Genomic DNA, 71,426 nt, shown 5'->3' with positions numbered 1-71,426 from the left:
ATTACACAGGTTAAAATGGGTAATGGTCAATTGAATCACTTCTGATTTTTCTTTATTTCTCAGTGGCTCTGGGGAGAGCACATGGAGTCATGGATGAATGGATTGATGAATGGAAACCACCTTTGCACCAGAGAGAGATCTACCCAGTCCTGAGAGACCTGGAGAAACCCGCTGGCTGGAACACTGAGGCGATTGTAAAACAAACCCAGCTTAGTTCTGTGGTGGAGGAGAAACCTAATGAACTGAGCCTTCTAGTGCAGGAGAAACCAGAAGAGCTGAGCCCCCTGGTGCAGGAGAATCTAGTGGAACCCAGCCTGGATTTACAGGTGATTCCAGTAAGACATGAAAAACCAGCTGAATGGATGCCAGTGGTTCAGAAGAAACCAGAAACAGAAGACACTGTGGAGCTGGAGAAGAAAGTAGAGCAAGTCCAGGAGAAACCAGTAGAGAAAGCCCAGGAGAAACCAGTAGAGAAAGCCCAGGAGAAACCAGTAGAGAAAGCCCAGGAGAAACCAGTAGAGCAAGCCCAGGAGAAACCAGTAGAGAAAGCCCAGGAGAAACCAGTAGAGAAAGCCCAGGAGAAACCAGTAGAGAAAGCCCAGGAGAAACCAGTAGAGAAAGCCCAGGAGAAACCAGGAAGAACCCAGGAGCCCTCCAGGAGAAACCAGTCAAGCCCAGGAGAAACCAGTGAGAAAGCCCAGGAGAAACCAGTAGAAAAGCCCAGGAGAAACCAGTAGAGAAAGCCCAGGAGAAACCAGAACCCAGGAGAAACCAGTAGAGTCCTCCAGGAGAAACCAGCCCAGGAAAAGTAGAGCAGAGAGAAAAAAGCCCAGGAGAAACCAGTGAGCAAACCCAGGAGAAACCAGTAGAGAAAGCCCAGGAGAAACCAGTAGAGAAAGCAGGAGAAACCAGTAGAAAAGCCCAGGAGAAACCGGTGAAAAAGCCCAGGAGAAACCAGTAGAGAAAGCCCAGGAGAAACCAGTAGAGAAAGCACAGGGGAAACCAGTACAAAAAGCCCAGGAGAAACCAGTAGAAAAAGCCCAGGAGAAACCAGTAGAAAAAGCCCAAGAGAAACCAGTAGAGAAAGCCCAGGAGAAACCAGAAGAACCGAGCCCTCCAGGTCATGTGAAACGAGAAGAACTGAGTCCTCCAGCGCAGGAAAAAGCAGAAGAAATGAGCCCTGACGCGCAGGAGAAACCAGAAGCACTGCCCCCTGTTGATCAGGAGAAACCAGAAGAACTGAGCCCTGTCGAGCAAGAGAAACCACGGGTAGATGTGGCCCCTGTGGTTGAAGAGGAGTTGGTGGAGGTGGGCCCAGCAGCAGAGAAGGAGGCTCAGCCTGAGCAGGAGATGGAGACTGAGATGGAGGAGGATCTACTGAGGATGGAAGATCCCGAGATGGGCAAACCAGAGATGGAAGAAGCAGAGATGGGATTAAATATGGAACAACCAGAGATGGAAGAACTGGAGATGGAAGGAAAAGAAATGGAAGAACCAGAAATGGATGAATCAGAAGTACCAAGGGTAAAAATGGAACCTGAAGTAGAAATGGAGACAGAGGTGGAGATGGCGCTTGCAATGGACGAGGGGCCTCTTATGGAGGGTGAATATGTCATGGCTGAAGAGCCAATCATGGATTTGGAACCACTGCCAGAGGACAGGTTGATTGAACAGTATTGGAGAGGAAGCAGTCCTATGGATGACAACAAGATGGATCCAGAAATTATGTATAATTTTGATCTGGAAGAGGAGCCGATGACAGAACTGGAGCCGTTGCTAAGGGAGGGGCCTAGCCTGGAGGAAGATGATGAGTATGTCATGGCAGAACAACCAATCGTGGAGCTGGAGCCTGAAATGAGGGATGTGCCTTTTGGAGAGAATCCAATCACGACAGATTACGCCATCAAGGGGGAGGAGCCAGTGAGGGAACTGATGGAAGACATGGGGCCTATGATGGAGAGGGAGTACTTCCTGGCTGAGGAACCAATCATGGAGCTGGAACCTGAAATGAGGGAGGGGCTATACACTGGGCATTATCCAATGACAGACTCAGCTGTGATGGTAGAGGAGCCAATGATGGAGTTGGAGCCTCTAGAAGAGAAGAGACATTTTAGGGAAGAGCGTTTGCTATTGGAGGAGGGGGTTCGAGTAAGAGAGAGGCCTCTCATGGAGCAGCCAACGATGGGCAAGGACCCCATGATGGATGGAGAGGCACGAATGTGGGTGGAACCAGAGAGGGCAAAGCGGTCTTTAAATAGGGAGGATAGCGAGGTGGGGCTAAAGGAGAACATGGCCCAACTTCAACCTACAGGTGAGAGAGATTTTTATTTGTATTTATTTATTTAACCTTAATTTAACCAGGCAAGTCAGTTAAGAACAAATTATTTTTTTCAATGACGGCCTACCAAAAGACAAAAGGCCTCCTGTGGGGACAGGGGCTGGGATTAAAAATAAAAATACAATTAATAAATATAGGACAAAACACACATCACGACAAGAGAGACAACACAACACTACATAAAGAGAGACCTAAGACAACAACATAGCAAGGCAGCAACACATGACAACACAGCATGGTAGCAAAACAACATGACAACAACATGGTAGCAGCGCAAAACATGGTACAAACATTATTGGGCACAGACAATAGCACAAAGGGCAAGAAGGTAGTGACAACAATACATCACGCAAAGCAGCCACAGCTATCAGTAAGAGAGTCCATTATTGGGTCTTTGAATGAAGAGATCGAGATAAAACTGTCCAGTTTGAGTGTTTGTTGCAGCTCGTTCCAGTCATTAGCTGCAGCGAACTGAAAAGAGCAGCGACCCAGGTATGTGTGTGCTTTGGGGACCTTTAACAGAATGTGACTGGCAGAACGGGTGTTTAATGTGGAGGATGAGGGCTGCAGTAGATATCTCAGATAGGGGGGAGTGAGGCCTAAGAGGGTTTTATAAATAAGCATCAACCAGTGAGATGGAGGGAGGGAGGTCCACATATTCCAACAATCACACACACATCTCACGGGAGGTTTGTGGCACGTTAATTGGGGAGGACGGGCTTGTGATAAAGACTGGAGCGGAATCAGTGGAATGGTATGAAATACATCAAAGACGTGCTTCCCATTCCATTTGCTCCATTCCAGCCATTATTATGAGCCGTCCTGCCCTCAGCGGCCTCCTGTGACTCACGCACACACACACTTACACAAACGTGTTATATATGGAATGACATTGCAATGCTAATTTCTACCACAGGGAGGAGCTCCTGCAGTGGTGTGGTCCTGGAGGGGAAATGTTACCAGTTCTTCAGAGGCCCAAAGACAGCCTCAGATGCTGAGGTGAGTGGGAACTAATATCTTATTTTTTTCATGTTTTAATGTTTTCTCTGTTCCTTCTATGTTTTGTCTCTCAGTGAATTGTTCCACATCTCTAATTCAACAAACATGTAAAAATTTAACCCGTATTTTCTCTGCTCCTCTGCAGTTCTACTGCCAGGCTAACGTCCCTCGTGGCCACCTGGCATCCATCACCAGTCAGACCATCCACAGACAGGTCATGGGCCTCATTCTGCAACAGATCGGAGAATACACACGCACCTGGGTTGGAGGACTACGCTACCTGGATGTGAGTTTGTGAATGTGTGTACGTGTGTGTGTGTCACTATCCTGTTTATTTGTTTACACATTTTCTTCTCTTTACACTGTCAGACTGGTCGCTTCATCTGGTTGGACGGTGCCCACTGGTACTATGATGATTGGCTGCCTGGTGAGCCCAATTACACGGCGGGGGTGGAGAACTGTCTGGAGCTGCTGGCACTTGGTACGTACGACTGAAAGCTAACTAATCCTGTAATGTATTCTTGAGCATACAGCCATACTGCCATTGAGAGTATGGAAGGACAGCTATGGATAACATAATGACTGATGAATTACACACTAGAATAAAACTTTGTTGTTCTGTTATATGGGCTGTTATTGATGTTAGTTTTCTGCTTTTCAGGAAATGGGAAGTTTAATGATATGCCGTGCTGGGATCTGCGAGCGTTTGTCTGCTCTCACCCTGTCTAGGAAACAGTAGGATAAAGATGACCCTAGACCAGCGGAGGCTGCTGAGGGGAGAACGGCTCATAATAATGGATGGAATGGATTATAATGGATGGAATGTAATAGTGCCAAACCCATTAAAACCATGTTTTTGATACCATTCCATTAACTCCGTTCCAGTCATTATATTGAGCTGTCCTCCACCGCCCTAGACACTGATCTAAAGTCAGATTACATTCTTCACCCCAGTGTGGAACATTTTGGGGGAAACTGATCCTAGATCTGTACATATTAGTGCATCCTCTATCCCGAGCTCTAGGAACACAGCGGTGTCAGATTATATGACCCTTGCACTTTGAACCTCTCAGGAGGTTTCCAGTTTGAGTCACGGGGGATTCAAGTACCTGGCTTCAGTGGTGAAAGAGATTCTTAAACATTTAACTGCATTCACACTGTAAGATATTATTTCTCAATGATAAACAATCTATTTTAGAGCCATAGAAAAGCACATTTTTTTTGAAGATATAACTATGTTCATATGTTTGTGTAAAAGTTATATAAATGACTGTAATCAATTCTATAAAGGGACATTTTTGCTAGAAACATTCTTGGTCCTGTGTTTCAGTATTACTAACTTGTCTTTGTGTGTGTATGTTTGCTCACTGGTCTCATATTTGAGATGACTCTATTTTGATGACACCCAGGTATAGCTAAGCTTTAGGGTCATAGCAAAGAGCTATCTGGGGGGCTTTGGCTCAGCACTGTTAACCCAGCAAGAAAACTGCTGTGGGTCTATGGCTCATATACAGCCCACATTAGACCCATATATGACTCACATACAGCCCACATTAGACCCATGCATTAGACCCATGCATTAGACCCATGCATTAGACCCATGCATTAGACCCATGCATTAGACCCATGCATTAGACCCATGCATTAGAACCATGCATTAGAACCATGCATTAGACCCATACATTAGACCCATGCATTAGACCCATGCATTAGACCCATGCATTAGAACCATACATTAGACCCATACATTAGACCCATACATTAGACCCATACATTAGACCCATACATTAGAACCATACATTAGACCCATACATTAGAACCATACATTAGACCCATACATTAGAGCCATACATCAGGTCGTTCCACCAATTAGGTGGCTTTTGAGCAGTGGTGGAAAAAGTACCCAAAAGTCATAACAGAAAATGACTCAAGTAAAAGTGAAAGTCACCCATTAAAATACTACTTGAGTAAAAGTCTAAAAGTACTTGGTTTTAAATATACTTAGGTATCAAAAGTAAATGTAATTGCTAAAATGTACATAAGTATCAAAAGTAAATGTATAAATTATTTCAAATTCCTTATATTGAGCAAACCAGACCGACCGCACAATTTTCTTGATTTTTTAAATTTACATATAACCAGTGGCACTCTCCCAACACTCAGACATCATTTACAAACTAAGCATGTGTGTTTAGTGAGTCTGCCAGATCAGAGGCAGTAGGAATGATCAGGGATGTTCTCTTGATGAGTCCGGGAATTGGACCATTTTCCTGTCTTGCTAAGCATTCAAAATGTAATGAGTACTTTTGTGTGTCAGGGAAAATGTATGGAGTAAAAAGTACATAATTATCTTTAGGAATGTAGTGAATTAAAAGTAAAAGTTATGAAAAATATAAATAGGAAAGTACAGAAAGTACAAAAAAAACTACTCAAGTAGTACTTTAATACTTTATACTGCTTTTGAGGAGTGTAACTTGGTGAAAAATACACTTTTTATTTCACCTAATTTTAACATTCTGTCATAAGAGCACATGTTAAACTTAATAAAAAGCATGTTCTCCCATCACAAGAGGTTAAATAAATAACAAATACTATAGTAGATGCCTATTATGTGGCAAATAAATGTACAGTGTTGACTGTACCAGGGTTGACCGTAACACAGTTGACAGGGTTGACGACTTCATTTTAAATCATCCATAAATCCCCTTGTGATAGGGGGGAATGGAAGGAAGACCATTGTAATTGTTAAAACATTTGTAGCCTTTCTATCTATGGGTAACAAGGTTGATGTGCTATGTACGACCCGCTCAGTTTTCCGCTACAAAACACCAGAAAATTTCCAAAAAGAGTAGAGCCATCTAAGCACGACCGTAAAGGTTGCTACACACTTTACACAAATTGCATAAACGCAGCGAAGGAGCATTGCTTTTACTAGTTCTACCTACTTTTGTACTTCTCAAATATTTGAATGGACGGTACTGTATATGATGCTCTGTAACTCGGTTTACTAGCGTATGTAGGGCCCCGTTTATACCTTGTGCTAACATGGGTCCTTTCTCCTAACCTTATCTACATTCTGATTGTGTACACATTTCCAGAAATGTGTCTACAAATGGTATAAAAATGTGTCTTTTATCCGTCTACTGCATCTGCATTGTGACCAGACTTCCTGGTTCCTTAAAATTATATTTATTTATTTATTGTAAGACACATATTGATGTAATCAGTTAATGGTGCAACCTGTAAATGATTTTAGAGGGTGGAATAATGATGATTTAAGTTGTTTCTTTCTCCAGCTCTGTCTACACTTTGACACTGTGCTAACTAACCTCCAAATGAGTTCAATGCCATACAACAAACCTTCTGTGGCCTCCTACTGCTCTTAAATGCTAGTAAAACCAAATGCATGCTCTTCAACCGTTCGCTGCCAGCACCCGCCCGCCCGACTAGCATCACTACCCTGGATGGTGTGACCTAGAATATGTGGAACACTATAAATACCTAGGTGTCTGGCTAGACTGTAAACTCTCCAAAATCAAATCTAGAATCAGCTTTCTATTTCGCAACAAAGCCTCCTTCACTCACGCCGCCAAACTTACCCTAGTAAAACTGACTATCCTACCGATCCTCGACTTCGGCGATGTCGTCTACAAAATAGCTTCCAATACTCTTCTCAGCAAACTGGGTGCAGTCTATCACAGTGCCATCCGTTTTGTTACCAAAGCCCCTTATACCACCCACCACTGCGACCTGTATGCTCTAGTTGGCTGGCCCTCGCTACATATTCGTCGCCAGACCCACTGGCTCCAGGTCATCTATAAGTCTATGCAAGGTAAAGCTCCGCCTTATCTCAGCTCACTGGTCACGATAACAACACCCACATGTAGCACGCGCTCCAGCAGGTACATCTCACTGGTCACCCCCAAAGCCAACACCACTTTGGCCGCCTTTCCTTCCAGTTCTCTGCTGCCAATGACTGGAACGAAATGCAAATATTGCTGATGCTGGAGACTTATATTTCACTCACTAACTTTAAACATCAGCTATCTGAGCAGCTAACCGGTCGCTGCAGCTGTACATAGTCCATCTGTAAATAGCCCACCCAATCTACCTACCTATGGCCTATTTATTGCCTTACCTCCCTTATCTTACCTCATTTGCACACACTGTACATAAACATTTTTTTCTATTGTGTTATTGACTATATATTTGTTTATTTATTAACAACTCTGTTGTTGTTTGTGTCGCACTGCTTTGCTTTATCTTGGCCAGGTAGCAATTGTAAATGAGAACATGTTCTCAACTAGCCTACCTGTGTTAAATAAAGGTGAACTAAAAAATAAAAAAATAGAAAATAGAAACAAATTGTAGGATAAAAATATAAATAAAAAAGATAATCAAATTATTACACTATCTCTAACAAAAAACACACAAATAAAACAAAATTGCACAAATCCTATATGACAGAAATAGAATAATACACTAAATAAAGAATATTTGATAGATTCCCCTGCTCCCCATACCTCAGGCTTCCAGTGGGGAGACCACCTCTCGTACTTCTGAGCGGGAGACATTCCCAGGCAGTAGCCTGCATAGCTCACAAACTAGAATCAGGGCGCCCACTCTAACAAAGTTAATTGACCCACAGTCGCACACAGTGTAATGATATCATTGAAGTGACGTACAAATGAGCGATAGAAAACCAATAGCGCAAATGTCACCATTTGTGACATTGCAAGCCAAAGAACACGATCCCAACCGTGAATCATGAGGGTGGCAGCATCATGTTGTGGAGGTGCTTTGCTGCAGGAGGGACTGGTGCACTTCACAAAATAGATGGCATCAAGGAATGGCAATTGTGTGGATATATTGAAGCAATATCTCAAGACATCAGTCGGTAAGTTAAAGCCTGGTTGCAAATGGGTCTTCCAAATGGACAATGACCCCAAGCATGCTTCCAAAGTTGTGGCAAAATGGCTGAAAGGACAACAAAGCCAATGTATCAGAGTGGCCATCACAAAGCCCTGACCTCAATCCTATAGAAAATGTGTGGGCAGAACTGAAAAAGCGTGTGCGAGCAAGGAGGGCTACAAGCCAGACTCAGTTACACCAGCTCTGTCAGGAGGAATGGGCTAAAATTCACCCAACTTATTGTGGGAAGCTTGTGGAAGGCTACCTGAAACATTTGACCCAAGTTAAACAATTCAAAGACAATGCTACCAAACACTAATTGAGTGTATGCACACTTCTGACCCACTGGGAATGTGATGAAAGAAATAAAAGCTGAAATAAATAATTCTCTCTACTATTATTCTGATGTTTCACATTCTTAAAATAAAGTGGTGATCCTAACTGACCTAAGACAGGAAATGTTTACTAGGATTAAATGTCAGGAATTGTAAAAAATAAATAAAAAAAAGGTTTAAAAAAACTGAGTTTTTGCACCGGTCTCAACAGGTCTCACCACTGGAAGCCCGAGGTAGGGGGAGTGGGGGATTCTATCAAATAGCGTACCTCTAACTTTGTACAGTACTAATGCAATTAATAATGCAATTAGTTGTGCAATTTAGTTTGTGTGTTTTTTGTTTAATTTGTGCTGGTGCCCCATGCCGCCCTGGGCAGCTGCACATGTTGCCTACGCCTAAATCTGCCACTGTAGCTGCGCATGTTATCCAAAATATAATTCCAGAATCCAAACTGTGCAGATTGTGTTGCTGAAAACTCAAGCCAAGAAGTTGAAGCGTCCGAAGTCGGTATGCTTTGCTTATTGGCTGTGGTGCATTGGCACAGAAACCTGCTGGTGGAAAATGGCCAGACCCAGACGACACTGGGGCAATTGTGCACCGCCCAATGGGACTCCCAATCACAGCCGGTTGTGATACAGCCTGGATAATATCAATTATAAATATAGCATAAAAATGTTGAAAATGTCATTTCCACCTAGCTGATCATTGTCTGCAATTGTTTTCCAGAACCAGGAGAGGGTGATATGGGTGATATGAAAAACGTTGGGGAGGGGGATCCCTAAGAGCGTCTGCTAAATGACAAAAATGTAAATGTACCCAACTCACCTGATTTCACACTATCATTTGACTAATAGATGTAAAAAAAATAGTAAAAAGAGTAAGAAGAATTTCACCATATTAAAATGAAAGTTCAGTTCACGTAACAGGTTGACCTTAAAATGATGAATCACTAATAAATAATCATCTTCAGACATTGACTCTGTCAAATCAACAAAATGCAATGACGGTGAAATCTTGGAGAAATGTTGTGATTAAGTCAGTTAAAGTCTTCCTAGAAGTCAGAGGGACACTTTAGAAAGTTTTCATTGGTATTAACACTCTGATTTATAAAATGTTCCATGCAGTCTATATTAAAGGGCACTTCATATAACAGGCCCTTAATATAACAGGCTTTTAAAATGCTATATTAAAGGGCACTTCATATAACAGGCTTTTAAAATGCTATATTAAAGGGCGCTTCATATAACAGGTCCTTAATATAACAGGCTTTTAAAATGCTATATTAAAGGGCACTTCATATAACAGGCTTTTAAAATTCTATATTAAAGGGCGCTTCATATAACAGGTCCTTAATATAACAGGCTTTTAAAATGCTATATTAAAGGGTGCTTCATATAACAGGCTTTTAAAATTCTATGTTAAAGGGCGCTTCATATAACAGGCTTTTAAAATTCTATATTAAAGGGCACTTCATATAAAAGGCTTTTAAAATTCTATATTAAAGGGCACTTCATATAACAGGCTTTTAAAATTCTATATTAAAGGGCACTTCATATAACAGGCCCTTAATATAACAGGCTTTTAAAATGCTATATTAAAGGGCACTTCATATAACAGGCTTTTAAAATTCTATATTAAAGGGCACTTCATATAACAGGCCCTTAATATAACAGGCTTTTAAAATTCTATATTAAAGGGCGCTTCATATAACAGGCTTTTAAAATTCTATATTAAAGGGCACTTCATATAACAGGCCCTTAATATAACAGGCTTTTAAAATGCTATATTAAAGGGCACTATATAACAGGCTAAAATTCTATATTAAAGGGCACTTCATATAACAGGCCCTTCATATAACAGGCTTTTAAAATTCTATATTAAAGGGCACTTCATATAACAGGCCCTTAATATAACAGGCTTTTAAAATTCTATATTTGTGCACAATTTCTATTTTCAATATCAAAACAGGGACATAAAATTCTATATTAAAGGCACTCATTTTGTATAACAGGCTTTTAAAATTCTATATTTGTGCACAATTTCTATTTTCAATATCAAAGGGACATAAAAGGCACTCATTTTGTGGAATGGCCCATATACAACCCACACATGACTTTTCTCTCTTTATCTGCCTCACAATTCCAAACGTTCCAGTGTTTTCTGCATGTCATCTGTAGGATCAGGGAAGAGCCACTCTGTCCAAGCAAGCGTTAGTTCCCGAGCCAACAGTCTCCCATGACGACCAGGGCTGCTCACATCCAGCTCTTATATTACAACTCTCAGTCTCCCGTTGCCCACAGAGATGACAGTGTGTATGCATCTGTTTGCGAATATGTGCCAGTTTGTATGAGCAGTTGAGAGAATAGACAGAACAGTACGCCCATCCACACCCATCCCCCAGGAGCTTAGCAGCCTTTCACACACACAGTATGAAGCATGTTGGGACTCACATAGCTGTGTATGAGTGTGATTACAGAGGCTATTTATGGGCTACTGAGACAGAGGCAGGATTATCAGCTCTCAGGTGACAATCAACCCTGTCTAATCTTTCTATTTTCATCAATATTTACCACACACACAGACATAACACACACATCATTACACAAATTCTCCCTATCTCCCTCCCAGTGGTTGAAAAGGGATGAAAGGGATGATGCCTGTTTGGATGATTCGAAACAGGTTAATTGTTCATTTCTAGAGAACCGGGCCACTTTGAACAGCCCCCACAATGCAATTCCCATCAACACAACTCTCGTGGTGTCGAACTCTAGATCAGCTTCACAACGCATTATGTGAATATGACGACCTTATCCAATCATATCTGGAGATTCAACACATTCAAGCTGTGTTAGTCACAGTCACTAAACAGAGAGTGTTGTCATCTGAAGATGATTATAACACCATAGTACCCTCCAAACTCGTCATCAAGCTTGAGACCCTGGGTCTCGACCGCACCCTGTGCAACTGTGTACTGGACTTCCTGACGGGGCGCCCCCAAGTGTTGAGGGTAGGTAACAACATCCCCACCCCGCTGATCCTCAACACTGGGGCCCCACCAGGGTGCATTCTGAGCCCTCTCCTGTACTCTCTATTCACCCACGTGGCCATGCACGCCTCCAACTCAATCATCAAGTTTGCTGACGACACTACAGTGGTAGGCTTGATTACCAACAACAACGAGACGGCCTACAGGGAGGAGGTGTTGTGTCAGGAAAATAACCTCACACTCAACGTCAACAAAACAAAGGAGATGATTGTGGACTTCAGGAAACAGCAGAGGGAGCACCCTCCTATCCACATTGACGGGACAGCAGTGGAGAGGGTAGTAAGTTAAGTTCCTCGGTGTACACATCACAGACAAACTGAATTGGTCCACCCACACAGACAGCGTTGTGAAGAAGGCGCAGCCATAAAGATCATCAAGGACAACAAACACCCGAGCCACTGCCTGTTCACCCCGCTATCATCCAGAAGGCGAGGTCAGTACAGGTGCATCAAAGCAGGGACCAACAGCTTCTATCTCAAGGCCATCAGACTGTTAAACAGCCACCACTAACATTGAGTGGCTGCTGCCAACATACTGACTCAACTCCAGCCACTTTAATAATGGAAATTGATGGGAATTGATGTAAAAATGTATCACTAGCCAGTTTAAACAATGCCACTTAATATAATGTTTACATACCCTACATTACTCATCTCATATGTATATGTATATACTGTATTCTATATCATCTACTGCATCTTGCCATCTTTATGTAATACATGTATCACTAGCCACTTTAAACTATGCCACTTTATGTTTATATACCCTACATTTCTCATATCATATGTATATACTGTACTCAATACCATCTACTGCATCTTGCCTATGCCGTTCTGTACCATCACTCATTCATATATCTTTATGTATATAATCTTTATCCATTTACACTTGTGTGTATAAGGTAGTAGTTGTGGAATTGTTAGGTTAGATTACTCGTTGGTTATTACTGCATAGTCTGAACTAGAAGCACAAGTATGTGACAAATAAAATTTGATTTGATTCGATTATACTGTTGAAGCCTTTCACCACTTGATGACAGTTATTTTGTAGTTTGCAGACATGGATTAAAGGAACACCTATGTGAGAATGCTGAGAATACAGCTCAGAGTTCAACACCATAGTGTCCACGAAGCTCATCACTAAGCTAAGGACCCTGGGACTAAACACCTCCCTCTGCAACTGGATCCTGGACTTCCTGACGGGCCGCCGCCAGGTGTAAGGCAACACGTCTGCCACCCTGATCCTCACCACTGGGGCCCCTCAGGGGTGCGTGCTTAGTCCCTTCCTGTACTACCTGTTCACCCACAACTGCTTGGTCAAACACGACTCCAACCCCATCATTCAGTTTGCTGACGACACAACAATTGGTAGGCCAATAGGGAAGAGGTCAGATACCTGGCAGTGTGGTGTCACGACAACATCCTCTCCCTCAATGTGAGCAAGACAAAGGAGCTGATCATGGACTACAGGAAAAGGCGTGCCGAACAGGCCCCCATTGACGGGGCTGTAGTGGAGCGGGTCAAGATCTTCAAGTTCCTTGGTGTCCACATCACCAACGAACTATCATGGTCCAAACCATGACAGTTGTGAAGAGGCACAACAACACCTTTTCCCCCTCAGGAGACTGAAAAGATTTGGCATGGTTCCCCAGATCTTCAAAAAGTTCTGCAGCTGCACCATTGAGAGCATCCTGACCGGTTGCATCACCGCCTGGTACGGCAAATGCTCGGCATCTGACCGTAAGGCGCTACAAAGAGTAATGCGTACGGCCCAGAACATCACTGGGGCTTCCTGTCATCCAGGAACTATATATACACTCCGGTACCACTACCGCATGGCAAGCGGTACCGGAGTGTCAAGTCTAGGACCAAAAGGCTCCTTAACAGCTTCTACCTCCAAGCCATAAGACTGCTGAACAACTAAACTAATCAAATGGCGACCCGGACTATTTACATTGACCCCCCCCCCTTTGTTTTTACACTGCTGCTACTCGCTGTTTATTATCTATGCATTGTCACTTTACCCCTAACTACATGTACAAACGACCTCGACTAACCTGTACCGCCGCACATCGACTCACTACCAGTACCCCGTGTACAGTTGAGGTCGGGAGTTTACATACACTTACAGTAGGTTGGAGTCATTAAAACTCGTTTTTCAACCACTCCACAAATTTATTGTTAACAAACTATAGTTTTGGCAACTCGGTTTGGACATCTACTTTGTACATGACACAAGTCATTTTTCCAACAATTGTTTACAAACAGATTATTTCACTTATAATTCACTGTATCACAATTCCAGTGGGTCAGAAGTTAACATACACTAAGTTGACTGTGCCTTTAAAAACAGCGTGGAAAATTCCAGAAAATTATTTCATGGGTTTAGAAGCTTCTGATTGGCTAATTGACATCATCTGAGTCAATTGGAGGTGTACCTGTGGATGTATTTCAAGGCCTACCTTCAAACTCAGTGTCTCTTTGCTTGACATCATGGGAAAATCAAAAGAAATCAGCCAAGACCTCAGAAAACAAATTGGAGACCTCCACAAGTCTGGTTCATCCTTGGGAGCAATTTCCAAATGCCTGAAGGTACCACGTTCATCTGAGCAAACAATAGTACGCAAGTATAAACACCATGGGGCTACGCAACCATCATACCGCTCAGGAAGGAGACGCGTTCTGTCTCCTAGAGATGAACGTACTTTGACGCGAAAAGTGCAAATCAATCCCAGAACAACAGCAAAGAATCTTGTGAAGATGCTGGAGGAAACAGGTACAAAAGTATCTATATCCACAGTAAAACAAGTCCTATATCGACATAACCTAAAAGGCCGCTCAGCAAGGAAGAAGTCACTGCTCCAAAACCGCCATTAAAAAAGCCAGACTACGGTTTGCAACTGCACATGTGGACAAAGATCGTACTTTTTGGAGTAATGTCCTCTGGTCTGATGAAACAAAAATATAACTCTTTGGCCATAATGACCATCGTTATGTTTGGAGGAAAAAGGAGGAGGCTTGCAAGCTGAAGAACACCAATCCAACCGTGAAGCACGGGGTGGCAGCATCATGTTGTGGGGGTGCTTTGCTGCAGGAGGGACTGGTGCACTTCACAAAATAGATGGCATCATGAGGAAAGACAATTATGTGGATATATTGAAGCAACATCTCAAGACATCAGTCAGGAAGTTAAAGCTTGGTCACAAATAGGTCTTCCAAATGGACAATGACCCCAAGCATACTTCCAAAGTTGTGGCAAAATGGCTACAGGACAAAAAAGTAAAGGATTTGGAGTGGCCATCACAAAGCCCTGACCTCAATCCTATAGAACATTTGTGGGCAGAACTGAAAAAGCATGTGCGATTAAGGAGGCCTAGAAACCAGACTCAGTTACACCAGCTCTGTCAGGAGGAATGGGCCAACATTCAACTCAACTTATTGTGGGAAGCTTGTGGAAGGCTACCTGAAACATTTGACCCAAGTTAAACAATTCAAAGGCAATGCTACCAAACACTAATTGAGTGTATGTACACTTCTGACCCACTGGGAATGTGATGAAAGAAATAAAAGCTGAAAGAAATCATTCTCTCTACTATTATTCTGACATTTCACATTCTTAAAATAAAAAGTGGTGATCCTAACTGACCTAAGATAGGGAATTTTTTACTCGGATTGAATGTCAGGAATTGTGAAAAACTGAGTTTAAATGTACTTGGCTAAGTTGTATGTAAACTTCCGACTTCAACTGTATATAGCCCCGTTATTGTTATTTGAGTACTTTAATTTATTTAGTAAATATTTTCTAAGCTATATTTTCTTAAGACCGCATTGTTGGTTAAGGGCTTGTAAGTAAAAGCCTTTCACATATTGTATGTGATGATCACACTTCTCCAGCATGCCGGTGGCCATCAAAGAGCATTTTCCCACCAAACTGCAGTCAGGTCAAGACCCTGGTGAGAACGACAAGCACGCAGATATGCTTCCCTGAGACTATTTTTGATAGTTTGTGTCGGAATTCCCTCTACATGTTGTGCAAACCCACAGTCTCACCAACTGTCCAGGTGGCTGGTCCCAGTTGATCCCACGGGTGAAGAAGCCGGATGTAGAGGGCACATCAACAGATTCTTTTTGACCTTTTATCAGGGAATCGAACCAGCGACCTTTCGTTTCCTGGAACCAGGCTCTGAGGCTTGGCCAGGCCTCTTCTGGCTGTGCCAGTGGAGACTATAAGACTACATGGTAGGGGTGTGCTATACATTTTAAATAGTGCCTGACATGGCCATACACGTGGCCATACACGTACGTGTAAATTTACAGTTGATAGTCGGATTCGATGATACTCTTGATAGGGAAAAAAACAGAACTGTTTTAATATACCTGTACCTAAATAGATGTTGTCAAATAACTTCCTGCACATTGTCACTGCAAAAAAAACAGCAGATTAGGAGCAGCGCGAGGATGGATGTTTGTGTGTCTGTCCTCAACTGCAGGGGCAGCCAAGTGTGCTGTCACTCAGTCAAATCAAAAATCAAATTAAATCAAATTGTATTTGTCACATGCACCGAATGCAATAGGTGTATTTCATTGTAGGTTTTGGAGGAAAGAGGGCTGCCGAGGTATGGGAAGTGTTCCACATTTTCAAGGGTGTTATTGTCATCCAGGACAAAACTGGAGGTCAGCTTCGGAGTGTGCTGCAAAGGCATCCAGGACACACTGGAGGTCTGGTGCAGAGGCATCCAGGACACACTGGAGGTCTGCTGCAGAGGCATCCAGGACACACTGGAGGTCTGCTTCGGAGTGTGCTGCAGAGGCATCCAGGACACACTGGAGGTCAGCTTCGGAGTGTGCTGCAAAGGCATCCAGGACACACTGGAGGTCTGGTGCAGAGGCATCCAGGACACACTGGAGGTCTGGTGCAAAGGCATCCAGGGCACACTGGAGGTCTGCTTCGGAGTGTGCTGCAAAGGCATCCAGGACACACTGGAGGTCTGCATCGGAGTGTGCTGCAAAGGCATCCAGGACACACTGGAGGTCTGGTGCAGAGGCATCCAGGGCACACTGGAGGTCTGCTTCGGAGTGTGCTGCAAAGGCATCCAGGACACACTGGAGGTCTGCTTCGGAGTGTGCTGCAGAGGCATCCAGGACACACTGGAGGTCTGGTGCAGAGGCATCCAGGGCACACTGGAGGTCTGCATCGGAGTGTGCTGCAAAGGCATCCAGGACACACTGGAGGTCTGGTGCAGAGGCATCCAGGACACACTGGAGGGCAGCTTCGGAGTGTGCTGCAAAGGCATCCAGGACACACTGGAGGGCAGCTTCGGAGTGTGCTGCAGAGGCATCCAGGACACACTGGAGGTCTGGTGCAGAGGCATCCAGGACACACTGGAGGTCAGCTTCGGAGTGTGCTGCAGAGGCATTGTTGTCAGGACACCGAAGCACCATGATGGTGAAGACGTTGTTTTTTGACCTTGAACCTGTTGAGGTTGTACAGCCTGCCATTTGTTCGGTACATTACTTTATTTCCCTGTGACAGGTCTTGGCCAATGTGGTGGAAGATGGCAGCAATGAAGACAGCAAACAAAAAAATTATCTGAAAATGTGGACTTTACTTGGCTCCATGTGAGTGGGATCAAAGAGGGAGTTTCACTTTAGGCAGTATTTCATTTGCTCTCACTCTGTCTGTCGGTCTGTCACTATCATACTAGCTTAGTCTGTCTGATTTTCTGCCTCTCTCTCTCTCTCTATTATAGCTCAGTGATTTTGGGGGCGTGTTTGAAGGGATGCTGCCCAGGTATAAACAGGATGCCGTAGGACAGTCACAAAGACAGAGAGAGACAGAGACAGAGACAACCACCTCATACAGGTCTGTATCACATCCAACACCCTCCTGTTTATTCTGGTCAATTCCATGGAACTATTCATCTCTCTGGAGCATGAGTTTGCAAGCCCCCGTGAACATCAATATGCGTCTATTCATGTGTTTGCATCAGTGTCTTCTGCTGTTTTTTTACTGTAGCACCAGTGTTACACTAGCGTATACACACTCTTATGTTGTGTTTCCATAGCAAGGGCTGACAGTGAGGACATGTGAAGAGCAGAATCAACAACTTCTGCATAATCAGAACAGTTGCTTTGTGAGAAGGTCTTGAAGTTTACGGTTAACAAGTGTTATGTAAATGCCAGCTGAAAGGTACCAGTGGCCTGGCTTTATCCCCAAGTGAGCTGGTCTGCCGGAACCATGGCCCAGTGAGACACTGGTGCCGGCCCGTAGATGGAAACAGAAAAGTCCTAGTCTTTGGGGTAAAACACTGGGGTAAATCCTGTATGGAAATGCAGAATTTGAGTCTGTAAAAACCTTGGTACTAATGCTGCTCCATTTCTAATACTAACACCATCTTAGCTAACAATGTTTGATGTGATGTCTGGTGATTGTGTGTGGAGAAGAGAAACTAAGTGCGTGGAACTGAGGACGTTCGGTGGTGTGGGTCCTAAGCTATGGCAGGTATTTCCTCCAGAGTCCGAGTGGTCTGCTGATGGTTGGTTATAAATAAGTATTTCTCTGGGCCCGAACCCAGACAACCAGACCCAGGGGAGATAAGGGAAAAGAGCCCAGTTCATCATAGCCCAGTCCAAGCTTCCTTGGCTGGATTTACACACATGTAACATGTAACATGTAGCCTAACCAATACAGTATTTACACACACATGTAACATGTAGCCTAACCAATACAGTTTTACACACACATGTAACATGTAGCCTAACCAATACAGTATTTACACACACATGTAACATGTAGCCTAACCAATACAGTATTTACACACACATGTAACATGTAGCCTAACCAATACAGTATTTACACACACATGTAACATGTAGCCTAACCAATACAGTATTTACACACACATGTACGGATGGATGCACACACAAGGTCAACTAAAGTTTTGTCTAATGTCGACAGTGTTCTGTGGCGATGGAGGTCCCCTCTACAGTCAAACAGCCAGACCAAGAGGATCCCAAGAAGGAGAGGACAGACGGAGAGCCGGGTGAGAACAAGGAAGAAGAAGAGAGACCACAGGTGATGGAAAATGGAACACAAGATGAACGCAAGCAGTGGTTTCCTAACCCTAACAGTAAGGAATGGTGAATGTGTTCTATTGGTCACGGTCAATTATATCAGCAGTCCAGTGTGGTTGTGTTGTGGTTCTGATGCTGTTGTGTGTAACAGTCAGTCTTAGTTATGTTGTGACCGTGTGTAGTACTGGTTATTAACAGTTGGCCGTCCAGTGTGGTGTGTAGTGTACCTGGTTATGTTGTGGTCCTGTCCTCTACAGTGGTGTCTGACTGTAAGCAGATGGCCAGGGAGTCCAGTGTTTCCTACAGCCTGGGGAAGGAGTTTTTCCTTATCGCTGGTCATGAAATCTGCATTAGAGAGTCTCTGGACTCCTATGGCGCCCTTGTCTGGCCAGGGGTGAGTTCAAAAGACACTCAGTAACATGATGATTGAACTTAAAGGCAATGCAGCAGGGGGTGCTAAGAAGTATTTCTGTCTGTAATAAAAGCCTTTTGTGGGGGAAAACTAAATTCTGATTGGCTGGGCCTGGCTCCCCGTGGGTCAGCCTAGCTGCCAAGTGGGTGGGGTGGGCCTATGCCCTCCCAGACCCACCCATGGCTGTGCCCCTGCCCAGTCATGTCAAATCCATAGCTTAGGGCCTAAACTTTTTATAGTCCCATTACCCTTCAAACATTCAACCTCCAGCTGAGTACCACCTCTAGCACCAGGGTCAACGCACTCTCAAATGTTGAAACTGAGCACAGCTCTATCCAGAAATCTGACAGTGGCTTCTGATTAAATTCAATTTTCACAGAACCGCTTGTTGCAATTTCGATGAGGCTCTCTTGTTCAGATATCGGTAAGTGGACTGGAGGCAGGGCATGAACGGGGTAACGAATCCAGTTGTTTGTGTCGTCCGTTTCTGGAAAGTACCTGCGTAATTGCGCACCCAGCTCACTGAGGTGCTTCACTATATCACATTTGACATTGTCCGTAAGCTTGAGTTCACTTGCACACAAACAATCATACAATGATGGAAAGACCTGTGAATTGTCCTTGTTAATACAGAAAGAGAAGAGCTCCAACTTCTTAATCATAGCCTCAATTTTGTCCCGCACATTGAATATAGTTGCGGAGAGTCCCTGTAATCCTAGATTCAGATCATTCAGGTGAGAAGAAACATCACCCAGACAGGCCAGTGTGAGAAACTTGTCATCATTCAAGCGGTCAGACAAGTGAAAATGATGGTCAGTAAAGAAAACTTTAAGCTCCTCAGTTAAAAAAAAAAAGTGTCAATACTTTGCCCCTTGATGACCAGCTCACTTCTGTATGTTGTAAAAGCGTTACATGGTCGCTGCCCATATCATTGCATAATGCAGAAAATACATAAGAGTTCAGGGACCTTGCTTTAACAACATCAACCATTTTCACTGTAGTGTCCAAAACACATTTCAAGCTGTCAGGCATTCCCTTGGCAGCAAGAGCCTCTCGGTGGATGCTGCAGTGGAGCCAAGAGCCTCTCGGTGGATGCTGCAGTGGACCCAAGTGGCGTTGGGAGCAACTGCTTGCACACGTGTTACCACTCCACTATGTCTCCCTGTCATGGCTTTTGCGCCATCAGTACAGATACCAACACATTATGACCACCAAAGTCCATTTGATGTCACAAAGATGTCCAGTAGTTTCAAATATTCTCTCATGTTGTCCTGGTTTCCAATGGTTTGTAGAGGGGATGATGTCTTCCTTAATTGACCACCATAAACGTAACAGACATACCAGGAGCTGTGCCAGGCCCACCACGTCTGTTGACTCATCCAGCTGTAACAGACATGTACCAGGAGCTGTGCCAGGCCCACCACGTCTGTTGACTCATCCAGCTGTAACAGACATGTACCAGGAGCTGTGCCAGGCCCCCACGTCTGTTGACTCATCCAGCTGTAACAGACATGTACCAGGAGCTGTGCCAGGCCCACCACGTCTGTTGACTCATCCAGCTGTAACAGACATGTACCAGGAGCTGTGCCAGGCCCCCCACGTCTGTTGACTCATCCAGCTGTAACACATAGAATTCACTGCCTTGTATGCAAAGCAGTAATTGTTTTAAAACATTTCCTGCCATGTCACTGATACATCGTGAAAGTGTTGTTTGATTAAGACATTGTCTGTATAGTTTATTTGGCCTTTTCCTCCAGCACTGTCCCAGCAATATCCGGGGCAGCAGGAAGAATCAAGTCCTCCAAATAGTATGGGACTTGCCTGTCCTAGCCACTCGGTAGCTCACCATATAAGACACTTCTAGCCCCTTCTTATTAATGGTATCTGTTGCTTTTATACTTGTCTTACTACTCGAAAGTCACCTTTATTCTCGCTCAAAAAACTCCTGTGGCTTATCTTTCAAATTGTCATTTTTCTAAATGTCTGCGCAAGAGTGAAGGTTTCCTGCGAGAGAGTAACAGTTAATGTGGTTGGATGTTAATTATATTTGACTAGGCTACCTGTATTTGACATTGTGTTGTTATTTCTTACTACATTTCCACACACTGTATATAGATTTTTCTATTGTGTTTTTGACTGTATGTTTGTTTATCCCATGTGTAACTGTGTTTTTGTCGCACTGCTTTACTTTATCTTGGCCAGGTTGCAGTTGTAAACTTGTTCTCAACTGGCCTACCAGGTTAAATAAAGGTGAAATAAAAAATAAAATAAAAGTTTCGCTGAACACTAGACGGTTGATTTTTATCTTTGGCAGTGAAACGAGACTACTCTTCCTCACCCAAATGTAGAGCCCCATTGGAAAATATAAAATGTGCTGTTTGAAAATGTGAACATTTTGTTTTTCACCTTTTTATTTGGCGTACCCATGATGGTATTTCGCGTACGTACCCCAGTTTGGGAATACCTGCCTTATATGAACTGTAACTGAGTAAAATCTTTGACACTTGCGTTTATGTATTTGTTCAGTATATTTCTCATGCAAAAAACTTAGCTAGGACTGTCTGGGAGTGGTTCGTGTGGAGTGGAAGCTGTTATTGGCAGAGAGGTTTGGCACACTGTTGGTCTATTAACCAATTTACTGCATGGTGATGTCACCATGGGATGCAGAAACTCCCGCGTAGATTGAAAATACAATCAGCACACATTTACAGTGTTAGTTTCATCAGCTGTTGTGCGATATGATATAAAACACAGCAAAAACAGAATTTTGACTGCACTGGGACTTTAATTCATATTGACTGATCTGGGTTGCTCTATCTATCATTGTGTGTAGATGTTGATCGCAGTGATGATGATAATGTGGTTGCTGCTGGTGATGTGTTTGTGCGTGTGTATGGGTAGGCGGTGGCTCTAAGTCAGTTCCTGGAGAATAACCGTCAGCAGGTGAATTTCCTGGATAAAGCGGTACTGGAGATTGGAGCAGGGACAGGCTTACTGTCTATTGTGGCTAGTTTACTGGGTGAGTCTGTCCATCTGTCTCTTTTTCAGTCTGGCTAACTGTATAATGGCCATTGGCCAGTCTACTAGATGAGTCTGTCAGTTGGTGATATGGTTTGACAGACTGATTCCATTTCCCTGACTGTTCCCCTTGTGTCCTGTTTTACAGGTGCCTGGGTAACGGCCACTGACCTACCCGAAATCCTTCCCAACCTGACCTTTAACCTCTCTTGGAACTCCAAGGGCCGCTACCGCTACACGCCCCAGGTGACTGCCCTCACCTGGGGTCACGACCTTGAGAAAGACTTTCCCAGCACTTCCTGTCACTATGACTACGTGCTGGCAGCCGATGTAGTGTATCACCACAACAACCTGGAGGAGCTGCTGGCAACCATGCACCACTTCTGCAAACCAGGAAGTGGCACCACGCTGATGTGGGCCAATAAGGTGAGGTTCCAGTCAGACCTGAAGTTCACAGAGAGATTTAAGAGTTGTTTTGATACAACACTGATGACAGAGCAAAAGGAGGGGGACGTGATGATCTTCAAGGCCACGGCACGAGAGTGAAGAGAGGAGAGGGGATAGAATGGAGATACCAGGGAGTAGAGGAGACTCAGAGGAAAAGTGTTGAGAAAGAGAAATAAGAGAGATTGTTCTCCACTGTGGGATGGATGAAACAGGAGCTCACTACAGACTGCCTGGAGCCCATTGTGTGAGTACATTCATATTAGACCGATAACAAAAGCAGATTCTGGGTTTCAAGGACATTGCTGTGAGCTACATTATATTTACAACCCGTGTCCTGCAAAACACCCAGAAACCAAAATGAATCTAAACCATGTGACTTTTCAAAATGAAATTTTATCTACCAATGTTTTTTCATACATTTGATACAACCACAAATGTTTTGTAAATAAATTTGCTTTGCACTACAGCGTGAAAAATATGTTCATTTCTCGCTACTTACGCATAGTCTGCATTGGCATCAACACAGATATTCTGAAAGTTACTATATATACATAGACATCTACTCGAGACAGTATCACCTGCATTTATGACAATGGTAAACAAACCTTTTTCCACTATACCTGAAAACAGACTAGTTCAACAAGGTAAGCTCTTACACAAAACATTAACAAGTGCTCTTTCCAAAGTTATAATCCCTTATCAATGTCACTTGTTAAATCCACTTCAAATCAGTGTAGAGGAAGGGGAGGAGACAGGTTAAAGAAAGATTTTTAAGCCTTGAGACAACTGAGACATGGATTGTGTATGTGTGCCATTCAGAAGGTGAATGGGCAAGACAAGAAATTGAAGTGCCTTTGAGCAGGGTATGGTAGTAGGTGCCAGGCGCACCAGTTGGTGTCAAGAACTGCAACGCTGCTGGGTTTTTCACGCTCAGCATTTTCCCGTATGTAACAAGAATGGTCCTCCACCCAAAGGACATCCAGCCAACTTGACACAATGTGTGAAGCATTGGAGTCAACATGGGCCAGCATCCCTGTGACACCTTGTAGAGTTCATGCCTGATCAATTGGGGCTGTTCTGAGGGCAAGGGGGGCGGGGGTGCAACTCAATATTGGGAAGGTGTTCCTGATGTTTGTTAGATTCAGTGTATATCGACATATTTAGAGAACTGCAAGATTTCATGTTTCTTAGCACATTTCACTAGTGTTATAGTGAGCAGAATCAGAAAGCATCTCGTTTTCTCTCACTCACACACACACACACACTTATATATTGATGCTGCTAAATGATCTGTCAGTATGCTTTGAGAATACAGAATATCTATTGCTGGGCCCAACTGAAGTACAAAGGTCCAAAGTCCATCTAACAGTTTCACTCTAAGAGCAGCGGAACACTCTCTCAATCTCAACCAATGAGCAGTCAGAATGCCATGCCACTCAGGAGTTCCATCTCCATGGCAACGTTATTGTGTAGAACCTGAATTGCTGTTCTGGACTGTCTGAGTGTTTGTCTGGGTCCAGGTGTTGTCACTATGGCGACACATTTTCCCATCAATGCCCTTTGAGGTGTATGTTTTCTTCTTTTTTACACTTTCTCTCATTGTTCTACTCTAAACGTAAAGCGTTCAAAAACATATTCAGTTGGCAGCACTTCCGGATGTACTAAACACAACCTCAAAGAGCTACGGTTGGTCTGATCCGGAACGTCTGAGCTCCCTTCCTCGTCCTCCGTTTCCAAAGAGACAATCACGCCAAGCAGCAGGTGGATGACTTGGGCTGTTCCAAGATGGACTCCCTGCGCAGGTCGTTGGGTATGGTGCCTGCGGGTCCCCACACGTTGAGCTCACCATAGATCCCCGTCTCAATCATCTCCTCCTGCCAGGGGATGGCAATGTTCCCAGAGGAGAACTCGTCAAAGAACACCCGGTCGGGGTCGTCCAGCCCCACTCCCTTCACCGAAGAGAACTCCCCCACGTCATCCAGGTCCTTGGCGTAGACCACCTTGGAGTCAGGGACAAACGGGGGGGGCAGGATGCCTGTAGGAGAGAGGGAGGGGGTTAGAGAGGCTCTTACTGAGTGAACTTCAGAAGAAGGGATGGTGTGCTTCTGATTGGGAGTCTGTCTTTGTGGCAGCTGTAGAGTGTGACACAGCAAAATGATCATGGCCCAAATCCATCCCACAAACACAACTTAACTTTTGGTTCAGTTAGCACTGAGAAATAGCAGTTGGTACCTGCATCCAGTCTCGTCCAGTGGATGGCGCTGAAGAAGGGGTGTGTCCTGATCTCGTCACAGGTCCCGTCCTTGAAACCTAGTCTCTTGTCCACCTGTTTCTCCAGCAGCGCAGAGCAGATGGACTTGGCGTTCTCACTGAATGTCTCTGGGTAGACCACTGTCCCGGTCATGATGCGCTCCTTTAGTGCCTCCTTCTCAACCTGACCAGAAGATGACCGCAGGTTAGCAACAGTACATCAAAGCCATAAAGCAACTGGGTGTGCAGGCTTTTGTTCCAACCCTGCACAGACACACCCTTGATTCAAATAATGATGGCTTTTGAAGGAAGAATCAAAGGCGGGTGTGTAAATGCTGGGATGGAAGGAAAGCCTTCAGACTCCAGTGGCTCTATACGACCAGAATTGACGAACTACACTGTTATCCGGTGTGCACTTTCAATGTGAAGGGATGAAAGGGAGGAGGGATAGAGCAGGTTACCTTCTCTCCGCGTTCCCTGAAGGGGTTCTTGGCGGCCATAAACTCAAACAGTGTGACCCCTAGGGTGAAATAGTCCACTGAGGTGTCATACTTCTCCCCCTTCAGGAGCTCTGGGGCCATAAACCCTGGGGGCAGATATCAAAAGGACAGTCACAAGAGCCAATACGGAACCTCTTGGAGACACTAAACGTGAAACCCCATTGTGAGATGAGGTCGGACCGCTGCAGCCCGAGACTGACCTGGAGTTCCGGCATAGCCTTTGATCTTTGTCTGGTTTTCCTTCAGCTCCACTGCCAGACCCAGGTCAGAGATACGCACGTTACCTAAGGACATACGGACAGCGTCACATCACACAAGCATCACATGCGTGTGGGTGTGTTTGTTTGTACATGCACACCTCTCATTGTGTACCTTCATTGTCCAGCAGCACGTTCTCAGGTTTGAGGTCTCTGTAGATGATTCTCTTCTGGTGGAGGTGCTCCATGCCCTGGATGATCTGAGCTGCGTAGAAACAGGCCCTGGGCTCCTCAAACCCTGGGTTGTTCTCATCCACCAGATAGATGTGGTACCTGGGGTGGCAGGTAGCCTAGTGGTTAAGAGCGTTGGGACAGAAACCGAAAGGTCGCTGGTTCGAATCCCCAAGCTGACTAGGTGAAACATATGTTGATGTGCCCTTGAACAATTTAACCCTATTTGCTCCTGTATGTCGCTCTGGATAAGTGTCTGCTAAATTACTCAAATGTATGGGAACAAACATGTTACAAATCTATCGTGTGTGTGTGTGTGTGTGTGTGTACTTCAGGTCTCCTCCATTCATGATGGTCATAACCAGGCAAAGCTCATCCTTGGTCTGGAAAGCGTAGGCCAGTGACACGATGAAGCGACTATGAACCCTGGCAAGAATCCTCTTCTCCACCATCGCCCCCTAGAGTAGAGGGACAAACATGACAATAGCAACCATCACTCACAAATTCATACCGGTAGGCAGCGAGGAAGAGGCAAAGCGAGAGGATCCACTCCAGTCAAAATCTGTCCACTGAGGGAATACAGCGATAAGCTCCCAAGACTCCCATTGTCAGGGAGACAATCTGGTCATTATATACAGTATCTCAGCAGTAGGCCCTGAGAAGTAATCACTGACCTGAATAGGTGAAAGATATGAAGTGGAATCCTTGATTCAGTGATTGACCTTAGCAAGGGGCAATTTTACCAGGGCATTGTACTCGCTGTACAGGACATGGACTAACCTTCCCCAGCAGTTCCATTGAGAACAGCTTTTCCGTAATCCCTCTATCCCTGTGTTGTGTTTAACACAGAGAGCTAAGACGGAGGCAAATGTTTCACTCAAGATTACAGGGGTTCTAACACAGTCACAGAGGGTATGACACCTGGCCACACACTGTAGCACAACCCTTCCATGTCAATAGTCATTGTGACTCAGCTTGATCTAGCGTTAATAGGCTACAGAAGAGACCTGTATTCTAATTAACTGATTTCCTCTTGGGATATCATCGGATATCATACAGGAAGTATCACATGACTAGAGATGATGGACCACACCAAAGACCCTCAGAAACTACCTCCTTCCCACCCCGTCTTTTCACCTCATAGCCTTTCCTCTTCTTCAGCCTCTTCTTGTTGAGCTTCTTGCAGGCGTACAGTTTCCCCGTGGCCTTCATCTGGCAGGCAGACACCTCTCCGAAACCCCCCTTCCCAAGCACACGGAAGTCCTGGAACCAGTCTTGGTCCATGGGCTGCATCTCCAGCCACTTCCACTGCAGGAACCTCTTCAGGTACATGCTCTCCAGGAAGAAGGTGTAGGGAACTTCCTGGAGGTAGCCCAGCACCGAGACCAGTGTCTGGGAAAAGAGGGTGTCGCCAGCCCCCTGCTGTGCCTCCTTCACCTGGGTCACGGTCTCCGGGGTCAGGAAGGGGCAGTAGAGCTTAGCAGAGGATTCCAGGTAACGCTGGACGATCCTAGATGCCTTCTGGGCCCGGTCTGTGTCTTCGGCTAAGTCGTACTCTTCGATGTCCCGCCACAAGTGGCAAGGACCGTGGTATTCGGGCACCGTCTCCAGGAACTCGCGGAACAGACGTTTGCCGATGGGCTGCTCCACGCAGACTGACTGAAAGGTTAGGTCCAGGGTTTCCTGGAGGCCCTCACACACGGTGATATGGGGCAGCTTGAGGCGGGCGTGGTACTTCTTGTCACGCGAGGCTGCCGGGTTGGAGCCATCGAAGCTGCCGCGGGCGCTTATGTAGGCAGAGTTGGCAACCACCGTGGTCAGGCTACCCAAATCCATGGCAACGGAGGGAGAGAGGCTGTCGCCGACAGCGAGGACACTCAGAGGGAGAGCATGGTGAAGGAGAGCGGGGGGAGGGCAAGGAGGGATAGTGTGAGAAAAGAGATTACGAAGAATATGTTGAAGTGTGAGTGAAAGGTGATCGAGGAGAAAGAGGGAGTGAAACAGTAAAAGAGGAGGATTAGAGAGGAATGATGAGAGGAAAGATGAACAGCGGGAGAGAAAGGAAAAGGAGAGCCGTGCCAGCAGCAGGACAGAGGACACAAGATCCTCCTCCTGACCCGAGCGCTTTACCCGGATCTCTCACACACACCTGGCTCAGCACCTTTCAGACAGTAATGCCTTTATCCACTAACTCCCTAATACCTCAGGCTGAGAGTGAGAGCCCAATCTGTGACTGATGTATTCAGACTGTGTCATGGAGGCCAGAGCAGCACCTGTTATCTAAAGAACAAGACACAAGGGAGCAGCACAGTAGAAAAGGGAGCGGGAGTAAGGCGCAGAGTCTAAAATTGACACCTCTCAAAACATCAGAATGGCCCCTGGCCTTCATAGATATGGAAGGATCAGAACGGTGAAAGCAAAATGTTTATATCTCCCTCTAGCCTTCAGCACATTCCCTAATTTGATTGAAAACAATTAACAAGCTTGTTAACTAACACATGTTCTTCTCAAAATTGTCAACAGAGTAGCTAGCAAGCAACAAGATATACCAAACTGTCTAAAAACCTACAAAGGTGGTTTTAAATGTGGCATGAAATATCTGATTCCATGTGCTTTTTGGCTGTTGACTGCAGGAAAAAGGATTTGAGTCACATCAAAATACCAAATGTGAACAAGGCTTTAGAGACCTCAAGTCAACACATCAGATCTCCCAGAGGAAAATTCCCAAAGGATATCATATGTTTGACCTATTTGAGGTTATTACGGTGCTATTTCAGCTGAAGCCAATTGAGTAGTGCAAAATACCATATGCTTTTCAGATTATAACACCGCACAAAACCACTAACTGAAGTAAACTTGTTAAAACATTCCCTATATTTAATTGACAAAATTATATTAGATTACAGAAAATGTCGTTTGGAAGAGTCAGTACATGTTGTTCAGTTAAAAAAAGAAGAGGAGATCTTCGAAGGGGGTTCATGGAGACAGACCTATACAACCCACATCTTAGATACATCAATAATATCCAGGTCTTCCTTCCGCCACTGACCTGTAAAGGATGTTATAAACTACAATCTTCATAGGATCCGTTTACATCATTCAAACACAAAGCTTAACATTTTCCTATAGGGGAGCGTGGGTAGGAGAGTTATTTTCCTCGCTCGTGCCCGTCACTTGTAAACACTACCATGGTCCGGAAGGGCGCACTCCAAAACTTAAAACAAATAAGGACCAGAAAAGCAGCTGCCTACAGAATGAGAGGAAGCTAGCCCAACACACCAGCCCATTGATATCAATGCCACAAAAGAGGGGGATAACAAAACAGTGTCCACACTTTTGAAATGCAGTCCCAAATTTTCTTAGGGCGTTGTGGCGACTAAACCGGACATTTTGGATCCAGTGAGTGTCTTCTGAGCCAGCGGTCTGGGGGCAGTTGCACTGGCAGCCATCTTGAAACAGTAGTTCACCATTGAGTCTGTCCAAAGAAATCAAAACATAACAAAGCTAACTATTTCACACACAAGGAACACTATACATTCTCCAACAGCAGTGGGTTGTCTGGAAGATGTTTCTTTTCCCTTTATTCTCCAGCTGGGTGGCTGGCCAAGAAGAGGGTGATAATAGACAGAGAAATGCTGCAGCATTGCCAAAGCCATAGACTACACTTCCCAGAGAGCCAATGTGCAGCATGTGATTCAGGACCACCCCCTCTGAGGAGAAGAGGGCTGCACACTCTTCATACCCAGAAAAACATTATTCAACGCCCCTTACAGAGAGAGAGAGAAAGATACTCGGAGGGGGAGAAATACTCAGGGAGAGAGAAAGAGAGAGAGAGACAGGGCGAGAAAAAGAGACAGACTGCTTGTTTGAGAGGCTTGGCGCGGCAGAAAGTTAATCTTCATCGTCGTTCTCGTCGTAGTCGTCCTCCTCGTCATCATCCCCCATGTACGACACGGGGGTCTCAACACGGGAGCTGCTGTAGTGAGAGTCATTAGAGCTGGAGGCCAGGGGACCATCTGCACCGCTGTCACTACAGAGAGATACAGGGGGGGAAGAAGAGAGTAGTAGTTAGTAGGGATGTGCATCTTTCCATTTCAGGACAATTCTATACCTACAGTGGCTTCGTAAAGTATTCAGACCCCTTAACTATTTGTTAGGTTACAGCCTTGTTCTTATCACCTCCCTTATTCTATGATTAAATGTTTTTCCCCCTCATCAATCTACACACAATACCCCATAACGACAAAGCAAAAAACAGGTTTTAAAATAAATAACTGAAATATCACATTTACATAAGTATTCAGACCCTTTACTCAGTAGTACTTTGTTGAAGCACCGTTGGCAGCCTCAAGGCTTCTTGGGTATGGCGCAGCAAGCTTGGCACACCTGCATTTGAGAAGTTTCTCACATTCCTCTCTGCAGATCCTCTCAAGCTCTGTCAGCTTACACGGGGAGCGTTGGTACAGAGCTATTTTCAGGTCTCTCCAGAGATGTTCGATCAGGTTCAAGTCCGGGCTCTGGCTGGGTTACTCACGGATATTCAGAGAGTTGGCTCAAAAGCCACAGCAGCGTTGTCTTGGCTGTGTGCTTAGGGTCATTGTCCTGTTGGAAGGTGAACCTTCGCCCCCAGTCTGAGACCCAGAGTGCTCTGGAGCAGGTTTTCATCAAGGACCTCTGTTCTTTGCTCTGGAAAACGCCAAGCGGGCTACATGATGAACAGAGGAGTGGCTTTCGTCTGGCCACTCTACCATAAAGGCCTGATTGGTGGAGTGCTGCAGAGATGGCGGTCCTTCTGGAAGGTTCTCCCATCTCCACAGAGGAAGTCTGTCAGAGTGACCATCGGGTTCTTGGTCATCTCCCTGACCAAGGTCGTTCTCCCCCGATTGCTCAGTTTGGCCGGGTGGCCAATTCTAGGTAGAGTCTTGGTGGTTCCAAACTTCTTCCATTTAAGAATGATGGAGGCCACTGTGTTCTTGGGGACCTTCAATGCTGCAGACATTTTTTGCTACCTTTCCCCAAATCTGTGCCTTGACAAAATCCTGTCTCTGATCTCTACGGATAATTCCTTCAACCTCATGGCTTGGTTTTTGCTCTGACATGCACTGTCAACTGTGGGACGTTATATAGACAGGTGTGTGCACCTTTCTAAATCATGTCTAATCAATTGAATTTACCACAAGTGGAACTCCAATCAAGTTGTAGAAACATCTCAAGGATGATCAATGGAAACAGGATACACCTGAGCTCAATTTTGAGTCTCATATCAAAGGGTCTGAATACTTATGTAAATTAGGTATTTCTGTTTTGTATTTTTAATACATTTGCAAAAAAATGTCTAAAAACCTGTTTTTTTCCGCTTTCTCATCATGGGGTATTATTGTGTGTAGATTAGAGATTTTTTAATTTAATTTATTTTAGATACAGGCTGTAATGTAACAAAATATGGAAAAAGTCAAGGGGGTCTGAATACTTTCCGAAGGCACTATATCTAGACACATGGGCTCCGATCTGAAATCTGCTGCTGATGACGCTCATGAGCTGGATCTGTCTGAGCCGACTACTATGGTGTACGTACTATATAGGCACCTGAGCTGAGCCGACTACTATGGTGTACGTACTATATAGGCACCTGAGCTGAGCCATAAGGGAGACTAAGCATCAACCACTCACTACCACTATCGGCTTAGGTGTGGCAATGTAGCCTATCTGAAACCACCATCACCCACTAATTAACTTGTCATTTTTGCAGATTGTGTTTGAGCTAGTAACATATCAATATTTATTATTTACAGATTAGTTATGACATAGCCAATGAATATTTAGCACGACTTTGGATTTCCCACCCTCCCATCTCAAAACCAAATGGTTTGGACATTTTTAGAGAGTGGTGATCTCTTCTCCTCTGGCTTCAGCCATGCAGTGCGCCTCGCAAAAGTGATTGCTGTCCTCGTTATGAAATTATCCACTTAACCCTGTATATCTGAAAAACTACCAAAAGAATTGCTGATGGTGAACCTGAACAATCAAAATAACATCTATTGTAAGCCACGTTCAGCAGGTATAGCCAGATTACTTGTCTCCGGGTAGATTACTTTTTATTTCTGGTAAAACACCATTTTCAACAAGGCATAGGTAACAATCAACTAATTACACAAGTTGTCACTCAACTAATAAAGCCTAATATCACGCAAGTCATTTTAGCATTTGAATGCTTAAGCTGCTGCGCAATGTGCAAGATCAGGGACAGGCCTTTTACCTCCCGTTGGTCAGTGTGCAAAGCTGGGCACAGTGCGCAGTTTGACGAGCCTACCAATATTCCCTGAGGTTGTTCAGCATGCAAAATGTCTTGTAGATCAATGACTGTCAATACAGTTACATGCAGTTCCACACTGAAGGAGAGGAGGCATCAGTTGTCACAAGAGATGATGTAATATGAGCTAAAGAAATGTGTGAACTGCTGATTCGTAACCACTACATTTGGATCGGGTTGGGGTCCACGGACTGATGCACTTGTATCTTAAACATTTGAATCGGGGACCGATGCGTATTGGTGAATTGTTACCTCCCTAAGAGTTACCATATATTTCTATGTGAAAGTGCAGATGGCAAGCCTGACTAAGAGGAGAGAGACTCACCTGCCCTGGCCGTGATGGCGCCGCCCGTTGGTGGAGGATCCTCCAGTGATGTAGACATTACTGATGGGACCCTGGGCCATCTCTGTGACAGACAGTAGTACACACATTCACATATAGACCTTAGAGAGAACCACACAGGCCCTTGTTTCTCATAGCCAATGTACCCCGAATTATCAATGTTTTACAATGCCCAATTCACTTACTTTAATAGAGATTGTGTGTAGCTCGATGGCTCAAGCTATGACAGATGATCTGGGCATGAAGTTTAAGTATGCGCTATGACCCCTGATCCCTATGACCTCTGACCTGTGACGTAGGGCTCCAGGGCTTTGGGCACCAGGCTGCGTGCCACCTTCAGGTCCTCCGGGGAACACTTGCCCACCTCCAGGCCACAGGCCATGCCCATGCGCTTCAGCACCTCAATATCGTCGTGGATCTCAAACATGTTGTCGAAGTTAAACAGGTACTCAAACCTGAACACAGCAGAATGGGAGAGGAAGAAATTAAGACTATAATAGCATGGATAGAACACAAATAAATTCATTACAAACAGTCAACCATGAAAAACTCAATCGGTGTGTTGCCATGGCCTCGATGTTGGATAATAAAATGTCTTTACATTACTTAAATTGATGATCAATTTACACTGGCATATACCAACACACACACAGTCACTCACTTGTCGTTTGAGATGCTACAGTCGATGACTGTCTTCTTGCTGGTGTTGATGATGATGAAGGGGAGGTGGATGAGAGAGTTGGGGGGTGGAGGTCTGTTGGCCTGCTGTTCCGTCTGTCTGTTCCGCTGCACCAGGTTCTTAAAGGCTATTTGCTGCAGGAGAGGAACATCATGGAGAGAATGTTAGAATAATGTTAAGTCAACCCGTGGTCTTGTATTTTATGCTTCCCTTAATCATTGATTGTATTGTCGTCTATGAGGCAGGCTTGTCCTATGATCACCTGTAATATGAGTTCTTGGAGTTGTGACTGTTTCTGCTTGATTCTCTCCAGTCGCCTTTGTCTCTCCACCTACAAAGGAAGAGCAGAATGCAGACAGGGTGTCAGAACATAAGAGAAAAGGGGGAGTGAGGAGAGTTCATAGTTGGCCAGTGTTGTGTGTGTGTGTGTGTGTGTGCATAGACTTACCTCTAGGTTCTGGCACTCCTGGGCTGAGTTGGTAGGCAGACCAATCCACTTGATCTCTTTCTTCTCTTTAGAGATGATGTTCATGGCCATGAGCACGTTGAGCGCGTCATACACACGCCGTCGGATGTTCTTCTGGTCGTACACATGCTACAAGGAGAGGGGGAAGAGGTTCATCTCTGACTTTTATTCCTGTGTGTATGCAGAGAGCTTACAATGGATTTGTGAGGTGATTTCGTAAGAAAACCAGTGTCCTAAAGCCTAATTTACAACTTCCGTGCCATCTACCTCCCGGAATGTCCGCACATGGATTTCAAAATCACAGCAGAAGTTTTCGAGGAGGTGAATGTGGATGCAAAACCCTATGTGGACGAGAGAGGACGTTTGATATCCAAACACTGAAGCGGTAGTAGCGTAAGTAAATTAGGCTTGTGGAAGACCATGTCAGAGAATCTTTATTTCCTAAACATGTTTGTTGTGTCTGTGAAATTGTGACGTCTTAAAGAGGTTTGTTTTGTCTGAGCGATGCCACAATGATGTGTTCTGTCTGAGAGAAAGTGACAGTAAAGTTCTGTCAGAGAGAGGGGTGTCATAATGAGGAGTTCTGTAAGAGAGTGATGCCATAATGAGGTGTTCTGTCAGAGAGAGGGGTGTCATAATGAGGAGTTATGTAAGAGTGATGCCATAATGAGGAGTTATGTAAGAGAGTGATGCCATAATGAGGTGTTCTGTCAGAGAGAGGGGTGTCATAATGAGGAGTTATGTAAGAGTGATGCCATAATGAGGAGTTCTGTAAGAGAGTGATGCCATAATGAGGAGTTCTGTAAGAGAGTGATGCCATAATGAGGAGTTCTGTAAGAGAGAGGTGTCATAATGAGGAGGTCTGTGAGAGAGTGATGCCATAATGAGGAGTTCTGTCAGAGAGTGATGCCATAATGAGGTGTTCTGTCAGAGAGAGGAGTGTCATAATGAGGAGTTCTGTAAGAGAGTGATGCCATAATGAGGAGTTCTGTAAGAGAGTGATGCCATAATGAGGTGTTCTGTCAGAGAGAGAGGTGTCATAATGAGGAGGTCTGTAAGAGAGTGATGCCATAATGAGGTGTTCTGTCAGAGAGTGATGCCATAATGAGGTGTTCTGTCAGAGAGAGGGGTGTCATAATGAGGAGGTCTGTGAGAGAGTGATGCCAAAATGAGGTGTTCTGTCAGAGAGTGATGCCATAATGAGGTGTTCTGTCAGAGAGTGATGCCATAATGAGGTGTTCTGTCAGAGAGTGATGTCATAATGAGGAGTTCTGTCAGAGAGAGGGGTGTCATAATGAGGAGGTCTGTCAGAGAGAGAGGTGTCATAATGAGGAGGTCTGTAAGAGAGTGATGCCATAATGAGGTGTTCTGTCAGAGAGTGATGCCATAATGAGGTGTTCTGTCAGAGAGAGGGGTGTCATAATGAGGAGGTCTGTGAGAGAGTGATGCCATAATGAGGTGTTCTGTCAGAGAGAGGGGTGTCATAATGAGGAATTCTGTCAGAGAGTGATGCCATAATGAGGTGTTCTGTCAGAGAGAGGGGTGTCATAATGAGGAGTTCTGTAAGAGAGTGATGCCATAATGAGGTGTTCTGTCAGAGCGAGGGGTGTCATAATGAGGAGTTCTGTAAGAGAGTGATGCCATAATGAGGAGTTCTGTAAGAGAGTGATGCCATAATGAGGAGTTCTGTAAGAGAGTGATGCCATAATGAAGAGTTCTTTAAGAGAGTGATGCCATAATGAGGAGTTCTGTAAGAGAGTGATGCCATAATGAGGAGTTCTGTAAGAGAGTGATGCCATAATGAGGTGTTCTGTCAGAGAGTGATGCCATAATGAGGTGTTCTGTCAGAGAGTGATGCCATAATGAGGTGTTCTGTCAGAGAGTGATGCCATAATGAGGTGTTCTGTCAGAGAGTGATGCCATAATGAGGTGTTCTGTCAGAGAGTGATGCCATAATGAGGTGTTCTGTCAGAGAGTGATGCCATAATGAGGTGTTCTGTCAGAGAGTGATGCCATAATGAGGTGTTCTGTCAGAGAGTGATGCCATAATGAGGTGTTCTGTCAGAGAGTGATGCCATAATGAGGTGTTCTGTCAGAGAGTGATGCCATAATGAGGTGTTCTGTCAGAGAGAGGGGTGTCATAATGAGGAGTTCTGTCAGAGAGAGGGGTGTCATAATGAGGAGTTCTGTCAGAGAGAGGGGTGTCATAATGAGGAGTTCTGTCAGAGAGAGGGGTGTCATAATGATGAGGTCTGTGAGAGAGTGATGCCATAATGAGGTGTTCTGTCAGAGAGAGGGGTGTCATAATGAGGTGTTATGTCAGAGAGTGATGCCATAATGAGGTGTTCTGTCAGAGAGAGGGGTGTCATAATGGGGGGCAATGCAAATAGTCTGGGTAGCCATCTGATTAGATGTTCATGAGTCTTATGGCTTGGGGGCAGAAGCTGTTCAGAAGCCTCTTGGACCAAGACTTGGCGCCCCGGTACAGTCTATGACTTGGGTGGCTGGAGTCTTTGACAGTTTTTAGGGCCTTCCTCTGACACCGCCTGGTAAAGGGGTCCTGGACGGCAGGAAGCTTGGCTCCAGTGATGTGCTGGGCCGTACGCACGACCCTCTGTAGTGCCTTGTGGTCGGAGGCCGAGCAGTTGCCATACCAGGCAATGATGCAACCAGTCAGGATGCTCTCAATGGTGCAGATGTAGAACATTTTGAGGATCTGAGGACCCATGCCAAGTATTTTCAGTTTCCTGAGGGGGAATAGGTTTTTTCGTGTCCTTTTCACAACTGTCTTGGTGTGCTTGGACCATGTTTGTTGGTGATGTGGATTGATGAGCTTTGAGGGCACTATGGTGTTGAACGCTGAGCTGTAGTCAAAGAATAGCATTCTCACATAGGTGTTCCTTTTGTCCAGGTGGGAAAGGGCAGTGTGGAGTGCAATAGAGATTGCATCGTCTATGAATCTGTTGGGGCAATATGCAAATTGGAGTGGGTTTAGGGTTTATGGGATAATGGTGTTGATGTGAGCCATGACCAGCCTTTCAAAGCACTTCATGGCTACAGAAGTGAGTGCTACAGGTCGGTAGTCATTTAGGCAGGTTACCTTAGTGTTCTTGGGCACAGGCACTATGGTGGTCTGCTTAAAACATGTTGGTATTACTGACTCGGGCAGGGAGAGGTTGAAAATGTCAGTGAAGACACTTGCCAGCCGGTCGGCGCATGCTCGCAGTACACGTCCTGGTAATCCATCTGGCCTTGTGAATATTGACCTGTTTAAAGGTCTTACTCACATCGGCTAGGGAGAGCTTGATCACAGTCTTCCGGGAACAGCTGGTGCTCTCATGCATGTTTCAGAATTATTTGCCTAGAAGCGAGCATAAAATTAGTTTAACTCGTATGGTAGGCTCATGTCACTGGGCAGCTCTCGGCTGTGCTTTCCTTTGTAGTCTGTAATGGTTTGCAAGCCCTGCCACATCCGATGAGCATTAGAGCCGGTGTAGTACAATTCGATCGTTGTCCTGTATTGACGCTTTGCCTGTTTGATGGTTTGTCAGAGGGCATAGCGGGATTTCTTATAAGCTTCCGGGTTAGAGTTCCGCAACTTGAAAGCGACAGCTCTAGCCTTTAGCTCAGTGCGGATGTTGCCTGTAATCCATGACTTCTGGTTGGAGTATGTACGTACGGTCACTGTGGGGACGACGTCATTGATGCACTTATTGATGAAGCCAAAGACTGATGAGGTGTACTCCTCAATGCCATCGGAGGAATCCCGGAACATATTCCAGTCTGTGCTAGCAAAACAGTCCTGTAGTTTAGCATCTGCTTTATCTGACCACGTTTTTATTGATAGATATTCAATAGATTATATTAAAACCAAATAGTTATTACATTTATTTAACAATCCCTTGAAAATGGCATGTAGTTGTCAATGGTTTTAATAGAGCTAGGGGTCTTCTTGACCCCCAGCAGCAAAATCGATGATGAGGACCTATTCAGTCAGACAGAATGTGCGATGTCATAATGGAGAATTCTACCTGAGAAGAAGGGATGTCATAAATACCTCCCATGCCTGCTCTGAGGTATAGCCCTATGCAGTGTGTGCATACAGCTTCAGTACTCACTGAGTCGTTGGGGGAGATGTGGTTGTCTGCAGCGCTGAACTCCGCCACCAGCTCGTCTGCCACCTCGTTGTAGGTGGTTACACCTTTTTCTGCACCTTCTCACACACCTTCATGGAGAAATGTCTCAGGCCCTTGCCATTCTTCTCCCCCTTCTTACCACGCTTCCTGTGGACAAAGAAGTGATCAAAAAGCTGTTTACTTCTAGATTCCACTGGTATATCGCACACAGAAGCACACAATACCTAAACACCTAAAACCAGCTAGGTGCTCAAATAGCTTCTCTATCAATGAACAGAGAGGAGGGGGTGCATCTTAAGTGACCTGCCAGGATGTGGGGTAGACATTTTTTTGGGGGGGTAGTGACTCACCCCGAGGACCATGGCGACGCGTCGGCCGGCTGGCTCTGTGTGAGGAACTGGGAGTTGGGTGTTTGAGGGCTGTTCACAAGTATGGCACTGGAAACACTGGGCCTCTGGGGCGTACCAATCACCTACAGGGAGTGGGGGAGGTGGGAAGAGAGGGCCCAACCATTTTAGTTTTAGAGTAAAATAGAAAATCTTTATTATTCCCATAGAGCAACTTACTTTGCACCAAGCAGTCATCATACAGTACATATACCTACAGAGCAATCTGAACTGACTCACGACATCATGGCGTGACAAGTGTGTCTCCCTCAAGACCAGCAGGAAAGATGGAAAGAGCATTATGCAGCTGACTCATAATGTACCAAGTGCCTGTGGTGGAGTGAACCTACTCTGGGGTGATAAGGTGAAGAGAACTTCCTGCTTATAGTTGTTATGGGAGGCAGGCCAGGTAGGTGATGTATTCCACTATCTACGGGCTGGTCATCGGGTGAAGCATAAGCTGTTCCCCATTATATATTATATATTACCATGTATGTAACGGGATGATGGGAGTAATCCTGCTGACTGCAGAGGTTGATCAGCTTAGGCTCACCCCCGGTCACGTCACAATGATAATGGATGGGGCTTAGACACCATGGATTGTGTGTGTGGTTTAAACTGTGTAGAGATTTCAGCAAGTGTGTTTAAGTGGTGAGCTTGCAGTTAAGAAGGTTGTGCTTGCAATGTCTGAGAGCAAATAACAACCTGCACACCACCACACTGTGTCAAAATAAAATACTTTGTCATCAAGTCTGTGGTTGAGATATTTCTGTGGTAGATGCAATAGGGGGCCTGGGAAACGGACACACTCACCATGTGTGGAGCAATGTTGACATTGGAGGGCCCCAGGGTTTTAGGCAGTAGTTGTTTGGCCATGGGGATTGACACAGGATGGACAGCAACCAGAGACAGGACACCTGAGAGGGGACAGAGTCAACACCAGGGTTACCTGGAACCACTGTCCACAAAATGGCTGCCTCTTTTCATATCCAGTTCTCAGGTCGATGGCTTCAGGGGACAGGAGGCCCTATAGGATGTAAGCTTACTGACCCAATGGAAATTCTGAGTGTACCCAGAATCTATAGAACACCTGTCTGATTATGGAGCCTATGATTAGATAAGCAGAATGTTTTCAAATGAGTAAAACGAGATGGGCTACATCTGTGCAGTCTCATTGCCCCCTGCTGTTGAGTTGAGACATATCTGACAGAGACCGGTATTGAATGAAACCAATCTGGAACACAACACACTGTTTTGCTCACCTTTACTAGGACTCCGATTCTGGTCAATGAAAACCTTCAATTCTCCATTGGTTTCCATCAGACCAACCTGTGGGAAAACCATCATCAACATCTACTCCAGTAAAATCTCAACTGCTGGTGTCTGTATTGAATCAGGACCAGCATGGAAAAACACTGCACCTGGTTGTCTCTGATCAGACTCACATCTTTGGCCATTATCCTCCTCTGATAAGTCACCAATTACTTTCCTGAAACAGAGAGCAACCATGATGGAGCCGGCTGTCTAATGAAATGATCCACTCACACAGTGTGGTGAAGAAGGTGCAACAGTGACTCTTCAACCTCAGGAGGCTGAAGAAATTTGGCTTGTCACCTAAAACCCTCACAAACATTTACAGATGCACAATTGAGAGAATCCTGTCCGGCTGTACCACCGCCTGGTACGGCAACTGCACCGCCCTCAACCGCAAGGCTCTCCAGAGGGTGGTGCGGTCTGCACAACGCATCACCGAGGCCAAACTACCTGCCCACCCGATGTCACAGGAAGGCCATAAAGTTCATCAATGACAACAACCACCCGAGCCACTGACTGTTCACCCCGCTACCATCCAGAAGGTGAGATCAGTACAGGTGCATCAAAGCTGGGACTGAGAGACTGAAAAACAGCCATCACTAACACACAGCTGCTGCCTACTTACAGACTTGAATCATTGCCCACTTTAATAAATGGATCACTAGTCACATTAAATGATGCGACTTGAATAATGTTTACATATCTTACATTACTCATCTCATATGTATATACTATTTTATACCATCTTGCCTATGCCGCTCAATCAGCACTCATCCATATATTTATATGTACATATTCTTATTCCATCCCTTTAAATGTGTGTATTAGGTAGTTGTTGTGGAATTGTTTGATCACTTGTTAGATATTACTGCGCTGTCAGACCTAAAAGCACAAACATATGTGACCAATAAAATGTAAATTTGATTTGGTTAATGCTCTGGAATTGTAGCCGTCTGGGTGTATAGAAGTATACACTGCTGGAAAACAAACTATTTTAAATTGGGGTTAACCTGCTTAAAATTCCATCAGGTCAGGGTGGCATTGGAGAAAGTAGACTGGCTTTGGTATGGAGAGCAAAAAAAGAAAATCGTGATTTGCATTAAAAAAAAAAACATTTAATCCCTCACCGTGTGTGACAGTTGTATAGGCCTATGGGTGTTATGGGACAGTTCACAATCCCTGATATAACCATTTTCTTCACAGCCAAACTATTGCACATTTATACGAACTGCATATTATACATTAAATGTTTGCAAAGGTAGGCAGCAGATTGCGTTATTGATCAAGAAGCAAAGCCTGCCTGTTTATAAGCAACATAGCTATTGCACAAAAGCACCACTAGCTGGCTACAGCCTCGCTATTGCCAGAACAAAAACATTACTAGTCGACTAAATTATCTTTGCAAGTCAACTTCGATTGCATATTCCAAAGTGCTGAGACTGGTCAGCTGTGATGCGTATCAGACGTTCATGTTTTAATATTTATGATATTTTATCATAACTTTCATAATTTCATCAAACTGTAAGGCCTAACGTTAGTAGGTGTTGACCACGTCCTAGACCCGAAATTCCCCACGAAGTTTACAAGCAGAGCAGAAATTGCTAGCCAACTACAACAATAAAAGGTGCCTGGGTGGCTGATTACTTGTCGTAATGAGAATTTGTTTCCATTTAACACCCTGCGATGACTAGCTAGCTCGCACAAGGGACTAACTGATGCTAGCTATCTACCTAACATTAGTGATATTACAGGCTAGCTAACATTAGCTAATTCATTGAGGCACGTTTTGAGACGATTCCGAGTGCAAAACGATTGTGTATAAGAAAACTGATCCAATTTGATATTTTGTGGTTATACTAATAGAAGCTAACATGCATTTGCAAGCAGGAATGACCGAGCAATTAAAAGGTTTAACTTGAAGTGCACTTACAAGTGCACTCTTTTCTTCTGCTTCTTCGGCGGCTGTTTTTGTTGGCATCGAGGACAGAGGAAGAGGAGGTATAAATCCCTATCGCCAAACAGGAAACAAAACTAGACGCCAAATTATCGTGATTCTGGAATAATAGCTAGCTAATACATTTAGGTTTCTAAGCAACCCAATAATCCACGCACCAGACAGATGTAATTTTTTTTATTGCGGAGCATACGTGGACCTTTAGGAATTACAGTTAGTCAGCTTTCTGGTCAATCATGTCTCAATCTCAAAATGGATGCTTTTCAAAGTAACCTCGCTAGTCACCTAGCTTGCTAATAACTATGAATAATATTACTCGCGCTTGAAGGCCACGGGCGATAAATAAAATAAAAAAAGTAAATGTATAGCTAGTTATAATAAAGCTTAAATAAAACGTGCCATTAATAAGTGGTCGAAAAGCGAAGACTGGGAGAGTGAGCTTAGCCAGCGCAAACCACTGCCTGAGGATATTATAACGGTAATGTTATTTAGAAATATATCTGCAAACATAACTAATATAAAACGGCATAAATGTTAACTAGCTACGCTTGCAATTCTTAACACAAACATGCGAGCGAAATATATACAGCTGTATTACTGGCTAGTTACAAGAGCACGACTAATATTTTGATGATCAGTTGATGGATAAATTAGTTGGTATAAACAACGGGAAGTACCTACAGTAGTAGCATGCTAGACAACTCGGTCAAAGCACTAAATTAGCAGTTGCAAATGGTTAGCTTACTTGCTAACATAACAAGCTACCTCCAACTTTTAAAGCACGTAGGCTATTATATCGATCGCTAGATAGACAAATCCTCCTTTCGCATGTCACGTTAATAAATGTCCCCCTTTCAATCGACAACGACCAAAAGTCTATTGACTTTGTTAGTAGTAAACTCGAAATCCTCTTAAGCAGTTTTACCATCCGTTCTCTCAAACCAATCTTGGCGGTGTCTAATATCTGATGTTTCGGATTGGATAGTTTTAACATGACGCAAGCAATCCGTGCTACTAAAGCCACGCCCTTAGGACCTCCTTTCCCGCGTTCTTCCATTGGTCTCCAGGTGTTCGGCGTTTTATAAGACCCTTTTCCGGGATTTGAAACTGACACAAAATCCTATTTTTAACTGCTAAAGTTGCAAAGAAACAGTTTGTGATCGTAAGGATCCATTTGAAATCATCACAAATCAGAGGTCAGTGTCATAATGAGTCACCTGTTCAGTGATATAGCTGGTATACAAGCTCAGCCATCTCTATATACACACTGACTTTGGAACAGCTAGTCTTCACTGGATCTTTACCTTAACATTTGGATGTAGTTGCAGCATTGACTTCAGATCAGTGGTCAGAGGAAACATCACCGTGTGTGTTATACCCCAATCCTTTAATTTATTGTGATTGATGAACTTAGATTGTGGAGTCAACCGTAAATTTCTATCGTTTATTACAATACATGCATGTAGTGGAGAGGGTACCGGAGCGCCAAGTCTAGGTCCAAAAGGCTTCTTAACAGCTTCTACCCCCAAGACATAAGACTCCTGAACCGCTAATCAAAGGGCTACCCAGACCCCTCTTTTACGCTGCTGCTACTCTCTGTTTATTATCTATGCATAGTCACTTTAACTCTACCTACATGCACATATTTCCTCAATTACCTCGCCTAACCGGTACCGCCTGTATATAGCCTCGCTATTGTTATTTTACTGCTGCTCTTTAATTATTATTTACTTTTATTTCTAGGTATTTTCTTCACTGTATTGTTGGCTAAGGGCTTGTAAATAAGCATTTCACTGTAAGGTCTACTACACCTGTTGTATTAGGCGCATGTGACAAATACATTTTGATTGGCACTGTTTAGAGAAAGACTTTAAAAATAAGTATATGGTGTTTGTGCATTCCCGAATGAGATGAGAATTAATATGTACCTTTGTATGCTTAATACTGGCTGAGTTTCTGTACAGCACTTTGTGACATCAGCTGATGTAAGAAGGGCTTTATAAATACATTTGATTTTAATACATTACATTTAGATCTGAATACTATGTTGAGACCAGTGTGGGTGATTTTCATTAAACTAGTTTAAAAAATAATAATAATAATCTGTAGCAAATTGAGTTACAAAACCATGATGCATCTGCAAAATCAACTATTATTCTGAGGACTAAGATGTCTAGTTTTTGGAAAAGTGTCTTATTTTAAATACATTTTACATTTGACTGAATTTAGTCCATTTTCACACCAAATTATCCTTCTCAGGTCATTTTATACTTTATTTTTCTTTAAAAAAAACAACTTATTTCATGTTTCTGTACAAAGCCTATCTCTGACCTTTTTAACCAGTCTCTCCTTTCTGGGGAGGTTCCCATTGCTTGGAAGGCAGCTACGGTCTGTCCTTTATTTAAAGGGGGAGATCAAGCTGATCCTAACTGTTATAGACCTATTTTGCCCTGTTTATTAAAAGTGTTGGAAAAACTGACTGGCTTTCTTGATGTCTATAGTATTCTTTCGGATATGCAATCTGTTTTTTTCTCAGGTTATGGATGTGTCACTGCAACCTTAAAGGTCCTCAATGACATCACCATTGCCCTTGATTCTAAGCAATATTGTGCTGCTATTTTCATTGAGTTGGGCAAAGCTTTTGATACGGTAGACCTAGGGTTGCATATTTTGGGGAATATTCAGAGGTGGAAACTGTCCGTGGGAATTAATGGGAATATATGCAAATTAATATAAATACCATTTAAATGTAGATGTTTTTTGCATTAGATATATTTACCATATCACATGGAGACAGAAACATAAACCTTTTACCTTATCATAAGTAGACATAATTTGTTAAGGTATGCAGGATGCATACCAATAGAAATCAAATAAAAACTATTTAGTTATGAATTGAACTCTAATTAAATGAGTTGACTCACATGGGATGATTTCACTGAACAGGCTTGAATGAAATGATCCATCGCATCTCCCAAAAATTGTTTTCAACATACATCTGTAAAATGATAGTCTAGAAATTAAAGCTTTGGTTGTCTTCCTCTCAGGATTCCATGTCTTCTCCCTGGACTTTCTCTATGTCCACCTCTTGAACATCAGACTGAGGCCTCATCTTCACTGTCACTTTCCAACCTTGTTGAGGATGGCTCGTTGTCAGGCTCAAAACGCCTCAAATTTGCCCGGACGGTCACCAATTTTTCAACCCTTGTATTGGTCAGCCAGTTGCATGCTTTGGTGTGTGTGTTCCCAAACAAGGACCAGTTGCATGCTTTGGTGTGTGTGTGTTCCCAAACAAGGACCAGTTGCATGCTTTGGTGTGTGTGTTCCCAAACAAGGACCAGTTGCATGCTTTGGTGTGTGTGTTCCCAAACAAGGACCAGTTGCATGCTTTGGTGTGTGTGTTCCCAAACAAGGACCAGTTGCATGCTTTGGTGTGTGTGTTCCCAAACAAGGACCAGTTGCGCTCTGAGGCGGCTGATGTTGGTGGGATTTGGAGGATGATGGAGGCAACAGGGGAAAGAGCCTCAGATCCACAAAGTCCCTTCCACCAGGTGGCTGATGAGATATGTTGGCACGACTGCCATATGGCATCTCCATCCCAAAGCCCTTGCTTGGAAGTGTACTTCGCCAGACTGCCAAGAACCTTGCCCTCATCCAGGCCAAGGTGGCAAGACACGGTAGTGATGACGCAATAGGCCTTGTTGATCTCTGCACCAGACAGGAAGCTCTTGCAAGCATACTTGGGGTCCAACATGTACGCTGCAGCGTGTATGGGGTTCAGGCAGAAGTCTTCACACTTTTTGATGTATTTCAGAACTGCAGTTTCCTCTGCTTGGGGCAACAGTGAAGTGAGCAGGGCAGTATGGATTTCTTCTCTTACATCTGCAAGCAGAGTCTGAACATCAGACAGGATGGCATTGTCTCCCTCAATATGTGCAATGGCTACTGCTATAGGTTTCAGGCTGCTTTCCGTTCTCTCCCAAAATACATAATCCAGGAGGATCCTCCTGATGGGTGCTGTCCACATGGCCATTTCATTTCAAACATGATGACACCACCACCTCAAAAGGTGTTGCTGGGCAGCTTCAATGTGGTGCTCTTATTCTTCTCACTTTGCATGGTGAGGTAGATTTCTGCTATAACTTGATTACCCTTCACATACCTAACCATTTCCTTGGCTCTCTTGTAGAGTGTATCTGTTGTTTTCAGTGCCATGATGTCCTTGAGGAGCAGATTCAAGGCATGAGCAGCACAGCCAATGGGTGTGATGTGAGGGTAGGACTCCTCCACTTTAGACCAAGCAGCCTTCATGTTCGCAGCATTGTCTGTCACCAGTGCAAATACCTTCTGTGGCCCAAGGTCATTGATAACTGGCTTCAGCTCATCTGCAATGTAGAGATACTGGTTGAGGGGTGGAGATCATATAGTTAATTATTCCTTGCCCACGAACATTCGAACACCCATCAGAGATGATTGCAATACAGTCTGCTTTCTCTATGATTTGCTTGACCTTCACTTAAACTATGTTGAACTGCATCCAGCAAATGAGTAGATAAAGCATGTCTGTTTGGAGGGGTGTATGCTGGGCGAAGAACATTCAGAAATCTCTTCCAATACACATTGCCTGTGAGCATCAGAGGTGAACCAGTTGCATACTCCACTTAAACTATGTTGAACTGCATCCAGCAAATGAGTAGATAAAGAATGTCTGTTTGGATTCTGGGCGAGAAATTCAGAAATCTCTTCCAATACACATTGCCTGTGAGCATCAGAGGTGAACCAGTTGCATACGCAGCTCGAGCAAGACATTCATCAGCATTTCTCTGACTACGTTCCTCCATTGGGTCAAAAAAACTTCAGATTCCAGGAGGACCATGAGCTGTTGCTATCGATAAGGTTTCTGATTCATCATTTTCACCTTGAATAGAAGTAGAGGGACTTTTGTCAGTGGTTGCTTGTTGTGAGTGCTGAAGGAACTTCATGCACCTGGCCAGATGATTCTGCATCTTTGTTGCATTCTTCACATATGATTTGGCACAGTATTTGCACATGTACACAGCTCTCAATTGTGCATCTGTAGAAGTTTGTGGATTTTAGGTGACAAGCCAAATTTTTTCAGCCTCCTGAGGTTGAAGAGTGCTGTTGCGACTTCTTCACCACGCTGTCTGTGTGAGTGGACCATTTCAGTTTGTCCGTGATGTGTACACCAAGGAACTTAACTTTCCACCTTCTCCACTGCTGTCCCGTTGATGTGGATAGGGGGGTGCTCCCTCTGCTGTTTCCTGAAGTCCACCATCATCTCCTTTGTTTTGTTGATGTTGAGTGAGAGGTTGTTTTCCTGACAATACACCTCCTCCCTATAGGCTGTCTCGTCCTTGTTGGTGATCAAGCCTACTACTGTTGTGTTGTCTGCAAACTTGATGATTGAGTTGGAGGTGTGTATGGCCACACAGTCATGGGTGAACAGGGAGTACAGGAGGGGGCTGAGCATGCACCCTTGTGGGGCCCCAGTGTTGAGGATCAGCGAAGTGGAAATGTTGTATCCTTGCCACAGAGAAGGAAAGCCCACAGTCCTTGGTAGTGGGCCGCGTCGGTGGCACTGTATTATCCTCAAAGGTGTTTAGTTTGTCTGGAAGCAAGACGTCGGTGTCCGTGACATGGCTGATTTTCTTTTTGTAGTCCATGATTGTCTTTAGACCCTGCCACATACGTCTCGTGTCTGAGCCGTTGAATTGCGACTCCACTTTGTCCCTATACTGACATTATGCTTGTTTTATTGACTTGCGGAGGGAATAACTACACTGTTTGTATTCGGCCATAGTCCCGGTCATCTTTCCATGGTTGAATGCGGTGGTTCACGCTTTCAGTTTTGCACGAATGCCGCCATCTATCCACGGTTTCTGGTTAGGGTAGGTTTTAACAGTCACAGTGGGTACATCATCTCCTATGCACTTTCTTATAAACTCACTCACTGAATCAGCGTATAAATCTATATTATTCTCTGAGGCTACCAGGAACATGTCACAGGTACATCCTGTTTGAGTTTCTTCCTATAGGAGGGGAGAAGCAAAATGGAATCGTGGTCAGATTTGCCAAACGGAGGGTGGTGGTGGGCTTTGTATGCATCGTGGAAGTTAGAGTAGCGGTGATCCAGTGTTTTGCCAGCACGGGTACTACAAGCAATATGCTGATAGAATTTAGATAGCCTTATCCTCAAATTTTCTTTGTTTAAATCCCCAGCTACAATAAATGCAGCCTCCGGATATATGGTTTCCAGTTTGCATAGAGTCCAGTGAAGTTCTTGAGGGCTGCCGTGGTATCGGCTTGAGGGGGGATATACATGGCTGTGACAATAACCGTTGAGAGGAGGATGTGGTTGCTTGTGGAGGGAGAGCAGTATGGGTGGTAGGTAGATCATCCAAAGTGACACTGATTGGTTGCTCTAGCTCATCACCTCTTGACTAAAAGAAAGCTAGATTTAGAAATGAGTTCGACCTTGCTATAGTTCAACAGCTGAAAAGCCTTCATTAACATACTCCGAGATAACAAGACATTCTGTTGTCACTGAATGAAGTAGCCTACCCATCCCCATTTACAATTTCCTTTATCAATGAAATAAATGATACTATAGCACATTCAATGACATTATTATTGTAGACTACAGGCTACTCCTGTATCTACCTTGTACAATACCGTAATCATTGAATGACGTAGCGTACCCATCTACATTTACAATTTCATTTATCAATTATATAAATCATACAAGCACACGCAGTTACATTATTGTAGAATAGGCTACTCCTGTATGCACACTATATTAGGATACCGTTCTGATTTTATTGATCTTGTCAGGCATGATTTTAAGGTCTTTGATCGAAGCTGTATGTCGTACCTGGTTCCGTTCTTCAGTGAAAAGTAGGTATGTATCCCCCATTCAATTCAGTTTGAGTGTGAATGTGTAGGCCTAGTGACAGTGGAAAATAAACCCATAGCTCCTGAACACAATGGCATGTATTACAATGTAAAATATGTATATATCCTATAGCACCACGAGTGTATATTATCATTTACAATTTAATCCATCCATTAAATAAATAATACTAGCACATCAAATTACGTTATTGTACACTAGCCTACTCCCCTATCAACACAGTAAATAATATTGCCTACGTGCTTTCAACAATACGTTATCAACAAAAAGTAATTATTTTCAAATAAACCAAATTTCCTCAATCGGATCAAGGGCATCTTGGTAATTATTTTTAATGTCTCTAAGGAAACTATCTGGGGCAGACACTCTTGAAAATCGCATCTACCACTTGTAAAAAAAAATTAACTATTTCATATCTATCTATATATATGTGTATATATATATATTAAACTGCATTGTTTTCCAGAATGACTGGAAACTAGAGGTGGTCACAGACAACTACTTCCAGAACCAGACCTCTACTATAAGGAATCCATGCAATCTTCCGTGGAGAAGAAGCTGGAACAGCTCTACAACTGCTACAAAGGCAAGTGGGGGAAGTTCTGGAGGAATAGAGCACGCAGAGATTATGTGTGTCAAAGATTGTGTGTCTGTTATGGTTTCGTAAGTGTGTGTGTATTATGTATTTGTGGTGTTATGCATTGTATTGCTTATCTTGTTCACCAGAAGAGGAAATGTGTGTTTGTGGTCTCTCAGATCCCTACGATAGTGATTTCTGGACTGTGTGTGTTTATTTATATACACATATATTTCCACAGATCCCCAGGATGAGAATAAGATGAGAATAAGATTGCATCAACAGCAGTTCTGCGATGACCTCACCCTGGACCCGACCTGCATCAGAGTCCTGGTGGTGGAGTGGAAGTTCCGGGCCACCACCCAGTGCGAGTTCAGCAAGAAGGAGTTCCTTGACGGCAGGTCTGAACTGGGGTGAGCGCGTGGTGATGTCATCACTCTGCGACGCAGCTCAGTTTGGGGGCATGACAGTGTGATATTGGTTATAGCCAGAGCATGTTTTTGTGGGGTTGTTCGTGTGTATTCCCATGGTGGGGTGAGGTGCTATATTTTGACTAAGTCAACATTGGCATTATTAATACTGTGTCTTCATGTTTGGTATGAAGCCAAGTCAGCATAGGTTACCTCTGAGTCCTACGGAAACTTGTTTTTAAATGGATATTGAAAATGAGTGTTCTTATTGGACAACTTTCACTTCAAAAGGTTATCCTGTTTGTGCCCACAGAACATGGCCCTGGGGAACCCAAATGATGGGTAGTAGATCGTAGCACAAGAACAGTTTAGGAACCTCCTGGATTAGATGAGGTTTGTGTGTGGGTGTTTGTGGTATGCTTTTGATAGAGATATCCACTGACTTGCCCACTCTGTTTCTCTTCTCTCCAGGTGCGACAGCCCAGAGAAGCTGAAGGCTCTTCTTCCCAGATTAGAACAGGAGCTGAAAGACAGCGTCAAGTTCAAGGACTTCTACCAGTTCACGTTCAACTCTGGACAGAAGGGTTTAGGTAAGCACAGATGAGTTGGTTACATCATCAGTGTTCACAAGAGTTACTGTACTGTAGTTACATCAGTGTTCACAAGAGTTACTGTACTGTAGTTGCATCAGTGTTTCTCAACTCTGGTCCTGAGGACATCGAAGGGTGGTGCCCAGGCTTTTGTTTCAACCAAGTGAGAACACACCTGATTCAACTAAAGTGAGATAGCAAGGTGTGATTCTTGCTGTGTTTTAGATCTAGAGATGGCTGTGGCCTACTGGAACCTGGTACTGACAGATCATTTTAAGTTCCTGGGCCTCTGGAACAGTTTCCTATTGGTGAGTGAGTAATGCTATGCATCCCTATCTAACGTTACATTTGATGCTATTTGTTAGGTACATCCTGTGTCTTGTTTTCTACTGTGCAATTGTTGTGGAAATTCTTACACAGGGACACTCGAAGGCAATGTTAAATGAATCATTGTTTTTTGTCAGCTCGCTGGAGAGGTTCCAACCAACTTAATGCACCATAGTGAACGTCTGACAGAAGCTCTGCTGGGGCAGTCCCGGCAGTTGTCTTATAGACGGCTATACACAGACAAGTTACATTTGCATGATTTAGCATAATGAATGAATCATTACCATTTTATTTCATTCATGTGACCAACCAATACTGTTTCATAACATGTAACTGACCAATACCTCACGAGGCTTCTTCTCTCTAAGCTGACACCTTGAAACTGAGATATCTTGCGTTCTCAAAACTTGGTTCTGGGCGTACTGCCAAATTTCAGCTACTGATAGTGAGGATTCGTTCAGTCATTCACTTGCATGAACACAGAAATTGGTTCATAGAAAAGCACATAAATAGAACACAGAAATTAGTATTAAGAAAAGCACATGTATAAAATTTCTGGTTTTCTCGTGTTTTACGTAGGAACACCACAAAAGATCGAGTCCCAAAGACACATGGAACTTACTCTTGGATTTTGGCAACATAATCGCAGACGACATGTCAAATTACGACGAGGAGGGTGAGTTTAAAACCCTTGGTTACCTGGAGTGTATTTGGTAGGGCTCAGAGTAGTCATGGTTCATTGCTGTCTGCAAAAGTGCGGTGCAACATTGCCCTCAACTGAATATACACAATGGCAGAATGCAGTAGTCATCAACCCTGGACCTGGAAAGTTACTGAGTGGGAAGGCTTTTGTTCTAGCTCAGCACCAATACACCTGATTCAGCTTATCAAGGTTCTGATGAGCTGTAAATTAGATTAATCAGGTGATTCAGTACTGGGCCGAAACAAAAGCCTGCAGACCCTGTAGCTCTCCTGGACCAGGTTTGGTGACCACTGCTCTAGATGATCCAGAATGAAGTTGCTCTTAGACACTGATTTAAGGTCAGTTTGGCCTTTTCCCCAATGCTGACAGTTAAGTTGTAGAGAGAGCCTGCTTTTCTCAGATCTGTGCTAAGGGCAACTTCTACCTGGAGCAAGACAGTCAGTAAAATGCCCTCTAATCATATGTTTCCTTCCTGTCAGGGGCATGGCCAGTTCTCATAGACGACTTTGTGGAATTCGCCGGGCCGATCGTAACGGAATCCAAACGCAAAACCCACTAATAACAACCCAGCTCTTGGAAGAGGGGTAGAACTTTGTAGGATTTTTAAAATAATTTAAGAGAAAACAGTGAAACACTTGAAACCTGTGACACTGCACAATTATCAGGTAACCACCTATCAGGGAGGAGTGAGAGGAAAACACAGGAAATCAACTCTTGAGTTGTATTTTTGTTCTTGTTTGATGACAATCGCCATGTGCACGTTGCTAGCTGGTGACTCCAGCAGTACATGTCCCAGAGGCCTTGCGAATATCATTGTTCCAGACGATGCTCCCTTTGGAATCTCAGTATTCCAGGACAGAATAAGAGAAAAGGAGAGAGCTACATCCCTTGGCACAGCCACGGTCTCTCTCTCTCTTTCTGTCTTGGAGAAATGACGAAACATAGTCACAAATGAATGCACAGTAGAGCAGGGCTGCTCTTTCTGGACCGCAAAGGGCAGAAATACTATTATTTTCTACCTGGTCGTGTTGGGGGGGATTATATAAAATAACAAAATCAGGTCTTCAAGGGCTGCATTGTCTGCCGGCCAATTAATGACACAAATTGATGAATTAAATGCAAGGCATGGATTAAAAGCAGGACTGTGGCATTGCCGCAGGGAGTAGAGGTGCTGAGGGTGCTGGAAAATCAGAATACCATTTTTTTTGTAATAAAATATATTATAAAAATACATTTTAGTAGTGCACTGGGCCTTTACTAGTATTAGCAGACCGATATAGACGTCTGTAGCATGGGCAAAAAAAAAAATCAGTATCTCTGCTTTGGCAAAAAATGTAGTTGTATAATTAAGAACAGTATCTTGCAGGATTCAATAGTTGGAATTGTAAATTGTTGCCTTGTGCCTTTTTCTATGATTGTCATTCTAATGGAATCTAGAAATGAACAAAACCCTGTCCTCAAACATTTACATCAAAAGGTGAAGGGTTATGGGCAAACACACAAAACATCCACATCACATTAAATATTTTTCTTGATCAAATGACATGGAAAACAACCAGTTTTCGTGCGCATTAATTTACCATCCTTACAAACCACTTAATGTAAATGTACATTACTGTATTGTACATAGGCTGGTCATCTAGGTTTGTACCGGTAGACTTTCCATCACCAAGAAGAAAAACAATGACCAATACAGTAACTGAGTACATGGAGACATCAAGTGGTTTGTGAGGATGTGATGTGGCTCAGTTGGTAGAGAATAGCGTTTGCAATGCTAGAGTTGTGGCTTGGATTCCCATGGGGGACCAGTATAAGAAAAGTATGAAAATGTATGCACTCACTATGGTAAGTTGCTCTGGATAAGAGTCTATGGAAAAGGAATGAAATGAATAGTGTTCAAGAAATACGTTGCATTTGCAAAGTATTTCAAGAAACTGGAAAACATATCAAGCAAGTACTTTTTATATTCAGATTAACTGTTTTGTACAGAATTATCACACTGAAGTTACAAATGCTGGTAAACACTCAAATACATTTTGTTAAAAAATGTTCACAAAAGTAGAGTACTGGGCCTTTACTAGTCCTGTATTAGCGGACCAATCTAGACATCTTTAGCACCGGCAATTCCCCCCCCCCCCCCCACCCCCAAACTACTTTCTGCAGCTATGGACTGTGGCCCAAGAGGACCGTGAGTTGTGTACTTCTGCATTGCATCATTTCAACACTCCAAAGACAAAACCACCAAGCAATACTAGGGGGCGCTGTGTGTCCGTCCGCATGTTGAGAGAGAGAGAGCGCAATCTATTCTGAATTAATGCCTTTGTGAACAAGCAATATTTACACTTTGACATTCACTAGTCATACAGGTATGGTTAGTTTGGAAAGGAATGTTGAATAGACCATGTTTTGCTGTAATGTGATGACTCAGGCTCCTATAGGTTTTAGTGAAGTCTCTATTGCTATTACGAACATGTTTTAACGTTTCACCCTACTGAACACAATGTGGTGGAAAAAGTACCCAATTGTAATGCTTGAGTAGAAGTAAAGATATCTTTAATAGAAAATGACTCAAGTAAAAGTGAAAGTCACCCAGTAAAATACTACTTGAGTAAAAATCTAAATGTATATGTTTTTAAATATACTTAACTATCAAAAGTAAATGTAATTGATAAAATATAGAGTAGTATCAAAAGTAAAAAATATTTTCAAACCAGTCGGCACCATTTTTGTTTTTTTAAATGTATGGATAGTCTGGCACATAACACTCAGACATTCTTTACAAATTAATCATGTGTGTTTCGTGAGTCCGCCAGATCAGTTTTGTTTTTTGCTCTAGCACTACACAGCTGATTGAATTAATCAAAGCTTGATGATAAGTTGGTTATTTGAATCAGCTGTGTAGTGCCAGGGCAAAACAATAAACGTGCACCCGGTGGGGCACAGGACCGAGTTTGGGAGGGCTGCTACAGAGTATCACCAAATGAGTCATAATACCCATAAAACCTAGTGGTCAAACATGGAAAAGGTTCCAATCGTTTTTCCACCATACATTTTTCACTTTAAATGGACAATTCTGTGAACTGTCTTGTGCAAGTTTTAAATGGACACAATACCTGTTAGCAAAGGTGTCAGCTAGAGATGACATGCAGAAGCTTGCAGGGATTTATAGTTTTGCATGATGTCTACTTTGATGCTAATTAGCATTTTTGAATCAGAGTACATGGGGCTGAATATATTGATAAGTCACCTGGTCTGAGAGAGATTTACATGGTTATCAAAATGTCACGCCAGTGTAAGCCTACATGAAACACAGCCCTTATTCTAAGTGTTTCTAAAATCTCCTATGGGAAAATAATTTTACGGTGGAAAAATGATTGGAACCATTTTCCTGTTTCAAATCAAATCAAATTTTATTTGTCACATACACATGGTTAGCAGATGTTAATGCGAGTGTAGCGAAATGCTTGTGCTTCTTGTTCCGACAATGCAGTAATAACCAACAAGTAATCTAACTAACAATTCCTAAACTACTGTCTTATACACAGTGTAAGGGGATAAAGAATATGTACATAAGGATATATGAATGAGTGATGGTACAGAGCAGCATAGGCAAGATACAGTAGATGGTATCGAGTACAGTATATACATATGAGATGAGTATGTAAACAAAGTGGCATAGTTAAAGTGGCTAGTGATACATGTATTACATAAGGATGCAGTCGATGACATAGAGTACAGTATATACGTATGCATATGAGATGAATAATGTAGGGTAAGTAACATTATATAAGGTAGCATTGTTTAAAGTGGCTAGTGATATATTTACATAATTTCCCATCAATTCCCATTATTAAAGTGGCTGGAGTTGAGTCAGTGTCAGTGTGTTGGCAGCAGCCACTCAATGTTAGTGGTGGCTGTTTAACAGTCTGGTGGCCTTGAGATAGAAGCTGTTTTTCAGTCTCTCGGTCCCAGCTTTGATGCACCTGTACTGACCTCGCCTTCTGGATGATAGCGGGGTGAACAGGCAGTGGCTCGGGTGGTTGATGTCCTTGATGATCTTTATGGCCTTCCTGTAACATCGGGTGGTGTAGGTGTCCTGGAGGGCAGGTAGTTTGCCCCCGGTGATGCGTTGTGCAGACCTCACTACCCTCTGGAGAGCCTTACGGTTGTGGACGGAGCAGTTGCCATACCAGGTGGTGATACAGCCCGCCAGGATGCTCTCGATTGTGCATCTGTAGAAGTTTGAGTGCTTTTGGTGACAAGCCAAATTTCTTCAGCCTCCTGAGGTTGAAGAGGCACTGCTGCACCTTCTTCACGATGCTGTCTGTGTGAGTGGACCAATTCAGTTTGTCTGTGATGTGTATGCCGAGGAACTTAAAACTTGCTACTCTCTCCACTACTGTTCCATCAATGTGGATAGGGGGTGTTCCCTCTGCTGTTTCATCTCAATCATCTCCTTGGTTTTGTTGACGTTGAGTGTGAGGTTATTTTCCTGACACCACACTCCGAGGGCCCTCACCTCCTCCCTGTAGGCCGTCTCGTCGTTGTTGGTAATCAAGCCTACCACTGTTGTGTCGTCCGCAAACTTGATGATTGAGTTGGAGGTGTGCATGGCCACGCAGTCGTGGGTGAACAGGGAGTACAGGAGAGGGCTCAGAACGCACCCTTGTGGGGCCCCAGTGTTGAGGATCAGCGGGGAGGAGATGTTGTTACCTACCCTCACCACCTGGGGGCGGCCCGTCCGGAAGTCCAGTACCCAGTTGCACAGGGCGGGGTCAAGACCCAGGGTCTCGAGCTTGATGACGAGCTTGGAGGGTACTATGGTGTTGAATGCCGAGCTGTAGTCGATGAACAGCATTCTCACATAGGTATTCCTCTTGTCCAGATGGGTTAGGGCAGTGTGCAGTGTGGTTGAGATTGCATCGTCTGTGGACCTATTTGGGCGTTAAGCAAATTGGAGTGGGTCTAGGGTGTCAGGTAGGGTGGAGGTGATATGGTCCTTGACTAGTCTCTCAAAGCACTTCATGATGATGGAAGTGAGTGCTACGGGGCGGTAGTCGTTTAGCTCAGTTACCTTAGCTTTCTTGGGAACAGGAACAATGGTGGCCCTCTTGAAGCATGTGGGAACAGCAGACTGGTATAGGGATTGATTGAATATGTCCGTAAACACACCAGCCAGCTGGTCTGCGCATGCTCTGAGGGCGCGGCTGGGGATGCCGTCTGGGCCTGCAGCCTTGCGAGGGTTAACTCGTTTAAATGTTTTACTCACCTCGGCTGCAGTGAAGGAGAGACCGCATGTTTCCATTGCAGGTCGTGTCAGTGGCACTGTATTGTCCTCAAAGCGGGCAAAAAAGTTATTTAGTCTGCCTGGGAGCAAGACATCCTGGTCCGTGACTGGGCTGGATTGACTGCTAGGTTTTATGGGTATTATGACACCTACACACTCTATGGTGCTCTATGGAAGCGTGGAAAGTAGGCCAGTCTTTTGTGTGTAAATCCATAACATTAACATAAAGGCTCATCACTGGCATCGGTTGTTAACAGGATGGAACGCGAAACAAGCACTCTATTTAGACAACAACAAAAAGTCTCACCTGATCGCAGTTGCCACTTTAAAGCTTGTGATGTTCAAACGCCCTCGAGATCACACAATAGATAGGCCTAGAGTAGTGAATTACAGCAGTAGACTTTAGGCCTACGGTATAGGTTGAATGTAGAATTTACTGAAGTTATCCATTTACCTGAGGTATTAGTATTTTATGGATCCCCAGTAGTTCCTGCCAAAGCAGCAGCTACTCTTCCTGGCGTCCAGCAAAATTAAGAGTTTATACAATTTTAAAAACATTACAATACATTCACAGATTTCACAACACACTGTGTCCTTAGGCCCCTAGTCGACCACTACCACATATCTACAGTACTAAATCCATGTGTATGTGTGTGTATAGTGCATATGTTATCGTGTGTGTGTATGAATGTGTCTGTGTTTGTGTTGCTTCACAGTCCCCGCTGTTCCATCAGGTGTTTTTTTATCTGTTTTTTAAATCTAATTTTACTGCTTGCGTCAGTTACTTGATGTGGAATAGAGTTCCATGTAGTCATGGCTCTATGTAGTACTGTGGAATAGAGTTCCATGTAGTCATGGCTCTATGTAGTACTGTGTGCCTCCAATAGTCTGTTCTGGACTTTGGGACTGTGAAGAGACCTCTTGTGGCATGTCTTGTGTGGTATGCATGGGTGTCCGAGCTGTGTGACAGTAGTTTAGACAGACAGCTCAGTGCATTCAACATGTCAATACCTCTCATAAATAAAAGTAGTGATGTCATCCCTAAGTTTGCTTATCTTGCCAATGAAAAAGTCATTAAAGTAGTTGGCAATATCAGTGGGATTTGTGATGAATAAGCCATCTGATTCAATGAATGAAGGAGCCGAGTTGACTTTTTTCCCAAAAATGTAGTTTAAGGTGCCCCAAAACTTTAAAAAATAATTCTTTACATAATTTATTTGTTTCATAGTATAGTTTATTTGTATTTAGTTTAGTCTCATGATTTATTAATTTGCAGTATGTTTGCCAATCAGTTGGGCCGCCAGACTTAATTGCCATACCTTTTGCCTCATCCCTCTCAACCATATAATTTTTCAATTCCTCATCAATCCAAGGGGATTTAACAGTTTTTACAATAATTGTCTTAATGGGTGTGTGCTTACTAGTAACTGGAATGGGCAATTTCATAAATGTGTCAAGTGCAGCGTGTGGATGCTCCTCATTAACGATATCATAACCGCCATCGATAAAAGACAGTACTGTGCAGCCATCTTCATCGACCTTGCCAAGGCTTTCGACTCTGTCAATCACCACATTCTTATCGGTAGACTCCACAGCCTTGGTTTCTCTAATGACTGTCTTGCCTGGTTCACTAATTACTTCTCAGATAGAGTTCGGTGTGTCAAATCGGAGGGCATGTTGTCCGGACCTCTGGCAGTCTCTATGGAGGTGCCACAGGGTTCAATTCTCTGGCCGACTCTTTTCTCTGTATATATCAATGATGCCCTCTTGCTGCTGGGGATTCTCTGATCCACCTCTACGCAGATGACACCATTCTGTATACTTCTGGCCCTTCTTTGGACAATGTGTTAACAAATCTCCAAACGAGCTTCAATGCCATACAACACTCCTTCCGTGGCCTCCAACTGCTCTTAAATGCTAATAAAATGAAGTGCATGCTCTTCAACCGATCGCTGCCCACACCTGCCCGCCCGACTAGCATCACTACTCTGGACAGTTCTGACTTAGAACATGTGGACAACTACAAATACCTAGGTGTCTGGCTAAACTGTAAACTCTCCTTCCAGACTCATATTATCATCTCCAATCCAAAGTTAAATCTAGAATCCGCTTCCTGTTTCGCAACAACCTGTATGCTCTCGTTGGCTGCTCTTTGCTACATATTCGTCGCCAAACCCACTGGCTCCAGGTTATCGATAAGTCTTTGCTATGTAAAGCCCCGCCTTATCTCAGCTCACTGGTCACCATAGCAACACCCACCCGTAGCATGCGCTCCAGCAGGTATATTTCACTGGTCATCCCCAAAGCCAACATTGCCTTTGGCCACCATTCCTTCCAGTTCTCTGCTGCCAGTGACTGGAACAATTGCAAAAATCACTGAAGTTGAAGACTTATATCTCCCTCACTAGCTTTAAGCGTCAGCTGTCAGAGCAGCTTACCGATCGCTGCAGCTGTACACAGCCCATGTCTAAATAGCCCATCCTACCAACTACCTACCTCATCCCCATTTAGGTTTTTCTGCTCTTTTGCACACCAGTATTTCTACTTGCACATCCTCATCTGCAAATACTGTATATCACTCCAGTGTAAATTGCTAAATTGTAATTACTTTGCCACTCGGCCTTACCTCCTTACTTCATTTGCACACACTGCATACAGATTTTTCTATTGTGTTATTGACTGTATGTTTGTTTATTCCATGTGTTTTTGTCGCACTGCTTTGCTTTATCTTGACCAGGTCGCAGTTGTAAATGAGAACTTGTTCTCAACTGGCCTACCTGATTCAATAAAGGTGACATAAATAATTACACACCTCAGACCAACAAATATTATTTACATCATCAACATATGAATCACTGCAAAACTTCTTGTATGACCTCTTATACACTATATTAGGCCCAGCCTTTGGAACTTTGGTTTTCCTAGATATGGCTATTATATTGTGATCACCACATCTTATGGATTTGTATACTGCTTTAAAGCTAATTTCTGCAGCTTTAGTAAAGATGTGATCCATACATGTTGATGATTTAATTAATGTCTTGTTTGTAACTACCCTGGTTAGATTGACTGACGACCTGAACCAGGTTGGAGGCACTGGTTAGAGTTTGACATTTTTTCTTGAGTGGGCAGCTTGATGAGAGCCAGTCAATATTTAAATCACCCAGAAAATATACTTCTCTGTTGATATCACATACATTATCAAGCATTTCACACATGTTATCCAGATACTGACTGTTAGCAAATGGTGGTCTATATATAGCAGCTTCCCACCAGAATGGGCTTTAGGTGAGGCAGATGAACCTGAAGCCATATTACTTCAACAGTATGTAACATTAGATTGTCTCTAAGCTTTACAGGAACATGGTTCTGAATATAGAACGCAACACCGCCTCCGTTGGCAGTTCTGTCTTTTCGGTAGATTATATAACCATGTATTGCTACCACTGTATCATTAAACGTATTATCTAAGTGAGTTTCAGAGATAGTCAGAATATAAATGTCATCTGTTACTAACAAGTTATTGACTTCCTGGACCTTGTTTCTCAGGCTGCATGTTAATATGAATATTTTTACCACTTTTCTGGGGGTTTTGATTGTTTTTAATGCTTTAATGCTTTACAGCTTATCAGAAGTAGACTTACTCATGTTATTTCTATTGGATGTAATAGTACAGGGTGAGCTGCACAAAGTGGTCTTCCTACTAGGGTACACCGCCTTAATGCTAACAGTGTAACTCTGATTCATAGGCTCATGCAATTAGGTGCACATAAATTAAGTTACTTACATTGTGTTTGCCAATGCCCCTAAGATCATATACATTTGATGCAGCATTATGACGACTCACTGTCACAACGGTAGGGATTAACTGAGCTGGTCTTGGCTCATCTTGGATCGGGGCTCCTGAGTGGTGCAGTGGACTGAGGCACTGCATCTCAGTGCTTGAGGTGTCACTACAGACACCCTGGTTCAAAATCAGGCTGTATCACTACTGGCCGTGATTGGGAGTTGAGGTAGTGGCCATCACAAAGCCCTGACCTCAATCCTATAGAAAATTTGTGAGCAGAACTGAAAAAGTGTGCGTGAGCAGGGAGGCCTACAAACCTGACTCAGTTGCACCAGCTCTGTCAGGAGGAATGGGCCAAATTTCACCCAACTTATTGTCGGAAGCTTGTGGAAAGCTACCCAAAACGTTTGACCCAAGTTAAACAATTTAAAGGCAATGCTACCAAATACTAACTGAGTGTATGTAAACTTCTGACCCACTGGGAATGTGATGAAAGAAATAAAAGCTGAAATAAATCATTCTCTCTACTATTATTCTGACATTTCACATTCTTAAAATAAAGTGGTGATCCTAACTGACCTAAGACAGGAAATGTTTACTAGGATTAATTGTTAGGAATTGTGAAAAACTGAGTTTAAATGTATTTGGCTAAGGTGTATGTAAACTTCCGACTTCAACTGTATCTGATTTTGTTAGAAAGCTGTATTAATCTAACTGCACTGTCCAATTTACTGTAGCTATTACAGTGAAATAATACCATGCTATTGTTTGAGGAGAGTGCACAGTTATGAACTTAAAGTTATTAAGATACCAATTAGGCACATTTGGGCAGTCCTGATTCAAAAGTTTGAACATAAATGCAATGGTTCATTTGGATCAGTCTAAAACTTTGCACATACACTGTTTGCGCCTGGGATGGAATAATACTTTCTCTTGCATTTCAAAGATGATGGGGGGAGAAAAAAATGTCTTTGTATTATCATTTACCAGATCTAATGTGTTATATTCTCCTACATTCATTTCACATTTCCACAAACTTCAAAGTGTTTCCTTTCAAATTAAATGTGAAATTAAATTAAAGCATTTCGCTGCACTGGCAATAACATCTGCTAACCATGTGTATGTGACCAATAAAATTTGATGAATATGCATATCCTTGCTTCAGTACCTGAGCTACAGGCAGTTAGATTTTGGGTAAAATCAGTGGCTAAACTGACAACGGAGTGAAGAGCAGAAATCTCAACTAGCAAGCAAGTCGCAGCAATGAAGAATGTAGTGTGTGCGCGTTCAAGCGAAGGGGGGAATTCTGGCAGGGGGAGATTTTAGGCACGACACCGGTCTCTCAGGCAGCCTCGCGGTCTGATGAGGGTGGGAGATCCGAGGATCTGAACCCGAGGTAGATGCCACCGGAGAGGGAGAACCGAGCACAAAGACGCAGGTACCTCCGAATCCGATCTTGAATGTGAAGCCCCCAAGGAAGAAGGTGCCGGAACGGCAAAGCTGTTTCTGGTCTTTGTCAGATCCGGGTTCAACATCTCCATGGAGACCTCCGTTGGCAGAGGACGCTTTCTTCGACTTCCACGGCGAGTGACGTACATCCATGGCTGGTTGGTTGGGTCGAGAACGGCTCCGTTCTCCAGGGAAGGGGGAGACCCCTTCAGGGATGGAACCCTGCAGAGCACCGGCCAGTCGGCTGTATAGAGCCGACACGGCGGCGAAACCTCCACCAGATCAGTGCTGCGTTCGGCAACTGGGTTGGAAGAAAGATAAAAACTAGGCGGGCGTGTGTTCCCCAGTAGCTTGTGTATGTTTGCTACTTGCTTGTTACGAGAAGCCACTTCGCTCCTGTAGTCCTCCATAAGCAAGCAGTTGCTACATTGCAAGTCAGCGCGGTCCACATTGACCCGGAACAAAGCAAAGTAAACACGGTTCCCGCAGCGCTATAAACGTTCAATAGTGGCCTGCATTTGATACCTCCGAGCCAGCTACCGCAGTGTCTCTCCCCCTATGCGGTCTGGCAGTTACATTGATTTCTAATGTAACTGCGCGCTATTGAAGTTGGTGGATCAGACCATCTACTAATGGGGTGCGTTTTCACATGTTACGGTCAATTCGGAGGAGTTCACGCTATGGAGAGTGAAACGAACGGAAACATCTCTTCCCAGCTTCACCTGAACAACCGCATTAACGCGAATGACAGGTAACGCGTATATTTCCATGTGTCTTGTAAATAATATTTTAATTACAGCCGACCTATGTATGATGACCACCTAAATATAGACAATATACCACGGGTGTGACGCAAAAATACTTGTTTTACTGTTCTAATTATGTTGGTAACAAGTTTATAACGCCTGCAAGGCACCTCTGGGTAATGATCAAAACAAATTACATATTTATCTTTTAGGGATGTTTGACCTCTCTCGGGATCTTTCCTCGTTTGGCTTGGTTTTTGCTCTAATCAGCTTGTCTCGGGTTGTAATTTCACACGGGTCGATTCAACAGCATATTTTCTGATCCTATAGCTAGCTACCTGTCACAGAAATCCTTACCAACCACCTAGTCTGGGTTATTGTAGCTAAGGCTTGGCCAATGTCAGGTCATCTGACCATCACTGTGCTATTACAGGCTGTGATCAATACAGTCTGCTGGGTCTGAAATGTGGGTCATATAGATCTGAATGATCCATAGTTATTTAATTGTGTGTGTCTCTTTCCGGACTGACCCTGTCTCTATAGGGTTGACACCTATGGGTTTGAGAAGCCTGAGGGTTATGAATCCTATGAGGAGATGATGGCTCAATATGTAGCCGTTCTCACCAGGCAGTCTGTCAAGTGGTCCAAACTCCTGCAGGGGAAAGTCCACGTGGAAAATAACCTGAAGGGTGAGACACACACACACACACAGAGCGAGAGGGAGAAACACAGGTTTACATTTGAGTTAGCAGACACTCTTATCCAGCGCAACTTACAGTAGTGAGTGCGTACATAAAAAAAATTTTTTTTTTTAAATAAAACATTTTGGGCTTTAGTCATGGTTTCGGTTCCCTTAGTGAAGCGGTATGTGCGTAAGGGTGTGCCCAACGAGTACCGAGCCCAGATCTGGATGGCAGCCAGCGGAGCCCAGGAACACCTGGAGAAGAACCCGGGGTACTACCACTCTCTGCTGGGCACCGAGCAGCAGCACGACGCCAAGCTGGAGGAGACAGTCCGCATAGGTAGTGTAACTATATTCACATGATTGTAATCACCTCTACTTAACTCAGCTCACCTGCCATGGATGCATCTGGAACATGTTCATTAGGGCACGTAATATAAAATGTTTTATAGTGTTTTGCAACAGAAAACAGAAATGAGTGCTTTTGAGGTCCATGTTACTGTCAATTTTCTTCAGTTTTGTTCCCTGATGATCAAGACCCTGATGATTCCTTTATGATTGGTTGATGGTTGAGTGTCCTGTCTTGGTAGACATGCACAGGACATTCCCCGAAAACGTGCAGTTCCGGAAGAGCTCTGAGCCCTGTCTGCAGAAGGCCCTGTACAATGTGCTGCTGGCATACGGACACCACAACCAGGTTGTGGGATACTGCCAGGTACTGGGCCTTATATCAAATCAAATGTTATTCCTCACATGCACGTGTTTAGCAGATGTTATTACAGGTGTAGTGAAATGCATGTGCTTCTAGCTCCGACAGTGCAGCAATATCTAACAAGTAATATCTAACAATTACACAACTTACACCCAATACACACAAATCTAGTAAAGGACTGGAATTAAGAATATTTAAATATTTGGACGAGCGATGTCAGAGCGGCATAGACTAAGATACAGTATATGAGATGGGTAATGCAAAATATGTAGACATGATTAAAGTGACTAGTGTTCCGTTTATTAAAGTGGCCAGTGATTTCAAGTCTATGTGCTAGTGATGACAACACTATACTATAAACCAGGGTTCTAACACCCTGTTCCTGGAGAGCTAACCTCCTGTAGGTTTTAACACCAACCGTCTTCCTAGAGAGCTACCATCCTGTAGTTTTTCACTCCAACCCCAGTTGTGACTAACCGAATTGGGCTTATCAACCAGCTAATTACTAGAATCAGGGGCACTCGATTAGGGTTGGAGTGAAAACCTACAGGAAGGTAACATTCCAGTAACATGGTTGGAGAGCCGCTCCTGGTATAAATCATCTGTTAACTGAGTGGATTTCACTTGTCTCCTGTGTCTGACTAACCTTGTGTGTGTTGTACGTCTACTGTCGCCTCTTCTGTTTGTGCCTGTTCTGTCCCCAGCCATAACTGCTTATACCTCACCTGTTCTCTATAGTGTGTGTGTGTGTGTGTGTGTGTGTGTGTGTGTGTGTGTGTGTGTGTGTGCGTGCGTGCGTGCGTGCGTGTGTGTGAAGGGAGTTATAGTTTCTCTCTCTATTCTAGGGTATGAATTTCATTGCAGGCTACCTCATCATCATCACTAAGGATGAAGAGAAGTCCTTCTGGCTGATGGATGCTTTATTGGGAAGAATACTCCCCGGTTAGTACCACACACTCCTGTTGTGTCTGTCTGCTTGTCTGCTCGTCTGTGTTTGTATGTCTGTGTGCATAAGTGGTTGTGTGAAGAGGGTGTGTGTGTGGTGAGGTGTTATTAGTTTTAAATATTGTGTGTAAACAGTGATAACACCAAGTAAAACTGAGATCATAACTTAAAACAAAAATATTCATTAACAAACTTCTTATAGCTTATTAGACACATTTCCACTTCCTGAACACATTCAGGGCCTTCAGAAAGTATTCACACCCCTTGACTTATTCCACATTTTGTTGTTGCAGCCTGAATTCAAAATGGATTAAATATAATTATTTCTTCTCACCCATCTACACACAATACCCTATAATGACAAAGTGAAAACATGTATTTAGACATTTTTGCTAATTTATTCACAATAAAATACAGAAATATCAAATGTATATCAGTATTCACACCCCTGAGTCAATACTTTGCAGAAGCTCCTTTGGTGACAATTACAGCTTTGAGTCATCTTGGGTATGTCTGTGTCAGCTTTGAGTCATCTTGGGTATGTCTGTGTCAGCTTTGAGTCATCTTGGGTATGTCTGTGTCAGCTTTGAGTCATCTTGGGTATGTCTGTCAGCTTTGAGTCATCTTGGGTATGTCTGTATCAGCTTTGAGTCATCTTGGGTATGTCTGTAACAGCTTTGAGTCATCTTGGGTACGTCTGTATCAGCTTTGAGTCATCTTGGGTACGTCTGTGTCAGCTTTGAGTCATCTTGGGTATGTCTGTGTCAGCTTTGAGTCATCTTGGGTATGTCTGTGTCAGCTTTGAGTCATCTTGGGTATGTCTGTGTCAGCTTTGAGTCATCTTGGGTATGTCTGTGTCAGCTTTGAGTCATCTTGGGTATGTCTGTGTCAGCTTTGAGTCATCTTGGGTATGTCTGTGTCAGCTTTGAGTCATCTTGGGTATGTCTGTGTCAGCTTTGAGTCATCTTGGGTATGTCTGTGTCAGCTTTGAGTCATCTTGGGTATGTCTGTGTCAGCTTTGAGTCATCTTGGGTATGTCTGTGTCAGCTTTGAGTCATCTTGGGTATGTCTGTATCAGCTTTGCACATCTGGATTTGGGGATTTTCTACTATTCTTCCTTGCAGATATTTTTGTATTCAAGTCTGGGCTTTGGCTGGGCCACACAAGGACTTTCACATTCTTGTTCTGAACCCATTCCAATGTTGCTTTAGCTGTATGCTTAAGGTCATTGTCCTGTTGGAGCGTAAATCTTCGCCCCCAGTCTAAAGTCGTTTACACTCTGTATCAGGTTCTCATCAGGGATTTGCCTGTATCTGGCTCCATTCATTGTTTCCTCTATCCTTGCCAGTGTCCCAGTCCCTGTTGCTGAAAAGCATCCCTATATCATGATGCTGCCACCACCATGCTTCACGGTAGGGATGGTGTTAGATGGGTGATGAGCTGTGCATGGTTGTCTCCAGACATAGCACTTTGCATTCAGGCCAAAGAGTTACATTTTTCCTCAGACCACAGAATCTTGTGCCTTGTGATCTCAGTCTGTCATGTGCCTTGTGATCTCAGTCTGTCATGTGCCTTGTGATCTCAGTCTGTCATGTGCCTTGTGATCTCAGTCTGTCATCTCAGTCTGTCATGTGCCTTGTGATCTCAGTCTGTCATGTGCCTTGTGATCTCAGTCTGTCATGTGCCTTGTGATCTCAGTCTGCCATGTGCCTTGTGATCTCAGTCTGTCATGTGCCTTGTGATCTCAGTCTGTCATGTGCCTTGTTCGCAGGAGCGGCTTCCGTCTGGCCACTCTCCCATAAAGCCCAGATTGGTTGAAGTGCTGTAGAGACTGTTGTCCTTCTGGCAGGTTCTCCCAGTACCCATCTACCAATAGGGGCACTTCTTTGCAAGCCATTGGAAAACCTCCCTGTTCTTTGTGGTTAAATCTGAGTTTGAAATTCACTGCTCGACTGGGACCTTACAGATAATTGTATGTGTGGGGTACAGAAATGAGGTATTGTAGTCATTCAAAAATCTGGTTAAACACTATTATTGCACACTGAGTGAGTCCATGCAACTTGCGACTTCTTAAGAAATTTTTACTCCTGAACTTATTTAGGCTTGCCATAACAAAGGAGTTTTGAATACTTATTGACTTAAGCTTTTATTTTTATTTTTTATTAATTTGTAAACATTTCAAAATTCATAATTCTACTTTGACATTATGGGGGTATTGTGTGTAGGTCAGTGACACAAAAATCACAATAAAATGTTACATTCGGCCTGTAACACAACAAAATGTGGACCAAGTCAAAAGGTGTAACTACTTCCTGAAGCCACTGTACATACAGTAGTTGTAGACCTATTTGTTTGTGGAAGGCTCTATTGCTGTGTGCTTCTGTGCAAAAGCACCATGATCACGTGGCTTGTAGGAAGACCCTGTTTGTTGTTGGTTTGTCAAGCTCACATTACAAGAATAATAACCACAGGATGTTTCTCAGGATATACAGTGGGGCAAAAAAGTATTTAGTCAGCCACCAATTGTGCAAGTTCAAACAGGTGTCATTAATACAGGTAACGAGTGGAGGACAGAGGAGCCTCTTAAAGAAGAAGTTACAGGTCTGTGAGAGCCAGAAATCTTGCTTGTTTGTAGGTGACCAAATACTTATTTTCCACCATAATTTGCAAATAAATTCATTAAAAATCCTACAATGTGATTTTCTGGAATTTTTTGTTCTCATTTTGTCTGTCATAGTTGAAGTGTACCTGCAGGCCTCTCTCATCTTTTTAAGTGGGAGAACTTTCACAATTGGTGGCTGACTAAATACTTTTTTGCCCCACTGTATTCCATTTATGTACCACACACACACCTTTACACTCATCATATGCTGCTACAGTTTTTAATCTATTATCTATCCTGATGCCTAGTCACTTTACCCTGCCTTCATGTACACAATCAAACCTCAAATACCTTATTATTATCTATCCTGATGTCTAGTCACTTTACCCTGCCTTCATGTACATATCTACCTCAAATACCTTATTATTATCTATCCTGATGTCTAGTCACTTTACCCTGCCTTCATGTACATATCTACCTCAAATACCTTATTATTATCTATCCTGATGTCTAGTCACTTTACCCTGCCTTCATGCCTTCATGTACATATCTACCTCAAATACCTTATTATTATCTATCCTGATGTCTAGTCACTTTACCCTGCCTTCATGTACATATCTATCTCAAATACCTTATTATCTATCCTGATGCCTAGTCACTTTACCCTGCCTTCATGTACATATCTATCTCAAATACCTTATTATCTATCCTGATGCCTAGTCACTTTACCCTGCCTTCATGTACATGTCTACCTCAAATACCTCATACCCCTGCACATTGATCTGGTACTTCCTGTATACAGCTCCATTCTTGTGTATTTTATTCCTTGTGTTAATATATTTATTTTTATTATATTGTTTTAACTCTGCATCATTGGGAAGGGCTATAGAGTGTACACCCATTGTATTCAGTGCATGTGACAAATAAAATTTGATTTTACACACACACACACACACACACACACACACACACACACACACAACCTCATCTCACACAAACAGAACGGAATTAACCTGAGCTGTCCATGTTGTTGTAGACTACTACAGCCCGGCTATGCTGGGGTTGAAGACGGACCAGGAGGTGTTGGGGGAGCTGGTAAGGGTCAAAGCCCCAGCCGTGTGGCAGACCATGGTCCAACACAACGTCATGTGGACCTTGGTGGTCTCCCAATGGTTCATCTGCCTCTACATCGACGTTCTGCCTGTAGAGGTGAGGGTCTGGGGGGTGGGGGTGTTTCTGTGTGCTTGTTGACACAGGACCCAGACTGAAATACTGTCATCACCACCCTCTGTAAAATAACGATTATCTTTGTCTTTCCCACATCTCTCTTCTTCCCAAGACAGTTCTGCGGATCTGGGATTGCCTGTTTTACGAGGGTTCTAAGATCCTGTTCCGCGTGGCCTTGACTCTGATTCGCCACCACCAGGCTGAGATCCTGCAGGCCCGCTCCATGGTCGAGGTGTGTGAGTGCTTCAAACTGATCACTCAGGGAGCCTTTACATACGACTGCCACACCTTCATGCAGGTAAGGTTCTCCAAAAGAGAAAAGTAACCTTAGGCACAGATCTAGGGTCTGGGATTAGTGTATATTGGTAACTTAATATGTTCCACAAACAGTTTACTAACTCTTCTTCCTGATATTGACAGGAAGGCCTACTTTCTCTTCTTCCTGATTGACAGGAAATCCTCCTTTCTCTTGTTCCTGATATTGACAGGAAATCTTCAGGGAACCAGGAAGTCTCTCCATGGCAACCATCACTAAGCTGCGGAAGACGTACAGAGAGCGTATCGTGGCGGAGGAGACCAGACTCTGCCCCTGACCACCACTAATAACCTCCCTAAAGCAATCGCCTTGCGGTTCGCCTGGCCGTGTTCCAGGTAATTTTTGTTGACGCTAAAAAGATTATTAGATCTCACAATCCCTGGGGAAATGTGTAATATCTCAGGAACCATATCATGACATCTGAGGTGCTAAAATGGTCTGAGCGATTGTAGTACCCCATCTAACTGAATATTATTTATTTGTTCTCAGGTAGCAATTCTTTGCATTGTAAAAAGCTAACTAATTTTCCTGTGGAAGGATCTTAGGAACAATAGGTTGGGGTTTGTTAGAGTGGAGTTTCTTTTTAAATATTTTTTTGAACCTTTATTTAGTCCAGTTAAGAACAAATTCTTATTTTACAATGACAGCCTACCGGGGAACAGTGGGTTAACTGCCTTGTTCAGGGTCAGAATGACTCAGCTCAGGGATTCGATCCCGCAACCTTTTGGTTACTGTCCCAATGCTCTGACCACTAGGCTACCTGCCGACCCCAATATGTAAGCATAGGCTTGTTGGGTTGAAGATAATGAGGTGTCACCTCTGAAATGAAGTCACGGGCTGTAGTCCACTCCTCCACGAAGTGTACACTCCCACCCAGGACTCGTCTAGGAAAATAAATTCCAGCCTATACTTACACCATCCAAATGCTTTAAATCCACGAACAAGTGCATTCTTAGGCCCGAATCCTAACTTGATCTGTGCATGTATGTTTCTGCGCTAATCTTCCATTGAATGCATGAATTATGCTTGTTCTATCATACCTCTATAGATTTTGACTTTAGGGTAAAAGGTTTTGGAATTGGACCTTTTTACTGTTTTGCCACAATAAAGGACTGCTCCCTGACAATTACCTTTGTAGATGAAGTTAGTTACTGTCGGTTTAAAATGTGAGGATTTAAACAATGTATTGCTTTGTTCCAAAGCCGTAGCCATGGAGTCAACATTGGGGGGGACCAAATCTGCTGCCCCCCCCCCCCAGAAAAAAATCTAAATTTGAAAACAAATTTCCTGACATTCTAAAATATATTTTTTACAATTCACTTGCACATGGGATTAACTTTTTATATATTTTTTTACAATAAGGTTGAATAGTGTATTGTATTACATCGCTCTGTTATTCTTTACCAAATGTTCTTTTATTTTATTTCACCTTTATTTAACCAGGTAGGTTAGTTGTGAACAAGTTCTCATTTACAACTGTGACCTGGCCAACATAAAGCAAAGCCGTGCGACACAAACAACACAGAGTTACACAAAACAAACGTACAGTCAATAACACAGTATATGCAAATGGCATAAGGAGGTAAGGCAATAAATAGGCCATAGTAGCAAGTAATTAAAATTGAGCAAATTAACACTGAAGTGATAGACGTGCAGATGATGTGCAAGTAGAAATACTGGTGTGCAAAAGAGCAGAGAAGTTAAAAAAAATGGGGTTGAGGTAGGTGATTAGATGGGCTGTGTGCAGCTGCAGCAATCGGTTAGCTGCTCAGATAGCTGATGTTTAAAGTTGGTGAGGGAAATGTAAGTCTCCAGCTTTTGTGAGTTTTGCAATTCGTTCCAGTCATTGGCAGCATAGAACTGGAAGGAAAGGCAGCCAAATTAAGTGTTGGCTTTGGGGATGACCCGTGAGATATACCTGCTGGAGCGCGTGCTATGTGTGGGTGTTGTTATCGTGACCAGTGAGCTGAGATAAGGCGAAGCTTTACCTAGCAAAGATTTCTAGATGACCTGGAGCCAGTAGGTCTGCGACGAATATGTAGCGAGGGCCAGCCGATTAGAGCATACAGGTCGCAGTGGTGGGTGGTATATGGGGCTTTGGTGACAAAACGGATGGCACTGTGATAGACTGCATCCAGTTTGCTGATTAGATTGTTGGAGGCTATTTCGTAAATGACATAGCCGAAGTCGAGGATCGGTAGGATAGTCAGTTTTATGAGGGTATGTTTGGCGGCGTGAGTCAAGGAGGGTTTGTTGCGGAATAGAAAGCCGATTCTAGATTTAATTTTGGATTGGAGATGTTTAATATGAGTCTAGAATGAGAGTTTACAGTCTAACCAGATACCTAGGTATTTGTAGTTGTCCACATATTCTAAGTCAGAACCGTCCAGAGTAGTGATGCTAGTCGGGCGGGCGGGTGCTGGCAGCGAACGGTTGAAAATCATGCATTTAGTTTTACTAGCATTTAAGAGCAGTTGGAAGCCACGGAAGGAGTGTTGTATGGCATTGAAGCTCATTTGGAGATTTGTTAACACAGTGTCCAAAGGGACAGATGTATAGAGAATGGTGTCGTCTGCGTAGAGGTGGATCAGGGAATCACCAGCAGAAAGAGCGGCATCGTTGATATATACAAAGAAAAGAGTCGACCCAAGAATTGAACCCTGTGGCACCCCCATAGAGACTGCCAGAGGTCCGGACAACAGGCCCTCAGATTTTACACACTGAACTCTATCAGAGAAGTAGTTGGTGAACCAGGCGAGGCAGTCATTTGAGAAACCAAGGCTGTGGAGT

The 71,426-nt window shown here is 43.7% G+C and overlaps 5 protein-coding genes across 5 annotated transcripts; 3 read left to right on the top strand and 2 right to left on the bottom strand.

The window, feature by feature from the left end:
• Positions 1-18,598: 18,598 nt before the first annotated feature.
• LOC135519450 (protein-lysine methyltransferase METTL21C-like) lies at positions 18,599-22,680 on the top strand. Its single transcript, XM_064944688.1, has 4 exons — positions 18,599-18,758; positions 18,960-19,096; positions 22,016-22,133; positions 22,281-22,680. Exons 1-4 carry the CDS (start codon positions 18,599-18,601, stop codon positions 22,676-22,678), a joined length of 813 nt encoding a protein of 270 aa, XP_064800760.1. The 3' UTR covers positions 22,679-22,680.
• Positions 22,681-22,952: 272 nt separating this feature from the next.
• Positions 22,953-28,483, bottom strand: LOC135519010 (rhodopsin kinase GRK1-like). The gene is made up of 7 exons (XM_064944044.1): positions 26,895-28,483; positions 26,088-26,215; positions 25,702-25,859; positions 25,530-25,613; positions 25,291-25,415; positions 24,812-25,013; positions 22,953-24,614 (listed from the first exon to the last, which is right to left on the bottom strand). The coding sequence occupies exons 1-7, from the start codon at positions 27,591-27,593 to the stop codon at positions 24,325-24,327; spliced, it is 1,686 nt and encodes a 561-aa protein (XP_064800116.1). The 5' UTR covers positions 27,594-28,483; the 3' UTR covers positions 22,953-24,324.
• Positions 28,484-28,608: 125 nt separating this feature from the next.
• Positions 28,609-42,312, bottom strand: LOC135519011 (transcription factor Dp-1-like). The gene is given in 13 exon segments (XM_064944045.1): positions 28,609-29,787; positions 32,393-32,474; positions 32,699-32,865; positions 33,072-33,223; positions 33,352-33,420; positions 33,538-33,684; positions 37,674-37,762; positions 37,765-37,838; positions 38,042-38,163; positions 38,891-38,994; positions 39,340-39,406; positions 39,523-39,566; positions 42,271-42,312. Coding segments are annotated over 12 exon segments (1,224 nt in total). The 5' UTR covers positions 39,535-39,566; positions 42,271-42,312; the 3' UTR covers positions 28,609-29,648.
• Positions 42,273-53,586, top strand: LOC135519013 (DCN1-like protein 2). The gene is made up of 7 exons (XM_064944047.1): positions 42,273-42,541; positions 48,743-48,862; positions 49,095-49,266; positions 49,735-49,853; positions 50,079-50,161; positions 50,760-50,856; positions 51,363-53,586. Exons 2-7 carry the CDS (start codon positions 48,811-48,813, stop codon positions 51,440-51,442), a joined length of 603 nt encoding a protein of 200 aa, XP_064800119.1. The 5' UTR covers positions 42,273-42,541; positions 48,743-48,810; the 3' UTR covers positions 51,443-53,586.
• An 8,275-nt stretch (positions 53,587-61,861) lies between these two features.
• On the top strand, positions 61,862-69,754 carry LOC135519012 (growth hormone-regulated TBC protein 1-A-like). Its single transcript, XM_064944046.1, has 8 exons — positions 61,862-62,157; positions 62,696-62,841; positions 63,010-63,174; positions 63,425-63,549; positions 64,392-64,488; positions 68,130-68,302; positions 68,433-68,618; positions 68,809-69,754. The coding sequence occupies exons 1-8, from the start codon at positions 62,039-62,041 to the stop codon at positions 68,911-68,913; spliced, it is 1,116 nt and encodes a 371-aa protein (XP_064800118.1). The 5' UTR covers positions 61,862-62,038; the 3' UTR covers positions 68,914-69,754.
• Positions 69,755-71,426: the final 1,672 nt, after the last annotated feature.

The sequence above is a fragment of the Oncorhynchus masou genome, chromosome 29 (assembly GCF_036934945.1).
Source record: "Oncorhynchus masou masou isolate Uvic2021 chromosome 29, UVic_Omas_1.1, whole genome shotgun sequence".
NCBI lineage: Eukaryota > Metazoa > Chordata > Actinopteri > Salmoniformes > Salmonidae > Oncorhynchus > Oncorhynchus masou.
This window is presented reverse-complemented; position numbering and strand designations above follow the sequence as displayed.

Coding starts and splice junctions, on each gene's coding strand:
- LOC135519013 (XM_064944047.1), top strand. CDS start 48,811: ATGCAATCTTCCGTGGAGAAGAAGCTGGAACAGCTCTACAACTGCTAC. Junction 49,854..50,078: donor CTCTGGACAGAAGGGTTTAG/GTAAGCACAGAT, acceptor GCTGTGTTTTAG/ATCTAGAGATGGCTGTGGCC. Junction 50,857..51,362: donor GTCAAATTACGACGAGGAGG/GTGAGTTTAAAA, acceptor CCTTCCTGTCAG/GGGCATGGCCAGTTCTCATA.
- LOC135519010 (XM_064944044.1), bottom strand. CDS start 27,593: ATGGATTTGGGTAGCCTGACCACGGTGGTTGCCAACTCTGCCTACATA. Junction 26,216..26,894: donor AGAAGAGGAAAGGCTATGAG/GTGAAAAGACGG, acceptor CCTCTACTCTAG/GGGGCGATGGTGGAGAAGAG. Junction 25,860..26,087: donor ATGAATGGAGGAGACCTGAA/GTACACACACAC, acceptor CTGCCACCCCAG/GTACCACATCTATCTGGTGG.
- LOC135519012 (XM_064944046.1), top strand. CDS start 62,039: ATGGGGTGCGTTTTCACATGTTACGGTCAATTCGGAGGAGTTCACGCT. Junction 62,842..63,009: donor CGTGGAAAATAACCTGAAGG/GTGAGACACACA, acceptor CGGTTCCCTTAG/TGAAGCGGTATGTGCGTAAG. Junction 64,489..68,129: donor ATTGGGAAGAATACTCCCCG/GTTAGTACCACA, acceptor ATGTTGTTGTAG/ACTACTACAGCCCGGCTATG.
- LOC135519450 (XM_064944688.1), top strand. CDS start 18,599: ATGGAGGTCCCCTCTACAGTCAAACAGCCAGACCAAGAGGATCCCAAG. Junction 19,097..22,015: donor GCGCCCTTGTCTGGCCAGGG/GTGAGTTCAAAA, acceptor GTGTATGGGTAG/GCGGTGGCTCTAAGTCAGTT. Junction 22,134..22,280: donor TATTGTGGCTAGTTTACTGG/GTGAGTCTGTCC, acceptor CCTGTTTTACAG/GTGCCTGGGTAACGGCCACT.